Raw genomic sequence first — 72,089 nt, 5'->3', positions numbered from 1 at the left:
GTGTGCACCCCTCAACCTGTGATCTACAGAAACCGTTAACAAGAAGCCCATTGCCACCTATGGTTCTCTTGAGAGTCTTTAGAGAGAGACAGAAAGTTCTACAACAACCATCATTGCTGCTATCAATGCATTGCTATTGGAAGGAATTGCACAGTGATTTGCTTAGAACTGTGCCTTGATACTGTTTGATGTACTACTACTCCTATTGTGCATTTTGCTAAAGAGACACTTACTTTTTTTTACTCCATCTGGCCTGGTTACTCACTCCACCATTCACCAGCCATTACATCTGCTCTCCTGCCTTGCACCCAGGCCAACACCTAATATCAAGGGCACCACAACTACCACGAGGCAGGAGCCCAACACCAGGCTGTGCTTTGAGGGAAGAAAGGGTGCACCCTCCAGTCACTGAGCGGCCCTAGAGAGTGCCATTTGTGAAGACGACTAGCACCTCTAGAATCACTATCACTTTCATCCGCTCCTCTTGGGCCGCTGCCCAGTCAGCAAACTTGTAAAGTTCTAAGACCTTCATTAATCAATGTAAGTTAAGTAAAATCATATATAGTGGGGGTCTAGGGCCTCATTGATTGGTGCCACGGGGGCGGCAAAAAGCCACCCTGCTTTGGGCGAGATATTTAGATTCAGGACTAGGCTAGTGAATTTAATTGTTGTCCTGAGTGAAAGAACGTCTAGTTATGACTATGGTGGGCCATGCTATTTGTAAGAGATGAAATGGGGAATCTATAGACCCCCGAAAAAGGCCAGGTCTTAGCCTCCGCCAGATTAATGTGATCTTTGATGTTTTCAAAGGGCACATTATGAGGTGTGATGCTTAAATTCTCACAGCTAAGTCAGTACCATAATCTCAGGATTGAGCTCCACAAAATGTTAATGTCAGGGAAGGTTCCTGACATATGGTGACCTCTGCTGCCTATGTGATACTGCTCGAAATAAGTCCATATTCTCCAGCTTTAACAAAGGCTAAGAAGGTCTTTTTTGTGATAATCCTATAAAATATGTAGCATAAGAAAAATGGCTTAAGCCTGTCTGATATTTTTCTTGATCCCAGCTGATTTACCCACACGGTTCTGGTTGCCTTTAAGAATAGAGCCGATGCCATGTACATTGGTGCCTCACTGTGTACCCAACTCCTGGAACATCTGGCTAATAATTCATGTGACATTTCACATCTAATTCCTTGTTATCCAGAGAATAGCTTTCACTATAAAACTACTTTTCCCCATATTTTATATTCATGACAATGTAAATTAGATTGTGTGACTCTGTGTGTAGTCTTCCTGACTACAGTCCAGAGCTCTGGAACAAATGATAGTGAAAAATAGCACATTGCTGCCTAAGGCACATGGGTGATATCTGGTATTGTAGTCACACCACAAAGAAGTGTAACTATGTTATTGTGTATGACCTTACATAGTACAAAATGTTGTGGTAATGAATTGCTCAATATATGGTTAAAATAGAGCTTCAAATGCTTTGCAAACACATAGCATCTAATAAAACTATTCTAGCTGACTGCAGCCACCACCAGAGGGAGCTTAAGAGTATTCCACATGTGTTACTATTGTGCTCAAATATGTGTATGCTGTCAGCTCCCTCTAGTGGAAATCGTAGGTATTTTACCATTAGGTATGTAGGGGATTTGGAGCCGTCACCATAAAAAATTATCCAGCACAAAATATGTTCAACCTAAATAATATATAAAATAACCAATCTATAGCTATCTATCCATCCTCATTGCAATACCTGTGCAACACCCCCCACACACACAAAATATTCATCTCACCATTTAAATTTATCGGTATACCAGTATATCTCAGTTCATGAATAGAATTATAGAAATTCAGTTAAGACTGACACATAAAGAGTAAAGACAGATTGGTCAGACTGGAAATGTAAATTAACCCCTTAGGGACACAGCCTTTTTACACCTTAGGACCAGGCCATTTTTTGCAAATCTGACCAGTGTCACTTTAAGTGCTGATAACTTTAAAACGCTTTGACTTATCCAGGCCGTTCTGAGATTGTTTTTTCGTCACATATTGTACTTCATGACACTGGTAAAATGAAGTCAAAAAAATTATTTTTTTTGCACAAAATAATACCTAATTTACCCAAAAATTTCAAAAATTAGCAAATTTCAAAGTTTCAGTTTCTCTACTTCTGTAATACATAGTAATACCCCCAAAAATTGTGATGATTTTACATTCCCCATATGTCTACTTCATGTTTGTAGCATTTTGGGAATGATATTTTATTTTTTGGGGATGTTACAAGGCTTAGAAGTTTAGAAGCAAATTTTGAAAATTTTCAGAAATCTTCAAAATCCCACTTTTTATGGACCAGTTCAGGTTTGAAGTCATATTGTGAGGCTTAGATAATAGAAACCTCCCAAAAATGACCCCATCTAAGAAACTACACCCCTCAAGGTATTCAAAACTGATTTTACATACGTCGTTAACCCTTTAGGTGTTGCACAAGAGTTATTGGCAAATGGGGATGAAATTTGAGAATTTAATTTTTTTGCCTTATTTTCCATTTTAACCCATTTTTTCCACAAACAAAGCAAGGGTTAACAGCCAAACAAGACTGTATTTTTATTGCCATGACTCTTCCGTTTACAGAAACACCCAATATGTGGCCGTAAACTACTGTACGGCCACACAGCGGGGCGTAGAGTGAAAGGTGCGCCGTTTGGTTTTTGGAAGGCTGATTTTTATGGACTGGTTTATTTACACCATGTCCCATTTGAAGCCCCCTGATGCACCCCTAGAGTAGAAACTCCCTAAAAGTGACCCCATCTAAGAAACTACACCCCTCAAGGTATTCAAAACTGATTTTACATACGTCGTTAACCCTTTAGGTGTTGCACAAGAGTTATTGGCACATGGGGATGAAATTTGAAAATTTAATTTTTTTGCCTTATTTTCCATTTTAACCCATTTTTTCCACAAACAAAGCAAGGGTTAACAGCCAAACAAGACTGTATCTTTATTGCCCTGACTCTGCCGTTTACAGAAACACCCCATATGTGGCCGTAAACTACTGTACGGCCACACAGCGGGCGTAGAGTGAAAGGTGCGCCGTTTGGTTTTTGGAAGCCAGATTTTGCTGGACTGTTTTTTTGACACCATGTCCCATTTGAAGCCCCCTGATGCACCCCTAGAGTAGAAACTCCATAAAAGTGACCCCATCTAAGAAACTACACCCCTCAAGGTATTCAAAACTGATTTTACATACATTTTTAACCCTTTAGGTGTTGCACAAGATTTAATGGAAAATAGAGATACAATTTCCAAATTTCACTTTTTTGGCAGATATTCCATTTTAATATTTTTTTTCCAGTTACAAAGAAAGGGTTAACAGCCAAACAAAACTCATTATTCATGGCCCTAATTCTGTAGTTTACAGAAACACCCCATATGTGGTCGTAAACTGCTGTACGGTCACACGGCAGGGCGCAGAAGGAAAGGAATGCCATACGGTTTTTGGAAGGCTGGATTTTGCTGGACTGTTTTTTTTACACCATGTCCCTGATGCACCCCTAGAGTAGAAATTCCAAAAAAGTGACCCCATTTTAGAAACTACGGGATAGGGTGGCAGTTTTGTTGGTACTAGTTTAGGGTACATATGATTTTTGGTTGCTCTATATTACACTTTTTGTGCGGCAAGGTAACAAGAAATACCTTTTTGGCACCGTTTTTATTTTTTTGTTATTTACAACATTCATCTGACAGGTTAGATCATGTGGTAATTTTATAGAGCAGGTTGTCACGGACGCGGCGATACATAATATGTATACAATTTTTTTTATTTATGTAAGTTTTACACAATGATTTTATTTTTAAAACAAAAAAAGTTTTAGTGTCTCCATAGTCTAAGAGCCATAGTTGTTTCAGTTTTTGGGCGATTATCTTGAGTAGGGTCTCATTTTTTGCGGGATGAGATGACGGTTTGATTGGCACTATTTTGGGGTGCATATGATTTTTTGATCGCTTGCTATTGCACTTTTTGTGATGTAAGATGACAAAAAATTGCTTTTTTTACACCGTTTTTTTTTTTATTTTTTTACGGTGGTCACCTGAGGCGTTAGGTCATGTGATATTTTTATAGAGCCGGTCCATACGGACGCGGCAATACCTAATATGTATACTTTTTTTAATTTATGTAAGTTTTACACAATGATTTCATTTTTGAAACAAAAAAAATGATGTTTTAGTGTTTTCATAGTCTAGGAGCCATAGTTTTTTCAGTTTTTGGGCGATTATCTTAAATAGGGTCTCATTTTTTGCGGGATGAGATGACGGTTTGATTGTTACAATTTTGGCGTACATGCGACTTTTTTGATCACTTTTATTACCTTTTTTTGGGAAGTAAGGTGGGCAAAATTTCTATTTCATCATAGTTTTTAATTTTTTATTTTTATGGCGTTCACCGTTCGGGTAAAGTAACATGACCGTTTTATAGATCAGGTCGTTACAGACGCGGCGATACCAAACATGTGTAGGGAATTTATTTTTTTTCATTTTTAATCAGTGATAAATGTGTTTTTTGATTTTTACTTTTTTTTCACTTTTTTTAACTTTTTTTTTTACCCAGACCCACTTGGTTCTTGAAGATCCAGTGGGTCTGATGTCTGTATAATACAGTACTGTACTCTATATAGGGTACTGCACTGTATTTTACTTACACTGAACAGATCTATGCTTTCAGCATAGATCTGTTCAGCACCATGGACAGCAGGACGCCTGAGCAGGCGTCCTGTTGCCATGGGAACCTTCCCCGTCTGCCACAACTTCGCAGACAGGGAAGGGTGAGGACTGGGGTGTCGGGGGGCTGTCTGGGGGCTCTCTCCCTCTCCCATCGGGGGGCTGCAAAGGCACAGCAGCCCCCCGATCGGAGAGGGAGGGAGCTCCCTGCGCTGTTAACCTTTTCCATACAGCGGTCCATACGGACCGCTGTATGGAAAGGGTTAAACGGCTGACATCGCATCAACGATGTCAGCCGTTTATACCAGGGTGCCAGCAATGTGCTGGCACCCTGGTATACCCACTAGAAACCAACGATTATTCAAGGGGAGGCGGACGGGGGATCGCAATCCCACCTACCGCACCGCCCGCCTCCCGCACCGCCCGCAACCCTCCCCCTGCACCACCCGCCCACTAAATATCATTCAGGGTTGCAGGGGGAGGAAGAACATATATATTCTGGGCATTGTAAAGTTTCTGATCCCCGCGGTCAGGGACCGTGGGGATCAGAAATGGCAAAAAGCGCATCAAACCGCAGGTCTGAATTGACCTGCGGTTTGTTGCGATCGCCGACATGGGGGGGTCACGGGACCCCCCCGCGCATTTAGCCTAGGTGCCTGCTCAATGATTTGTGCAGGCACCTTGTTCCGATCACTGCCAGCCGGGCGGCAGTGATCGGAACAACACATGACGTACCGGTACGTCATGTGTCCTTAAGTACCAGGGCATCATGACGTACCGGTACGTCATGTGTCCTGAAGAGGTTAAAGAACTCAAGTGCTTATATTTCTAGCTGTTTCTTTACACCTCATGTACATTCTTGTTAGAAGAGACACTTGACTATAGGCTGATCAGAAAGTGTTTTCCTGCTGGAACCCAGTGATTACGTAATCTATGGGGAAAACTGGCAGCAAGTGTTCAATATCTCAACAGCTCCACCCCTGGAAAAATTAAGTATTACATACTGGAGTTGGGTTGCCTGCGTAATGCAGGTCAGGACAGGTCCTCCTGAGTGAGAGATAATCTTTGTAACTGCTGTCTACTCCAGCCAAGAGAGGAGCATGCAGCAAAATACCCTATCTATTAACCCAGAGTTCCTTTGAAGGGGTTTTCACAATATCGATGGCCATCTACTTAGTAGTAGCTGTGCAAGGTATTGCAGCTCTTTTTCATTTGCATGAATTACACAAAGCCCTAATACCCAGCACTGGTGCTACTAAAATGCAATGTACATGTAATGGCCACAGTGCTCCTCCGAGCTCTATGGTCACCTCAGCTGATCAGTGGGGGTTTGAGAGTCAGACCTCCACCAATCAGATGTTGATGACTTATCCTAAGGATAGGCCGTCAGTATTATGAATGTACCTTTTTAAAAGGTATTAGAAAGATAACACTCTCTGCCTCTTTGTAATGTACAGGAGCACCTTTTCTAAGAAATGTCCCCAGAACTCACCAGAGAACCAGAGGATCCTCTGGTGGGCCCGTGCTCTGATACCGTGTCGGACTGGGGTGCCCAGGGCCCGCCAGTAAAATTTATTTTGGGGGCCCACCGTATGTATACATTTCAAATATTACCTGCTCACACAGCAGGAAGATGCTACTACCAGATGATTGAACATGGGGGTCCCTACAGCAACTCTGAGAAGGTAGGTCCTGGGGAAAAGAGGTTACTGGCTAGCTTTCCTCTATACCTAGAAGTCATCTCAGCTCTGATCATGTCTATAATAATAAACTGTGAAGTTTCTTTAATAATCTATCACATTTTTTATATGAACATAGGCTGGTGGAGGTGCTGTACAATGAATATGTATGTAGTGCAGTAAGTCTACTGTGTTATGTGCCACTTGAGCCGGGGGTGGGAGAATAGGGGCCCACCTTGCTCAGGGGCCCTCCGGGAGATCCACCTTGTACCGATATGTGCCAGTCCTAGCCTGCTCTGATACCATAGTGGAGAGAAAACCCTTTGGAGCTGCCTTTGGAGGTGATCACTTTCCACTAGGCAATCAAAATCTATTACACTTTATTGATGTAATGGGTTTTGAGCCCTGAGAATTGTCTCCTCTGGTGGGACCAAGGAACCTCAGACCGACCCTGATTGTTAGTAAATGCTGTCAGTCACCTTCTGTGCAACTCTGAACCCTGCTATGTTTTCATACAAAGTCTCACATGTGGCACAGGGCTTCATAAATATGACATTTGGCCCTGCTCTATGTATCAGGGATGGAATTTTCTAAAACCCTACAGAGCAGATGAGATAGGACAGATGCCTCACATCCCTTGTTCCCGACGCTAAGGACAGATTGACTTCCTCAGATATTGTGCTGCTCTAGAAGTCTGACTGACTGTGCGAAGAACATGAACGGAAGTTTTAGTTCTCCTATCTATGCTGTGAACGTGTGAAAGTTGATGAATGCATCGGCAGAGGAAACGTGACTGCAGGCTTACTGGAATGTCTTTTAATGACCTAGACATAAGGTCATTAGAAGACACTGTACCATATCCATAGCATACGTGGTATAAGGTGACCAGACCCAATTTTTAAGCAGGGCACTCATGAAATTTTTATCCTGTAGACTTGCTTTGGCATCAATATAGTTTCAGGACATGTATTTTTTATAAGCATCCAGCACTGGGAAGTCTGGTTACCTTATACATGTAGAAAATATATACAAAGCTTGGAAATATCCACCTGCTTGGAATGAGGTGTGCAATGGAGGAGAACCTCCTCCACATTTGGGGAATCAGCTTTAACTGCCAGGTTAACACCACCAATGTTCTGTAGCCCTAGGACCTCCCATCCTGACCCAGATCACGATATGGAAGAAGAAGTGACTGGCTGAAGGGAAGGCTGTGATTATGCTTCCATTAGTGCAGCAAACATCTTCGCTGCCAACATTTAAATACATTATTCAAAGACAGTTTGCTGCAGGGATTCACACACAAAGCACATAAAGCTTTTTAAAGCAACGCCAAAAACTGTCTACCTTCCCCGTGCTTTTGCAATTTAGTGTTCCCTGTTATCAGCCATTTTAGGGCAAGTCACATGCTGACTGTAGTGGGTCTCGATGGGACTACTGAAAAGGACAGTCAAATCTCTGTCCCCATGATGAACCTTTGGAAAAGGCCTGTTCAACAGTCAGTCTTCTATCACCATTATTATAGGGATTCTTTTCATGAACTGTGGGAGGTTTATTAAAAATGGTGGGATAGTGAACCGGTTGCCCATAGCAACCAATCAGATTCTAGCTTTTAAAGTATATTTTTTATAATAAAATTAAAGAAACAATCGGGTGGCTAATGGCAACTCTTCTAGTTTTTTTTGCCAACAGTTTGGGGAAATTCCTCTTAATATCTAAATTTTAAAGGGGTGTATAATGTGATAAAAAACTAATCAAGCCAACAAAGGAAGCAATATGGACAACCCCTTCAAGCCATGTGACTTCTTCATACTATACCAAGTACATTATATAACGGGTATGTCTGGCATTGCAGTTCAATGCCATTCACTTTAATGGGACTGAGCTGCAGAAAGGCCATGTGACTGACGGACGGAACATCACAGGCCGAGAAGAAATAGAGGCTGCAGTACTCGGGCCCTTACACACAGCTGATTGGGGCGCCGGGAGTCAGACCTCCACAATCTGATATTGATAACCTATTGCTGAAGACCCCTTTAAATGGGTTTTCCAGAGAGACCATTTTTTAAAGGGTTAAAAGAGTTGATCGGGATTAGAAAAACATGTTTTATTCCAAAAACAGCACCACCCCTGTCCACAGACTGTGTGCGGTATTGCAGCTCTGCCCAATTCACTCCAGTGGTGCCTAGCTGCAATATCAGACACAACCCATGGACAGGGGTGATCCGGTGTTTGGAGAAAGCAGCCATGTTTTTCTAATTCTGGAAAACCTTCCCCCGCTCCCTTGGCACTATGTTCCATGGCTGCCCCAGTCCCACTTGCTTCCTGTTTCCTAGTCCCAGCTGGGCGAAGGAAAAAGCTTTCCCAGCAAATCACTGGTTAATGAGGAGGATCCTTTTTTATTTTTAACATTTTGTGGCCTTTTTAAAATAAACAAAATATATAAAACCCATTTCATTATTGTAGTATGAGAAATGATGCTATCCGTTTAATTCCTCATCACTTGCAAAATCTCTGCTTGTTGTGAGTGAATAGAAACCATCCAAAAACCTTTGGAGTGTAGAGCATTGTATCCAGAGAGCTGAAGAGCCTGGACTGCAGACTCATACATGGTACCTCCACTGATCAGCTGTAGCACGCTGTCAACAGGAGAGAGAAAAGGGAAAATCTGCACCTTTTCCAAAATCTAATTTGACAATCTGCTCTGTGTGGATGGGGTATTAAAAAGCCTATGCGCGTGTATTGTGCTGGGAATTGCTGCGCATCTGCCATGTAGAAGCCATAGCAGTTCTGCCATATGTGGGTGAACACGGCCTTAGGTCTGTCTGTAACCTTATTAGTCTCCAGGTTTAAATAAAAAATGGTCCCATACATTGACAGCAAGCAGAGAACCTATAGGAATTGAAAAAAAAATATATAATAAAAAATAAATATATATATATATATATATATATATCTGCTGTTTCAGTTCCTTCCAATACTTGATTAAGGAAATCTCAAATGAAATAAAATTAAGCTGATCTGATCTCATCCAGAGCTTGAAATATTATATTTTAGATTGAAAACTGAAAAGGATCTGGTCATGTTGTAATCTTTTTTAGTAATTGATGTCTATATAACGTTAAAGGGAACAATTCCTTCCCACGTATGACTGTAAGATGCCCCGGGCTCAGTAACTGGCGTTCCCCCTTGCTGGTCTTGTATTCCGTACATCCCCTCCCCCCGTGAGCCCTCTCAGCCTTTCAGCAGGGCATGTTCCCCTCTACCCCGACTGTGTGGATGCAGTTGTGCTCTGTATTTCAGCTCTAATAGAATATTATAAATAATAATAAAATGTTCTAATGTAAAAGGAAACTGTTCCGATAACAGGTTTTCTATAAGAAATAAACGCCATTTCTTGGAAGTCTGGGTAAAGCACTTGCTAAGTGCAGATGTAGCAGATCTGAGTTTGTCATCTCTAGCAGTACTGAGCTAGTCAGTCATCATTATAGGGCATGCTGCACTCGTTGCGGTTTGCTACTGTATTATCGCAGCACAGCGAGTGATCACAATGCATCTCCAGCTCTGCTACATCTCTATATAAATAGCTCAGCATCAGGAAAAGCCTGAGATCCATGCATTCCATGTAATCTCCTGTTAGCAGTAAAAAGGACATGTACTCACAGCAGCCAAGGGGTTAAAGCAGCTTCCTACTTTTAATCCGTATAGGTTCAGAGGAGGCAGCTAGATAACACAGTCAAGTTCTCGAATTTTAAAATTCCATCGGCTCATGAAATAAGCAAATAGGAAAAGCACAGGCTGTATCAGAGGAATGGCGCAGCAGCGGTGAGAGCTGACAGTTTGCACAGAAGCCGGTGCACTTCCACTGGCTGATAAAAGAGGGAGCTGCTGCCTGCGTTTCCCTGAGAGCAGCCTTCCTTCCACTAGATGCTGGATTTCTTCATCAGCTCCCAAGCCAGGGAACACCGAGCTGTCACGATGACCAACGTATGAGAATTGGTCATCACCCCCCTTCCCCTGCCAGGCCGAGCAAACAATGAACGTTGGGCGGCAATACTCTGGGCATATGCTGGATGTGATCTGAATGCTGTAATGCTGCAGACTGACGCTGAGGACTGATTAACCCTCTGACACTGGCAAAGATGATCACTTGCGAACACTCCGTGGAAGATTAGACTGTGCCAGCATATTACGAGAGATTCCACGTAGTCCAAAAGAGCAGTACAATGGCCTCTGGTCTTCTACATTCCACATTCAACCTACTGTTCAACAGGAGAAATATCACAAGTGCAGAGTTGACCAGTATGGAACCGGTTTTTGACCCCCTAATCACCCTTTTCAATGTGGTGCCATGCTCCAGTGGGCCATTTAGATGATTAGCTGAGATTATTGGCACCTTTTATTGACATGAAACTGTGCCGGAGGCAGATATCCATGGGATAGTCCATCTGATGCACGATTAGTTGTCGGATGCAGTTGTTGACAAACATCAGACTAGCGGTGGCATCGGCGGGCATGAGCCCTTTTCGTCCAGGTCACATTACAGTGTAGACATTGATCTGTGCAGTGCCAGCGGTTTTTATAGTATGGTGATGTAAAACAGTGATCATTTCATGCCAGCTATTAACAACAAGTCATTCATCATCTGTTACCACTATGTAAAAGATTTCCAGAGACATAAATCAAACAGCAGTACTAAAGTAGAACAGGCGTGTGGATGTGCTACAGACATCACCCTAAAATGCAAATCTGTAGCGTTCAGCCATAACACTGAAATCACCAATATTATGTAGGCTACCCAAGAGAGCTCTGACCCATTGAGGCATGAGCTCCACAAGACCTCTTGTCTATGGGCAACATTCATTTTTTAAACAACTAGTGCTACAGTAGATCTTACTTGAAATCAGTTTAGACTTGTGAGCCATCACTCCCCGGGAGAATCAGTGAGCTAGGGGTACCCATGACCCTGTCACCCCTTCTCATTTCTTGGACCACTTTGTGTAGGTACCAATCACTCCACACCAGCAACTGCCCACAAGGCCTATCATTTTGGAGATGTTCTAATCCAATTGTCTATCCATCACAATTTGACAATTTGGCCTTTGTCAAAGTCGCTCAGATCCTTACACATGCCCATGTTTCCTGCGTCCAACACAGCACCCTGACCCTGGGTTCACACCTGAGCGTTCTGAAAGGAGCGCTCTGTATGCGCGATTGTACAGGCGTTTGCAATCACGCATACAGAGACAAGCGAACGCCCATTGTTGCGCGTTCCTGAAAGTCTATGTACGGGAACGCGCGACAAAACGCCCCAAAGAAGCTCAAGAACTTTTTTGAGTGTAGGGCGTTTTTCAGCGCGTTCAAATACGCTGTAAAACGCTCAAGTGTGAACCAGGGCCATAGGGAAGCATTGGTTTTCATGTTTTGAGCATTTTACAGCGCGTATGAACGCGCTGTAAAACGCTCAGGTGTGAACCCAGCGTCAAGAACTGTCTGTTCCTCTGCTGACTAATAAAGCCCACGACTTGACAGGTGCCATTGCCAATACAGTGCCCTGAGTTTTCAACCTTCTTTTCTGTTCTCCCAATCCATATACATATATATATAACTTGGTCAAGCAGTTATATTTGGAAAAGGGTGAAAGCTGCTTCCAGACAGCACTTATCTTTTGAGAACAAAAAGATGGAGCAGTCGAAATGCCCAATCCTAATCTCCTTCCACATCAGCTGTTGGAGAAGAATCAGAAGGCTCCATACACATTAGATGATTAGCAGAACCATTATAGACAGCTTAAAGTGGTTATCCAACCCCTAGCCAAAATTAAGGGCTAGTGTTTAAAATAAAGTAAGAAACCCATTCACTTCCATTCCATGTTTGGGAGGGTTCACATTACTGTTATGGATTCCGTTTTTGTTTTCCGTTATAACACGAAAGTCAAAACGGAAGCCTTTAAGAGGCATTTTGTTTTGATCCTACATAATACAAGTCTAAGGGAATCATAACAGATCCCATTATGCAAGACGGAAATAAAATTCCGGTCGACAGTTGTATTTCAGGGATTCCTAACAGCTAGGCCACAGACCAGTACATGGCCTTGGATCATCTAGTACTGGTCCACAGAGGTTGCTGGAGATGAATGGAGGGGAAGGGAACTTGCCATTCAGCCGTGGTATGGTGCAGGATGGATGCGATGACACAGGCAGCAGGCCAGAAGATGCCAGCATTGCAGCCAGTGGGAATGAGGTTAGTATGCTATATATATATACAGTATATATATTTTTTTTTGGGGGGGGGGGGGGGTTGTGGACACTACTGGGGGCACTTCATGGGAGGGGTTAGGCATTTTATATACAGAGAGCATTAATTGCAAATAGACCACTACTGGGGACATTATATGTAAAGAGGCCACTACTGGGAGACACTATATATAAAGAGGCCACTACTGGGGGCATTACTTGTAAAGAGGCCACTACTGAGGACATTATATTTGAAGAGGGCACTACTGGGGTGCACTCTATGCGAAGTGGCCACTACTGGGGGCTTTATATGTAAATAGCCCACTACTGGGGAGCATTATATGTGAAGAGTAAACTACTGGGAGGGCATTATATGTACATTGAGCACTACAGGAAAGGGGGGCATTATATCTACTGGGGCCTAAATAGAAATTACTACTGAGTTGGACTGGTTCCTAAATGGAGATGATTACAAAGTAGGGGCATAAAAGAAGGCATTCTTAGTAAATAGTTGTGTTCCATGTGTCCAATTATGCAGAAACAGATCATCAAAAGGGAAGGAAAAAGGTACTAGGCCTGGTAACTAGGGAAAGGGGAAAAGGTCAGCACCTAGTGAATCCCTAAACTGAGCCCTGACTACTATCAGTATGAACAGACCTTGATGGTAGGAATGTTCATACACAGATACCTAGGGCCCTATCTTACCCTAAGGGGCTCTGGAAATAGTGTCAGGACAAAGGATGACCTGTTCCTTCCCAGCTGAAGGAACAGGAGACTTCCTCAGGCCTAATACCAAAAGGTAGGGGAAAACCATGAACTAGGGAAAAGACACTTAACTCCGAAGTATGCAGACAAGCAGGAACAAAGAGGATAACCAGACACCAGCTCTTCACAACCTGAAAGGAGCTATAAACCGCATAGCCTGATGGGTGAGGCCAGACTAAATAGGGGAGTTAGAATGACCACTTAAGCTACACCTGAGACCAGAGGTGTGGTCATACCCAGCAACAACACAGAAAAGTGAAACCAGAGAGTCTGTCAGATCACATTGCGTGCAGCCCCAGTCTCTTAGATATTCTGACCGCTGTCACAGAAGAGACTGTGACATCATCAGAGTGATCTGTGCAGGACTGAGAAAAAAAAGAAAGAAAAAGAACGATTCCAGTCAAAAGAGACATCATCTGTAAGTCACTGAGTAGGGGCCGAAATGGGATTATTAATGACTCTGGGACCTAAATGGGTATGGTCATGGTGGAGCGGTATTATTGGGCCTTTATGTAGTTTTATTATTCCCTTACGTCCTCAACAGCAGCACAGATGGGGTTAACTGCCCCTGTGGACTGGTAGGACCGGCGGAATTTTAATGAGCCCAAGAACCAATAAACGATCTTCAGCTCCCTGAAAGGGAGGAGATCACCCCCCAGCCCACCGTGTTTTTTTCTGTCCTCTGGACAGGTGGACTGGCGTGTCGCTCCCTCTTTGGGAGCTGAAGATTGCTTAGGGGTTCTTTTTTCCCTCCTTAAAGCTTAGCTCGCTTTCTATGCATCTCAGTGCCTTTATTTTAGGCCTGATCATGGCGATTTCGGTCTGGGGTACCGTTGGGGAGGGGGGCGTCCCCTCCCCTCTTCTTTCATCATCTGTAGACGGTGCTCCGTTCCTCTGTTACCGCATGTGTGCGGCGCTATGGGCGCCGCCATTTCCCGGAAGTGACGCGCCTTAGGTGCGCTACGTCACTTCCGGTTTTCCGAAGCGATGCGGTGATGTATAAAACTCACCTTTTCTTAAACTAGCTCCCTAGAATGACATCCTGGACTTAGGATTAGTCTGGGGAGACAATTTTTCGTTTAGGTAGAGCCAGTATAGGCTCTGGTTTTTCTGAGTGCTTGCTTTGGCAGCACATATACAAAAAAAAAAAAAGGGAGTGGTGCTGATCTCGTTTCAGGAACCCACCCATTGGGCGGGGTTTCCTCCTTTTAAGCGCCCAGAGCCCATCAGTCAGTGCTCTGGTTGCGTTGCTTTCACAAGTTAGCTCCAGAGCTCTCCTGTGCTTTGTGATATTCCTGCAGTATTGCTTTGCTTGGGTTTTGTACTTCCTCTTCTTTCAGCTCTATTTCTTCTAGTGCTGGTGGGCCCCCTTAAGGTCTGGTTTTCTCCACCTCCTGATGTTGTAGGTGTTATGACCTGTTTTGTTTCTTCCATTACAGACTATGGCTTCCCCTAAGGAGGATCAGCGGAAGGCTGGGGCCAAGAGGAAGCATTTGGCATGTTACGAATGTAACACACCCCTAGTTGACAGCTGTCCTTACTCCAGATGTGAGAGTTGTCGCACGGCATCCACGGAACCCACGATGCAGGAGATGTTCCAATGGACCAAGACATACGTGGATGATTCCATCAAGGGAGTAGTTCAGCTACTTAATGAGAGGCTACCAGGTCCCTCTCAGACTCCCATGGAGGTGGTCGCACCGGTCGAAAGACCTACCCCCTGTTCAGTGGGGTCTTCTTCTTCTGAGGAAGAAGAATCTACTTCTTGCTTTTTTCCTCCAGAAAAGACGCAGAAGTTACTCAAGTCCATCAGGTCGGGGGACCAGGATGTTGACATGGGGGAGTCCTCCGATCCCGCCGGTCGGACACAGCGTGTCTTTAGAGCGGATGAGACCCTCCTCTCTGTGATGCGCACAGAGTGGAAGAAGCCTGAGAAGGGTCCAGTGCTTACCAGAAAATTCAGACTCATGTACCCGATGGCTAAACCCTTGGTGGAATCGTGGGGTTCCGTTCCCAAGGTGGACATGGCTATAGCCAAGTTGTCCCGGCGCACTCTAGTCCCTGCAGACGATGGGTCTAGCCTGCAGGACCCCCTAGACCGGAGGGCAGAGTGCACCCTTAGGAGGGGTTACGCGGCGGCCGCCGCCTCCGCATCTACTTCCATTGCGGCCACTGAGGTAGCCACCTATCTACGCTCTAGGCTTAATCAAATCCAGACGGATGTGGACCAGAGCGTATCAAGAGACGACATCCTGGCAGCCTTCAAGTCAGCCAACCTGGCTATGGACTTTTTAGTTGATTCCTCCCAGATGCAGCTAAAGCTGGCCGCCAAAACTATGGCCCTAGTTTCAGCTGCCCGCAGACCACTCTGGCTGAAACCGTGGATTGCGGATAACGCATCCAAGTTTAACCTTTGTGGGCTCCCCTTCGAACCAGATAGGTTATTCGGGTCCGAATTGGACAAAATAATGGAGGGGCTCTCCGATAAAAAAGGGAAGAGCCTCCCCCAGCAGCCCTTTCGGGGACGCCCCAGACAGGAAAAGAAGGGTGGAGGTCGTTCTGGGCAGCAGTCTAGGCGCAGAGATTGGGGGGGGCCATCTCGTAAATATCCGAGACGCCCCCGCAAACCCACCAGGGAGGCAAAACCCTCCTGACTATGGGCCTCCTCGAGGCTCTTGGATAAGCCCTGCTGCCCCTGCAGTGTCTCCTCTAGATTTTCCCGTACCCCTCCCCCAGATTCCCGTGGGGGGCCGTCTTACCCATTTCAAAGACTCTTGGAGCCGGTTGATTGCAGACCCCTGGGTCCAGGACATAGTTTCCGCCGGGTACCGGGTAGATCTTATCTCTCTCCCCCCAGAGAGATTCATCGCCACACGAAGCTTCGGGTCTGCCAAACAGGTGGTCCTAGAATCTTACATTCAGGACTATATTTCCAAGGGAGCCCTGGAGGAGGTACCGGCAGGGGAGAGGGGCCTAGGGATTTATTCACCAGTGTTCCTGGTTCCCAAGAAGACAGGAGATCTCCGGATGATCATCGATTTGAGATTCCTCAATCGATTTATAAGGAAAACAAGGTTTCGCATGGAAACCATAAGGTCAGTCAGCCATATCCTCAATTCTGGGGACGTCATGGCTACTCTGGACCTCAAGGATGCGTACCTTCACATTCCGATCCATTCCGCTTCCCGGAAACTCCTCAGGATCGCGGTCCAGATCTCAGGGGTTTGCAGGCACTTTCAGTTCGCCGTGCTTCCCTTCGGAATCTCTTCTGCCCCCCTCATCTTCACCAAGGTGGTGGTTTCGGTGGTGGCAGCTTTGAGACTCCAAGGACTGACTATTATTCCTTATCTGGACGATTGGCTTTTCATAGCCTCTTCAGTTCCGATCCTTACCCACCATCTTCAGGTCGCAGTCTCCTTTCTCTTCCGCCTAGGCTGGATTATCAACTGGCAGAAGTCGAATGTGAGCCCATCGACTTCAATCCATTACTTAGGATTCGTGGTCGACTCTGTGGAGATGTCCCTCCGGTTGACTCCAGAAAGGAGAGCGCGGATTCAGGACCTGGCAAAGGTCCTTTATGTCCCTCGTCGAGTCTCTATCCGGACTCTCATGAAGATGCTGGGGCTCATGTCAGCGGCTGCGGATGCGGTCCCTTGGGCGTTATGGCACCTCCGTCCTCTTCAGTCGGAGGTCTTACACCTATGGAACGGCAGCCCTGCGGGGCTAGATTCCCTGTGCTCCCTGTCCGGTCAAACCCGAAATTCCCTCAGATGGTGGTTTCAGCTACCAGCAGGGAAGTCTATGACCCAACAGACGCGTCCCTTGTAGGCTGGGGCGCTCACCTGGACGGATCCCCAATTCAGGGATCTTGGTCTCCTCTGGAGCGGCATCTTTCCTCCAATCTTCGCGAGATGCGAGCTATCCGGCTAGCCCTCCTTCACTTTGCGCCTCAGATCCGGGGCAAAGCAGTGAAAGTCCAGTCAGACAATATGACTGCTGTCCTCTATATAAACAAACAGGGAGGCACAAGATCATTGCCCCTTCTGTCAGAGATCGGGGTAATTCTTCGGTGGGCAGAGCTGAACCTTTCCCATCTATCTGCCGTTCATATTCGAGGCTCCCTCAATATGATAGCGGACCGCTTAAGTCGAGGATTACCGACCATGGAGTGGTCTCTGCATCCGGAGATCTTCAGGCAGCTAGTTCACAGATGGGGTATGCCAGAAGTGGATCTCATGGCAACCAGGTTCAACGCCAAGGTGATGAGGTTCTGTTCCCTCTACAGGGAAGACAACCCCCTGGCGATAGATGCTCTGTCAATACCGTGGAGGTTCAGGCTGGCTTACATCTTCCCTCCCTTTTCCATGATACCGAGGGTATTGATGAAAATCCGTCAGGATCAGGCCTCGGTAATAGCCATCATTCCGTTTTGGCCCAGAAGATCCTGGTTTACCCAGCTCATTCAGATGAGTCGGGGACAATACTGGAGACTCCCCCCGGAGCAGACCCTGGTGTCGTGGGACACTCACCTCTGCCCAGATCTGCACAGGTTCAACCTGACAGCCTGGAGGTTGATCAGTCCCTTCCCAACATAGAAGGGCTTTCCGAGTCGGTCCTGAGAACTTTGTCGCATTCCCGAGCAGAGTCTACAAAGAAGGCCTACTCCAGGATCATGAGAATCTTCGAGGCATGGTGTGATTCCAGACAGGTGGCGTCTGCAGATCCGCCCCTTCCTGCGATACTTCAATTTCTTCAGGATGGATTAGATAGAGGCCTATCTCCAGCTACCTTGAAGGTACAGGTTTATGCCATCTCGGCCTGTCTCAACAGGCCACATTCTCGGGACCCACTCATCAAACGCTTCCTGAAGGGAGCTGAAAGACTAAAGCCTACTATACTGAAACCTATCCCCCAGTGGGATCTTTCAGTAGTGCTCAGGGGGCTAGCATCTCCCCCCTTCGAGCCCTTGGAGGAGGTAAATTTTAAATTTCTGACTTTAAAGATGGTCTTTCTTCTGGCTATAGCTTCAGCCAAAAGAGTTTCTGAATTGCAGGCTTTTTCCGCAAATCACCCGTACATTATTTTTCTACAGGATAGAGTACTCCTGAAGTTTTTACCTTACTTCAGGCCTAAGGTGCCTACTTTCCAGAACATCAATCAGGTAATATCTTTACCAGTTTTGTTTACAGCCTCCTCCTCTGATACTCCAGCTAGAGACCCGCTGGATATTTCAAGATGCCTCCAGATCTATGTGGATAGATCTAGTGAGTTCAGGAAAGATGAGAATCTTCTTATCCTGTTTGCCGGTAAGTCTAAAGGCCGTAAAGCGTCTAAAGCCACCATTAGTCGCTGGATCAAGGAGGCCATTTTGGAAGCTTTCGTCTCCCAATCCTTAGATCCTCCCGAGTTTGTGAGGGCCCATTCTACTAGGGCGGTCTCCACCTCGGTTGCGGAGAGAAGACTCCTCCCCTTAGAGTTGATCTGTAAGGCGGCCTCCTGGAGCTCTGAGTCAACCTTCATCTCCCATTATAGGATAGATGCTAGGATGGCAGAGTTTTCGGCTTTTGGGCAGACTGTTCTTAGTTCTGCCAGGCATGAGGACCCTCCCTAGGGGATTCTTCTTGCTATCTCCCCATCTGTGCTGCTGTTGAGGACGTAAGGGAATCGTTAATTTCTAACGATAATTTGTTTTCCCTTAGTCCTAACAGCAGCACACAAATATCCCACCCTAAATACATTATGCTTGTTAAAAACACGGTGGGCTGGGGGGTGATCTCCTCCCTTTCAGGGAGCTGAAGATCGTTTATTGGTTCTTGGGCTCATTAAAATTCCGCCGGTCCTACCAGTCCACAGGGGCAGTTAACCCCATCTGTGCTGCTGTTAGGACTAAGGGAAAACAAATTATCGTTAGAAATTAACGATTACTAATGTTGGCCACTGATTCTGTAACATGCACTTTATTGTGTTTTATTATACACGTGATTCCCCCCATCCGTTGGAAAATTGTCTTGCATGGAACTGGTCTGTGGTGCAAAAAAGGTTGGGGACCACTGCAGTGTAGTATGTAATAATTGTTATTACAAAATCAGGTATAGTTTGTAATAGTTACTAATGCCAGTTGACAGTGGTGCTAAACTATGCCCATACCCACATTTTGTATGATGACTTGTTAATACTAATTAACAGATACTGGTAATAATGCACAATGAATCCTTGACAACCAGTTTGTGTGCAAGTCAATACTAGGGTGCTTTCATGTGATGCTTATTTTGTTGCAGAAATTTCAACGACAGAAAATGAGTTCCATTCAACTGAATAGAGCTTGCAGAAATCCTTGTGCTTGCCACCTCAATCAAATGAATGGAACTGATGGAAAACATTCTTAGAGTGCAGTTAATGATGTCACTAGTTAGCAAGTGTGTGACTTAAATAACCCCTTCTATCAGATCCACTACTGTCATTTTAGTCCTTTCAACAGAAGCTTCACCTGAAAGGCCACTTTAATGATTATATATATACAGTTCAATATGAGAGAATCTAAATCGCACATCCTTATTACTATGCTTTTGATGTAACAAACCTATTAAATATCAGCATGATAAGACATGGCTATACAGCACTATTATCAATCTATTGCTGTGCACTATTAGGAGGCATTAGTATGCAGTTTGATCAAAGAGCATAGGCCCACTTACCACGACAAGGTTGCCTCTATCAAGTGGGGACCTACTCTAACTTTGGCGCGGCACTGTGCGGCGACCATCGTGCCCCCACACTGCTCCAGCAGGCAATGGGACCCAGCACTCCACCGGCACAGCACAAGAGCAGCGACAGCCACCGTCCAGCACCGCATAATGTGAACAGGTGCAAAGAGCTCACCTGTTCACAGTCTCTCAGGAACTAAAACTGAGAGGTAGTAGGAATTTATTAACCCTTTGCAGACTTCTGCTAATTTAAAAACACCTGAGCCGAATGGGGAGGAGTGCTGATCCAGAGGGGGGAAAAGGAAAGTCTATGAAATATGTTCAATATGAGAAAGAATCTAAATCGCACATCCTCATTACTATGCTTTTAATGTAACAAACGTGGGGGCACGATGGTCGCCGCACAGTGCCGCGCCAAAGTTAGAGTAGGTCCCGACTTGATAGAGGCAACCTTGTCGTGGTAAGTGGGCCTATACTCTTTGATCAAACTGTATACTAATGCCTCCTAATAGTGCACAGCAATAGATTGATAATAGTGCTGTATAGCCATGTCTTATCATGCTGATATTTAATAAGTTTGTTACATCAAAAGCATAGTAATGAGGATGTGCGATTTAGATTCTTTCTCATATTGAGACACACATTTGGACACAGTTTCTCATTCAAAGAGATTCACACTGAAGGCATCAAAACTATGAATTAACACATGTGGAATTATATACATAACAAAAAAGGGTGAAACATCTAAAAATATGTCATATTCTAGGTTCTTCAAAGTAGCCACCTTTTGCTTTGATTACTGCTTTGCACACTCTTGGCATTCTCTTGATGAGCTTCAAGAGGTAGTCATCTGAAATGGTCTTCCAACAGTCTTGAAGGAGTTTCCAGAGATGCTTAGCGAAGCACCCCATCACTCTCCTTCATGGTCAAATAGCCCTTACACAGCCTGGAGGTGTGTTTGGGGTCATTGTCCTGTTGAAAAATAAATGATGGTCCAACTAAACGCAAACCGGATGGAATAGCATGCCTCTGCAAGATGCTGTGGTAGCCATGCTGGTTCAGTATGCCTTCAATTTTGAATAAATCCCAAACAGTGTCACCAGCAAAGCACCCCCACACCATCACACCTCCTCCTCCATGCTTCACGGTGGGAACCAGGCATGTAGAGTCCATCCATTCACCTATTCTGCGTCGCACAAAGACACGGTGGTTGGAACCAAAGATCTCAAATTTGGACTCATCAGACCAAAGCACAGATTTCCACTGGTCTAATGCCCATTCCTTGTGTTCTTTAGCCCAAACATGTCTCTTCTGCTTGTTGCCTGTCCTTAGCAGTGGTTTCCTAGCAGATATTCTACCATGAAGTCTCCTCTTAACAGTTGTTCTAGAGATGTGTCTGCTGCTAGAACTCTGTGTGGCATTGACCTGGTCTCCAATCTGAGCTGCTGTTAACCTGCGATTTCTGAGGCTGGTGACTCGGATGACCTTATCCTCCGTAGTAGAGGTGACTCTTGGTCTTCCTTTCCTGGGGCGGTCCGCATGTGAGCCAGTTTCTTTGTAACGCTTTATGGTTTTTGTGACTGCACTTGGGGACACTTTCAAAGTTTTCCCAATTTTTCGGACTGACTGACCTTCATTTCTTAAAGTAATGATGGCCACTAGTTTTTCTTTACTTAGCTGCTTTTTTCTTGCCATAATACAAATTCTAGTAATAATAGTCTATTCAGTAGGACTATCAGCTGTGTATCCACCTGACTTCTCCACAACGCAACTGATGGTCCCAACCCCATTTATAAGGCAAGAAATCCCACTTATTAAACCTAACAGGGCACACATGTGAAGTGAAAACCATTTCAGGTGACTACCTCTTCAATCTCATCAAGAGAATGCCAAGAGTGTGCAAAGCAGTAATCAAAGCAAAAGGTGGCTACTTTGAAGAACCTAGAATATGACATATTTTCAGTTGTTTCACACTTTTTTGTTATGTATATAATTCCACATGTGTTAATTCATAGTTTTGATGCCTTCAGTGTGAATCTACAATTTTCATAGTCATGAAAATAAAGAAAACTCTTTGAATGAGAAGGTGTGTCCAAACTTTTGGTCTGTACTGTATATATATATATATATATATATATATATATATTTATATATAGGCACTGTATGACTAGCATTTGTGTAATCTAATGTTTTATAGAACTGTTCCTTTTATAGTATATATACAGTATAATAAATCAGGTGGTCTATGGTGAGCATACCCCACACCTATATGTGGGATAGAGTGGTTGGAAGAACCTCTGACCTGTTATTTCTCTTTGTTTGCAAAACCTTTGGAGAGGGTGTGCACTGATTAGGGTCCTCAGAGCTGAGGCCTCTTTCTTCATAGGTCCAAGAGAAGCTGCATTGGCTGCCTTTACAACATATTCTCCCTTGTCCATAACCAGGTATACAAGCACTCTATGTTCTGTTGGTTATGTTACCATGTCTCTAGTCTTTAAAGGGGTTGTTCATCTCAGGGACCTTTTGGGCAGAACCCCCTGCGTGGCCGGACCTGCAGATGGAAGAATACTTACCTACTACATTACACACCACAAAATTCTGGATGCTTTGCTTCCCTGCAACGACCTCTGCTCTCCTTGTGTCAGCATCCAGTTTGACGTTTTTCACATGGCCGCTACAGCCAATTAAATTTTTTACATTATCATTCCACTGAATCCAAGCAGCAATGCGTTTACCCCCCCCCCCCCCGCCCCCTCAAAAAAATAAAAAATTGCTGGGGGTTATATTTCTCATTGTAGCAGTCATGCACCTTCAGTACTTAAGGGAGGCAGGCACTGCAGGGTTGCATAACTGCATAACAACAATCATAATGGATATGCTCGATTTGGCATATAACAGACACAATCTTAGCTGAACAGACTATAGTGAGATCTGTTTGGTTTCCGTTTGGAACACTGTCTTTTTACCAGACATGCAGGGCATTTTTGTCCTGTCTTTTTGACAAGAACGGATTCTCCAACGCCACTCCATGCCAACTTTTGTAGACTGTAGACCTGGAGTGAGTTGGGAAATGTTGCAGATTGTGGCACAATCTGCGCCAGAAACACTCCTAATATAGACGTATTTCTGTTAGTAACTTACCCCCCTAATATTTGAAATCACTAGAGCTTATGTGAAACAGTTATAATTTAACGCAATTGTTGCACTTTAATGTTAAAACAGGCAAACTTTGGATGCAGGCTGGTGGTGTTTTTGTGCTAGCGCTGCTTTTGACAATTCTGCCCTGAGAAAATTTCTGTACTTTGCTCCACTCAGTTTTCCCTCACCCCTGACCAGTCTCTCTGTCCCAGTTGCTGAAAAACAGCCCTACAGCATAATGCTACCACTGCCGTGCTCCACTATAGGGATGATATTGGGCAGATGATGAGTAGTGCCTGGTTTCCTCGAGAATGCTTAGAAGTGAGGTCAAAAAGTTCAATCTTGGTTTCATCAGACCAAAAAATCTTATTTCTCACAGTCTGAGAGTCCTTTACATGCTTTTTTTTTGCGAACTCCAGGTTGGGTTTTATGTGTCTGTTTACTAAGAAGAGGCTTCTTTCAGTCCGCTCTTCCATAAAGCTTTCAGTGATGGTTGACCTTCTGCAAGTTTTTTCCCATCTGCACACAGGATCTTTGGAGATCAGCCAGAGTGACTATTGGTTTCTTCGTCATCTTGCTTACCAAGGCGATTTTCTGCCAATTGCTTAGTTTGGTGGAGTGGCCAGCTCTAGGAAGAGTTCTGGTTGTTCCAAACCTCTTCCATTTAAAAATTATGGAGGCCACTATGCTCTTGGGAACTTTCAGTGCAGCAGAAACATTTTTGTATCCTTTTCCATATCTGTGCCTCCACACAATTCTGTCTTTGTGCTCCACAGGTAGTTCTTTCCTCCTCATGGATTATTTTTTGCTCTGATATGCATTGTCAGCTTTGAGACCTTATATAGCTAGGGTGGGTCTTTCCAAATCATGTCCAATCAGCTGAATTCACCACAGGTGGACTCCAATCAAGGGGTAGAAACATCTCAAAGAGGATCAAGAGAAATGGGAGGCCCTCAGAGCTAAATTTATATTTCAGCAAGGGGTCTGAATACTTATGTCCATGTGAAATTCTAGTTTTTACTTTTCAATGAATGTGCAGATTGATGGGGGAAAACTCGATTTTTTTTGTTCATTTTAGCACAAGGCTGCAACTAACAAAATAATTTATTATATAGTTTTGTGACTTTTTCAACACCACTAGCACAATTTATTTTTGCGCAAGTGGCCACTTTCCAGAAAAGGGGGCCTGACGAGGCTGGGATGTCACATGTTTACACCAGTTTTCTGCTGTAGAAGACTGAAATATATGCCAGCCAGGAGCTAGCGTACATTTTAGTTCAGATGCACGGACTGCCAAAGGCTGCACCTAATTTATGACTAGGCATACACTTCTATACTATGATAAATCATTGCCATTGGTTCTGGAGACTTTCTGAATGCACTGTAATGGCATCCATTTGCCTTAATATGGCATCGGAACAGGACTAATCAGTAAACATAAACCGCAGCATAATTTCTTGCAGTACAAATGTGTTCCTTTATTCAGCAAGACATGCCATATGGACATAACTAATGACATAAATAAATTACCCCCTTTTATTAATGTCGGTTAAGTCTTATCTGTCAGTTTTTAGAAAACCCATTCGAGGCTAGTTTCATTCTGGTGCTAAAATCTTCCAGCAGGCTGTTCTGGCAGAGAAACAGCCTGCCAGAGTTCATAGTATCTGGCATAGCTGGATACTACCTTTTCCCACCAGAGCCCATTGACTATAATAGGAAAGTGGGGGGGATACAGCTTTTTTCTGGCATTAGTGCTGGGATTCAGCCAACCGCTGAAAGTCAAATCCCGGCACTAATGCTGGAAACACGCCAGATCCCTGCTGGGTCTCAATATAGTCAAATGGGGCCTGATGGTACTATGCCGGATACAATGAACTCCGGTAGGCTGTTCCTCTGTCAGAACAACATGCAAAATGATTTTAGCACTAGTATGAAACTAGCCTTACCCTGTTAGGGATTTCACAATTAAGAGATGGGGAGCATGCACTCAAGACCATCATGTGTACTCCACAGTCGAGAACATATATCAGTCTAGAGGACCTAACATGTACATACATTGCAAAGCAGTCCATTAAGTTCAATGGGAACTCTGTAATGCTTTATTTGATCCTGTGGTTGTGCTGTCAAGTTCCCCCACAAATTACAACGGATTGCTTGGATCCCAGCAGCAGGACACCTTGTGATATATTAATTGTCAGAGGGCTTTAATAAAAAATGGAGAACCCTTTTAACTATAGTTTGGCAAACAAGATAGATAGATAGAGTATCTATCTATCTATCTATCTATCTATCTATCTATCTATCTATCTATCTATCTATCTATCTCATGTATAGTAGCAATAAGTGTTGGTGCCAAAAAAGGCCCACAACAGTAAAAGGAGCATCTTAGTGTACAACACTTATACCCTTTAAAATACTGAAAAGGCTAAAGAACCTTATTTAAAAAAATAAAATAAAATAAAAGATTTTTTGATTTTCCCAATTTCTGCTTCCAGTTGTCACGAGGGGGTATGGAAGCGTGCATCCCTGACTTCCACCCACGCCTCTCTCCCTGCCTACTTGCACAATCTCTCCTAGGTAACGGTGCACAACTGGACGACAGTCCCTAACCTGGGTAACTGCAGGATAGGGAAGGGGAGGAACACAGACAAGTAACAGAACACACGGAACACAAAAGCAAGGTGAGGCAAGCTGAGGTCAATACCAGGAGAGAACGTCAGTGTCATGCCCTGCTCTGACTATGTGCGGAGGTCAGCCAGAATAGCAGCACGTGTTTAGTATTTTGTTTTGGAGCCGTGCTGGATCCGCCTCCCATCAGGTGCACTGGGTGGGGTCATTAGTTAAAATAGCACTCCATCCCAGTGCTCTGAGCGGGTGATAGAAATCATTCTGGCCTTGGAAGCAAGCAAGCAAGGAAGGAAGATTGTCTGTTCCAGCTCTGCAGAGATAAGTGTGGTTTCAGTTTTTTGTTGTTTGCTTTCTTTGTTGTGTTGGTGTCATCTCTCCCATCCATGTTCTGTGCGAGCAGGCTGCTCCTATTCCCCTTTTCACCATCTCAGGGAATTTAGGGTGTTTTAGCCCAGGCACGAGGACACTTCATTCCTACCATCTAGGTCTGAATGTGGGCTGAGCAGAGCAGGGAGAGAAGTCAGGGATTTGCTAGGAGGTGACCCTTTCCCCTGCTTCTCGCCTAGAGCCTGGTTTGCGGGTTTATCTGTATGTCTGTTATCCCTTCCGGCGTGACAGTCAGTACACAAGCAATAACCAATAGGAGAGTAAACAACAAGCCAAGGTCAAATAGCCAGGAGATCAAGTCAAAAACCAGGAGGTAAACAGGAGCGAGGTAAGGAACAAAAGCCGAGGTCAGAAATGCAGAGTACACAAATGTAGCAGGTAGGTAATACAGACCCACTAACAGGCAACCTGTGGCAAGCAGGCTGCCTGTTAAATACTGGAGGTAATAGATTACGTGATGTGGCCAGCGTCACGTGACCCGTCCCTCCGGGTCTATTGTAGCTGAGCGCCGAGTCATCAACCTCGGCGCTCAGTCTCCCTGCCTCCTGGAGAACGGGGGATGACTGCCACGCTGAGGAAGTGTGCGTGGCCGGGTCCTCTCCACCCCACCGTTGTCATGGGAACGAGGATGCAGCTCGCGTCCTTGCTCCTCATCCCGGGAAGGATGTCGGCTAGGCTGCAAAGAAGGTACCCATCGCAGGGCCCTAGTAACACCAGTGATATGTGAAAATATAAAATATTTCCTGGATATTAAAACTGAGCATATATTTTCTTGTAAGAATGTTAGCACAGGGGCATCCATTTGAAGATCGTGACTTAACACTATTTTTATTCTTGTTTTGTTCTTTAGACGTGTATAGACATTATGCCTTCTAATTAATTTTCTCATTCCTGCATGCATTCCCACCAGTCTAATGAAAAGCGCTACTACGGGACCACTAACATTCATTACCTCCATTCCACCCTCTCCTCCTTTCAGTCGTCATCTCCCATCTGTTCCTCTTTTCCAGTGTTTCATCATCTGACTCGCTCCTATTCCAAATTCCTATTTTCTGAATACTTTTTTGCCATATATATTGATTCACACTGGAGCTATGACAGCAGAAGAGCAGTGCCCATAATAGTCTGGGTGCCAAAGAGTCTGTGCCAGCAGATGGAATCCCAGCAACCCCCAATGCATGCATCTTGTTTACTAAGTCATCTCTATAAATCGCTGGAACATTTGCTATTCAAGGAGGTATTATTGAAGACTAGCATTCTTTTTCATGTGGTTACGTTTCACACTTAATCAAGACAATTTTAAAACTTCCATGTTTCCCTTGGGCAAATATAATTTTTTTTGCTGTAATGAATGTAAGTGGATAGAATCTATAATGGTTTCATAATTCTTTGTGATGAAAAAAAGCAGACAGTCACAACACATTCCTTTTCTTAAATTTATTTCTAAATTAGTAATGTCCATTGACTGTGTGAGGCCACTCATGAACCAATGGAGACCTGCCCTGGTGGCACTTGACACTCATTAGTACAAGCCAAAAGCATTACAAAATGAGTGTTCATATGAGGACTTAAAGGGGTTGTCCGGACATACCCATAATTTCATCCGGGCAGCTCCCCTGACTTGAGCATCAGAGCAGGTCATGCTCCGATGCTCTCCTTTGCCCTGCGCTAGATCGCGCGGGGTAAGGGCTCTTTTGTTTACAATCACACACTGCCAGGCGGAAGCTTCCGCCCGGCAGTGTGTTCGGTGACGTCACTGGCTGTGATGGGCGCGCTTTAGTACTGTTCTAGCCGTTTACTGGCTAGGGCAGCTCTAAAGCCTGCCCATCAGTGCCGGAGACGTCACCGGGCTTCATGACATCCCCATGGAGAGCCCTGATACGTCACTGGATCTCCAAAAAATGCCTTTGCCCTGTGCGATTTAGCACAGGGCAAAGGAGAGCATCGGAGCATGAACTGCTCCGAAGCTTAAGTCAGGGGGGCTGCTTGGGCGAAAATGGAGGAATGTCCAGCTTCAGCTCTGAACCCAGACAACCCCTTTAAGACTTCCTTTGCACCAGTTTTGATAAATCTGTATTTTTATGGGAAATTTCTGGGATCATTCTTGAAGCATTCTTTCAGGAAAAGATCTTTTGTGGACTGGCAACAATTGGATACAAATTTAAACAGTCTGTCATCAACTGGCGAAAATTATTGTTAATTGCTCATTTCCATCCAGTGAATGACTGGATTGGTTGCAATGGTCTGTTTGATCAACATTGGACTACTTTGTATGGCCACTTTTAGGGCTTATGAGCAATCCACATCTAAAGACTGCTATTTGCCCATGCTATACCAATGTGTGATTTTTTTTATTTTTATGGATTCATACAGAATCTGTGAGAAACCAAATTGAGTAGGTGTTCTACTCTAGAAGCATTGTCTCAAAGTGGCACCTGTGTGAATTGGTGTTAATACTGAATATACCGATAATCGGATATCGTTATTGTGGCTCATTATCATTTAGTCTCATGTAAATAGTTGTGTAATCTTTGATTACTAAAGCAAATAATGAGTAATGTGTGTGTTCTGATGATTTCATAATGTCCATAATTATTCACGTGTTATGGACTCAGGATTGGACCAGTCTATCAGAGGATGCTGTAGTCGGCCAGACTCTGACACAATAATGGGCCCTAAATGTCCAGCAGAAGCATCTCAATTTGGAGCCAGTCATTTGCTATGGTGTTTATTTTTATGGGTTGATTCTCATAATAATGTATTGGCCCTTAGTGACAATATGCCCTTCGTATACAATTATAACAACAAAGTTTACTATGTAATGAAAAGCAGATAGACACATGTTCTGTAATTTTGTAGCATGGTGTTATTTTTGACAAAATGAAGGGTGCAAAAACATGGGGGGTACTTGCAAAACTCTGGGTGGGGAATGAGCTAGTGCTGCAGCCCATTAGTTCTTTGGGGTACCAATGCTCAACTTACACCAGTGTTTGGCTGGGGCTAGAATATAAGCTTTTACATATGTCACCTGTTGTTGCATTGTGTCATTCTCCAGTCTCGTGCAACCCACCACAAGAAATTATTTCCACCCTCAGTTTTCACAAAACAAGTACACATCAACTTTTCTCATAATCTTTGATGTTTTCTATGAACAAACAGGACATATCAATAAGGTCTAAGTTTTTGTGAATTTGCGCGATGGCAAATAATTAACTTCAAAGTCACCTCCTGCTGGACCTTTTGGCCTTTGTTGCATTGAGAGCTTGTTGTTAAGTGAGTAATGAGGTCAAATGGAGAATGCACAAATCAAAAGGCAATTTGTTGTAGCTTCAGGACAGTATCATATGCATCCACAGGGGTCTAGACATACCATGTTCTGATTACAACTTAAGCCTACAATTGGTGATAAATTCAGCTAAGTAAAAAAAAATATATATATTCCTAAAATTTTTATACAAAACTACAAAGCAATTGCCAGGTTTTAACATGAAGCCATATCTAGAGCTACTTCACTGTAGATATCCGTGGCTCAATATGTCATCTGTTTTTCTTACTGAGTGACAAATAGTTCTTTATTCTGGAGACATGAATAGCTAAGATAGCCAGAGGGGACATGTAGATCGGTGTGACTGATCAGTCATGATAGACTATCCACAAAACATCCTTCATTTTCTAATGTCTATGCTTTCCACTTACCTATTCCTTACCTATTCCCTATTTTTGGTGTGAACTAGACCAGTTGTTATAAAGTTGTTTAAAGCATAAAACAGATAAGAACTAACTGAGGAACCCTAAGGATGCATTTACACATGCTGACCGAGCAGGCAGTTATTGGGAAGGGACCATTCCTTCCTGGGCATCAGATTGCTGTTCGCACAGCATGATCTGCTGCCCAGAAATGATGATTTAGGTGTCTGCATGAACGTCATTTCACCCAATGAACAATCGTTTTGCTCATTCATCGGGTGATCGTGTTCTTCATACTAATGTTTATTCCTGATAATTGACCCAGCAATTGCCCATAGCCTTCCCCATCAAACATGCAATGTCAGCTACACGAGGTACCTAAATTCTTAACTGTCTTCCCAAAGCAAAATTCCTCAGCAGCACCATAAGGAATCTGGGGCCCATAGCAAATAACATAATCTCTAAACCTGAATTCTAATGGTTTGTTATGCATCCACTGCAGTGAAAATCTAGTATTTCATGGTACTTATGTAAGATCCTGTACCACAGTGCATTCAGAAAATCCAGGTTTATGGAATTTGAGTGGTAATTTATTGCTGAGGTGTAGGTAACTAAGAGCTCTATTTGCATAAGTGATCTTGTCTGCATCTGATCACCCGATGAATGAGCGAAACGGGTGAACCTATCGTTTGTGCAGGCAAAAAAAATGTAGCTGCATCACTATACTCACTTATACTGTGGGAGTAATCGCTGATTGTAAATGCAGTACTTCACCTCGACTGAATGAGCAGCCAGACGTTGCAGAATGAATGCTTCCTTCCAGAAAATCAGCTGCTCCTCTCCCCGTGTGAACCTACCTTAAGGCCTCATGCACACGACCATTCAATTTTTTGTGGTCCGCAAATTGCGGATCCGCAAAATACGGAAGCCACCCGTGTGCCTTCCGCAATTTGCGGAACGGAACAGATGGCCCATTGTAGAAATGCCTATTCTTGTCTGCAAAACAGACAAGAATAGGACATGTTCTATTTTATTTTGCGGGGCTACGGAGTGCTGTCGGCACTCGTTGCAGTGAATGGGTCCGCACCCGAGCCGCAAAAACTGTGCATGAGGCCTAAGACTGTGAGGGATTGACTGACTGCAGTACTAGATCCTCCTGTGTGTCCCCTTTGCTAAAATGATTTCAGTCATAAGCGTATTGTGGTAATATAGATGGCAAAATAATTAGTACATATCAGAGCAGGAGAACCCCTCTCCCCTGACATTATTGTGGCTGGCCATAAAATCACTGATACCTTATTCCCAAAACCAGAACACCAGGTCTGTATACACAAAACCAGGGGAGCAAAAAACTTCACACACACACAGGAGATTGCACATAATAAATGTTATAGTGGCCTTTGAGATGTCCTCAGAGCCCCTAGTCCTTGTGGAGCCATTTGAAAGGTCAGGTAGAGGATAACATGACATGGGTCATGTATCAAAACTTATACAGATGAAGGTTCTACTGGACTTAGTTTATAACTTGGCCATGTGCTGCTCAGGATTGGAATTAGGCCATCCATCAGCATCACCAATGTGAAAGACACCTCTGCAAGTGGGGGTAACTAATGAATGCACCCTGTATTGTCTCTAACCCCTCCAGAATACAGAATATTATGACGGGTTGGATGAAAGTGGTATGACGTTGCTATGATGCCCACAGAAAAATGTACCTTAGAGGACAGATTCTGAGCCAAGAACTTACCTCATATAACTTGGTTGTAAAAGTCCATTCACATTAGCCTCAGTCCTGACATTACAGGCAGGGTGTCCGGTGAGGGAATGTGCAGATCTTCTGTCACTGTAGTAGGAAGTTGTCATTTCTTTGGTGGAAGTTTGATGAACTGGCCGGATTTTCTGCTCCACGCTGGCAACTGGACTTGTGCCATCTCTTAACGCATTAAGTTTAGTTTCTTTCTTCCCTTTTATTTTCAAACTATTTTTTTTGAATTGTACTGGTTTGTCCTTGTAGTTTTACCTTGTGCATTATTTTGTACGCACTGTCCTTTAGATATTAAAGGGAGTCTGTCACCTACCTGACCGGTTTCAAACAGGTGACATTGTTCAGTGGGGCACAAAGACATGACACAGATGTTACCCGTGGTTAGTTCTTCTGATGCTTCAAATCGCCCAAAAAGTTGTTTTTATCATATGCTAATGAGCCGTTGCAAGTGCCCAGGGGCGGAGAGTTTTATGAAAGTGACCAAGTTCCTTCACTCATGCTCCAATTTCACGCCAGTAACTGGTGCATGCACACTTCATATCCCTGTCCCTCTGCCCACAGTGGGCAGAACACTGCGCATGCCCGGGTCCGGCAGTGATGCGCGAACAGCCCACATGGAAATATGATGTCACAGAGCCACAGGGGTGGCCTGAGCTTACTGAGGGGCGGAGTTAGGCGCGAGTGAGACGGAGGAACTTGGGCACTTTCAGAAAACTCTCCGCCCCTGGGCACTTGCAACCGCTAATTAGCATATGATAAAAAACGACTTTTGGGGCAATTTGAAGCTTGAGAAGAACTAACCAAGGGTAACCTCTGTGTCATGTCTTTGTGCCCCACTGAACAATGTCACCTGTTTGAAACTGGTCAGGTAGGTGACAGACTCCCTTTAAAACTTTACTTTAATAAGAGCTTTCTTGTGTTCTAAACAATTTCCTGACCAAGCAACATTTTGTATATTGGTGTAGTAACCCTGTGAAGGCTAGAGAGAGTAGTGGGTATTTGTGACTTTTGTGAGTTACCTTGTTTGACCAATGGTGGCAGCTAATATTCCTTAGATGTGGATGTCAGATAGCTAAAGGGAAACCCTGTGGCTCAAATTTGTTAAAAATTAACAAAAAGTGTCAGTGTCCCCAAAAGGTCTTTTTATGACCTCTTGGGGATATTATTTGTAGTAGAAATATATTAAAAATTAAGTTAAAATAGATAAAAAATACCAACCAAAATCATCGCCATTATCACCCCATTCACCTAAAACTATACATATTATATAACAAAACGACTGACACAAAATAGGTAACTATTTATAATGATTTATTTTGGTGTCGTTTGCATATTTAAAGGAGCTATACATACTTTAAAAAAATGTTTTGTACAGTTTCTCCAAAATAAAACAAAACAAAAAAAAATGATAAGGCCCTATGTGCCAAGTGAAAAATTGTTGCAAAAATTATTTTGATAGTCCCAACACACAAAAAAGTTACAACCGTTCAAACAACCACGTGCGCTAAATCACAAAAGAAGTGTCTGTTCAGGCCTGGTTATTAAAGTGCTATCCAATAAATGCTTTCCCCACTTGTAAGGGAAACTGGCAGTAGGTGGTAATAACCAGGGAGCACCATCCCCTGCAGTGAAGTAAATCACTGATTTATGAACAAGTTCCTGCAGCATGGCCCCTGAAACAGAAGATTCATACTTACCTGCTTCATGACCCCTCTGTCGCCATCTTCCGGTTCCTGCCCTTTTACACCTGTCAGTGCTTGGCCATGGTCGCATACACCGCTCAAGTCAATGACTGGCTTCAGCAGTGACACGCTGCTTGTGGCCACATCACTGCTGAAGCCAGTGATTGACTGGAGAGGTGCATGTGACCATGGTCTTGCACTGCCAAGTATAAACAGCGCGGGTAGCAAGTATAACTGTTCGGTTTCAGCGGCCATGCTGCAAGAATTTGTAAAAAAAAAATCATTTTTACTGGGAAATCCCTTTAAACCAGGGGCGGATTGGCCATAGACCTCACAAGAAAAATTTCCCGGTAGGCAATGCCCAGGGGACGGCCTGGGCCCTCCTCATGGCCGGCCAGTGAAAGTTTTTGGTGATGTATTTTGTGCTCAGGGGGGCAGTATTTTATGATGGACTGTGGTATTTGTCTCTGTTTGGGTAGAATAATGTGCCACAATATGGTATTGCTGGCCCTGACTTACATCAATTTGTACCTGACTACAAAACGCGGCCACTTTTAGTATTTTTCCAGGGCCACTTCAAGTTCCCAGTCCGCCCTGCTTTCAGCCCTTATGACACTGCGAGATATTCATGTAAATTATTGGGAATAAGTGTTCATAGGAACGCTCATTCATGATAGCTGACCGGTATAATCGTGCCGCACATCTCTCTCTGTGCAATCAGGGATGTGCTACTGAAAATCTATGTAAATAAAGGAGGAATGACTTTGATAGCGATCATTCCTCCCCAGTCACTTACATTGGCCTGTGTAATAGGCTGATGCAAATGAATGCCAATCAACATTTTGTTTTATTTGCGACCCCTTGAAATAGAGCAATGTGACAATGCGGCCCTCAAACCCAAAAAAAAGTTGTGCACCCCAGCTTTAAGCTCACATATGCCCTCAGTCATCCAATGACTAGACAGAGATCTGCTTCTGTAACGCCAGGCTAGCGGGCATTACCACTCTTTTTACCCCTCCACTATCCTTAATGGTGTACCCTGTAACATCACGTGTATTTATACCAGGTCCTGCACAATGTGTAAATGTATTTATGATTTGGTAATGGTTTGACATGTAATGTACCTGGTTCACCAGCAGATGGCAGCACTTCAGGCAGAGCTGTGTTAGATAGAATGGAACCTTTCTTCCATTCTATTCCCCTCTCTAGAGAGGGAGGAGTTAGTCAGTTAGAAGGGAGTTCAGAGTATCCCATGTAAGGGGAAAGAGCAGGCCCTCGTCCCTCCTAGACGAGCCTGCAGGAGTTAGTGGAGAGCAGCCCCTGTAAGGGGATAGCTGTGTTCTAGCCAGCAGAGCACTGTCTACTCTGCTGGGATCGGAGGCCCAAGCTGAAAGCCTCAGAAGCCAGGAGGAAAGGTTCCCTGGACAAGATACAGCACAAGATAAAGAGAGAGTCAGACAAAGAGAGAAGTTGCAGCAGAAAGCAAAAGGAAAAATTCCTGTTGAAGAAAGCCAACATAGCAGAGCTGAAAGAGTTCTTATGTAGCAGAATTGAGAGTGTTTGCCTGCCAGAACTTCATGCCAAAGCTTGCTGGTAACCAAAATAAAGTTGGGAGATTGTTCCCTGTTGGAAGTTTGTTAAGTAAAACTGTGTTCAACTACAATAAAGGTCTGGACTCAAGTTCTTCACCCTCACCCTTCATCACCTAACCCTTTTTAGTTGCACCGCTGCGGACGACAACGCCTGGGGTCCCAGGATCTTCAGGTAGGAGCACCGTGACAAGTGCTAAAGCCACACCTAAGGGACACTATAGGGACACTCCCTCATTGCTGAAATGCAACTGGTGTCACAACAAACTTTTAATTGACATCTATAACATCTTAAAGGGACCCCCTGGTTGATGTTGCACCCAGTAGCGCACTGCACTTCCCAGAAACAATGATTCTTTATGGAGACGAGCAATCGCAATAGTGATCCCTCATCCTCATACTGTGAAGGAGATCACTGCATGTAAATGCAGCGGTCTCCTTCACTGAATGAGCAGCTGACTGTCAGGAAGGGATGCTTCATTCCAGACAATCAGTTTTATCCTCGTGCGGTGAAAACCTGCCTTTAGTCATGATCCTGACACATATCTTATTTTAGTTTACCATTATGTAAATTCATCTTAAGGAACATCTAAAACCTTCTGTAGAACCTTGGAACACAGTTTGTAAAACACAAGGTATAGCACAAGATACACCTGTCATCCAACAATTGTTTTTCCAAAAACCATGTTCCCCAGATCCTCAATAAACATGAATGTTTCATCCAATCAAGCATGCATCAGCAATTCATTTGAATGGATAGCATGTAATACTTCAAATTCACTGCAGTGGCCACTCTATGAGAAATGTATGGCCAGACTCAAGTTCCTCGCAATTTAGTGTAATCAAGAATTTGGACCACAGATGGTCAGCTTATCTCCCAGCCAGTTTTTATTTTTTAAAGTGCATGTTAGCCTTTTATGCTGCAGAATCCTCTCAGCAGCAATCTCTGCAGGTTAAAACGGAGGCACTAAGGGATTATGAGTTCTTCACCCTATGTCATGGGAAGGGATGGACTTTCCTGTAGTGAATTTTCTTTTCATGCCTACTTGGAATAGTTTTAGCTTGGTGGTGTAGAAGTGACAACTGGAGATCACTAGCATAGATTGGCAGCCGGAAGTGTTCTCAAAACTGCTGCCTTTGCCGTAGTGCAAGAGAACAGGACCAGAGTCTGGTAGATGAAGTGGAGGTGGGAATTGTAGAACAGCAAGCCCAGAACCTGGATGGATGAGTAACAGAGCCCCTGCAGAAGATTAAAGGGGTTGTCCAGCCTGAGGAAAGGCCACCACTAGCTCATTGGCTGGGTTCTGACACCTCACACCCCTGCCAATGAGCTGTTCTGAGTAGTTCCATCACCAGAACTACACCGCACTGTCAACATTTTAGTGGACAGTGCTTGCAACTGCAGAGCTGTTCCCATGAAGTGAATGGGAGTAGTGCTACAGTTATGAGCACTCTCCACTATAATTAGAGATGAGCAAATAATTTAAAAGTTTGATTCAGCTGATTTGCCGAATTTCAAAAAGAAAATTTGCTTTGTGATTAATTACTTTGTCATGAAGCAAATTTTTTTGTAAGTAGCGGGTGCAATGACAGGGAGCTGCCATAGCGCCTCCCCCGTCATTGTACCCCTCAGATGCCGCGTTCATACATGATCACAGCATCTGAGTGTAAAAAACTGTGTGAAATTAACAATAACATTTTTTTAAAATCAAACTTACCATCTCCATTTGCTTGCGACGGGCTGGCTGCAGCCATCTTGCTTGAAGATACGTCACCACGCACGGGATTTTGACTGAGATCTTCAATCAAAATGAAAGCTTGTGGTCCGTCGCGAGCAAATGGAGGAGGTAAGTTTGATGTTTTTAGCTTTTTACCCTATTTCAGGTTAAATCGATTCGCTAACACAAAGCACGAGGAAATTCGGCTTCGAGGTGAATCAAGTTTATCCTGAAATTCGGATCAAATTCCACTTCGTGGGATTTGATTCGCTCATCTCTAACTATAATGTTCAAACAATTTTTATTGTTCATATTTGTCTCAAAAGTGCAAATACATGACATATCCATTTGCAATTGTCAGTGAAAGCATGGATGATATCTTAAATATTATAGAACATCTGATTGCACTTGTAATCAAGAGTAAAGACGCATTATTACAACACATTAATGGAAAATTAAAGGGAAAGGGAAGGATACGGGTGGGGGGGGGGGGGATGATTGCAGCACACGTTTCAGCATTTCCTTAAGAGTGGTCCATTTAATCTCCCAGGCCATAGAAGAAGATGAAGAAATTCCCTTATGTGGGTTGAAAGCCTCTATATGTTACCCAAGGGCCCCATACTTTCTGGAACACGTGGGTGGATCTATTCTCCCATCCCGCTATTTGCTCCATCCTATATATATATATAATCGCACCTGAGTTCCCAGTTTCCCAATGAAGGAGGGGAAGTATCCCACCATTTAGCTGCAACTAGCACCCGAGCAGCTGCAAGTAATTGTGAGATGAGACGCTTGGTGTTGGCTGAACATTTTATCTGGTCAAATAAATTTAACAAATCTGTGAAGAAGGTTGAACTTGATTCTTTACAGACCTTTGTGACTGCTGAGCAGATCTGTTCCCAAAATTTTGTAACTATCTCACACTGCAACCAAACAGGTGCCTGCATCCCGTGTGCATCTCCAGCATCTTTCACTGAACTCAGGGTACATCCTATGCAAAACATCTGGTGTGTAATACCATCTGGTTAGTATTTTAAAGTAGTTTTCTTGTAGTCTCACACAAGTCGAGATCTTCGGGGTCAGTGAAAGACACCTGTGCAGGGATATTTGATCCCTTTCTAAACGTAGATCCGATTCCCATTTAGCTAAATACGGGTTATCTAACTATAATGTTGACAGTGCTTTAAAGTTCTGGTACTGAATTCTGGCAATGGAGCTACAGAGAACAGTTGGTTGGCGGCTGTGTGTGGTGTTGGACCTCTGCTGATCAGCTGGTGACAGCCTGTCTGGAGGATAGGCCAACACTTGAAAAAGGCTGGACAGCCCCTTTTATGATTGTGGTCACACTGTTCTCGTAGATACGAGAAATATCTGAATATATCTGATTTTGTACATGTTGATGGAGGAGGACAACTCAAGGACTCTTATTAACTAGTGTTTTTTTAAATTACAAGAGCAAATGCTTTGATTAACAAAATCTTATAATTTTAACTCATTACATGAGCGCAAATTTTAGGACAAGGGTAGATTCATATCTCGCTCTCTTCTGAATAATGATTTTTACATTAGAAATGCTTGGGTATATTATAAATATTAGATGCCTTTAAAGGTCTTTTGAAACTTTAAATGAAAGAAAAAACACCCTCTAATAGAGTTGAATAATACGCTTCCACTGGCAATCCAATGCCTTTATTTCCCCTTTCATTTCCTGCTGTTCCTTTTGTATAAGTATTTAGAATAGTTGATTGTGTTAGGATTTTATATTATCACTTGTATATTGTGCTATTTTCATATGCAGAACAGAAAGTGATGGGTCTGAATGATCTACACTTTATGTCATATGTAACATCTATTTAATTTTTACGCTTACTTGTGAGATATAAGGTGGCCACAGTAATCTTTACTATATCTCTTATATATATATAAAAATGAGTTTCTGTCTGTCTGTATGCGCGACCATACCGGTCCTGAGATATTCCCAAAAAATGACGTGCATTAGCCAATATAAGCCTGCAAGTCTTTCTCTTCATATCCCAACTGCCATACACACGGTCACATGTCCCATATCAGCCAATAGAAGCTTGCAGGCCCTTAGTCTCCACATACACACAGCTTTACTCCAGGTTTCCATAACAACCCAGCCATTTTTCTTGACTGCTGTAGGTCAGCTTTAGGCTAGGGCTACACGACAACAATAAGTCGCACGACACATAGGGTACAACTACGCTGCTACATGCATCCATCTTGGATGGATTTTTTGCGACTGTCGTGTCGCAGCATGTCACATGTCGCAGTGCGACACCATAGCCTATCATTATAAAAGTTGATGAGACAAAATGTTGCGCGACACATGTCGTGTAGCCCTTGTATTAAAGGGGCAGGGAGCTGTGGAGCTCACTGTTAAAGGGGCAGGCACTGTGGAGGTCATTGTTGAAGGGGCAGGCATTGAAGAGGTCACTGTTAAAGAGTCGGGCGCTGTGGTGGTCACTTTAAGGCGCAGGGCGCTGTGGAGGTCACTGTTAAAAGGGGCAGGCACTGTGGAGGTCACAGTTGAAGGGGCGGGCACTGTGAAGGTCACTGTTAAAGGGGCAGGCACTGTGGAGGTCACTGTTAAAGGGGCAGGCACTGTGGAGGTCACTATTAAAGGGGCAAGCACTGTGGAAGTCACTGTTAAAGGGTCAGGCACTGTGTAGGTCACTGTTAAAGGGGCGGGCACTGTGGAAGTCACTGTTAAAGGGGCAGGCACTGTGGAAGTCACTGTTAAAGGGTTGGGCACTGTGTAGGTCACTGTTAAAGGGGTGGGTGATGTGGAGGTCACTGTTAAAGAGGCAGGGACTGTGAAGGTCACTGATAAAGGGGAAGGCACTGTGGAGGTCACTATTAAAGGGGCGGGTGCTGTGGAGGTCACTGTCAAAGGGGCGGGCACTGTGTAGGTCACTGTTAAAGGGATGGGCGATGTGGAGTTCACTGTTAAAGAGGTGGACACTGTGGAGGTCACTGATAATGGGGCAGGCACTGTGGAGGTCACTATTAAAGGGGTGGGTGCTGTGGAGGTCACTGTTAAAGAGGCGGGCACTGTGGAGGTCACTGTTAAAGGGGTGAGCACTGTGTAGGTCACTGTTAAATGGTAGGGCACTGTAGAGGTCACTGTTAAAGGGGAAGGCACTGTAGAGGTCACTGTTAAAGGGGTGGGCACTATCGAGTTTACTGTTAAAGGCACGGCACTGTGTAGATCACTGTTAAAGGGGCGGACACTGTGGAGGTCACTGTTAAAGGGGCGGGAACTGTGGAGGTCACTGTTAAAGGACGGGCACTGTGGAGGTCACTGTTAAAGAGGCGGGCACTGTGGATGTTACTGTTAAAGGGACAGGGCACTGTGGGGGTCACTCTTAAATGGGTGGACACTGTGGAGGTCACTGTTAAAGGATGGGCACTGTGGAGGCCATTGTTAAAGAGGCGGGCACTGTGGATGTTACTGTTAAAGGGACAGGGCACTGTGGGGGTCACTCTTAAATGGGTGGACACTGTGGAGGTCACTGTTAAGGGGGCAGGGGCCACTATTAAAGGGGTAAATGCTGGGGAGGTCACTGTTTAGGCAGCAGGGTACTGTGAGGTCACTGTCAAGAGAGTAGGGTGCTGTGAACCTCGCTGTTAAAGGGGCAGGCTGCTGTGAAGGTCAAAGTTAAGGGGATGGGCTGCGGTGGAGGTCCCATTTTAAAGTGGCAGGGCAGTGTGGGGGGGGGGGGTCAGTGTTAAAGGGTGGGGAACTGTGGAGGTCATTGTTAAAGGGGAGGGGTGCTGTAGAGGCTACTGTTATGGGGGATACTGTCAATATCTTTTAACGACTCACAGAAACATTAAATGAAATAGATCAAATATACCCGTGCAAAGCCGGGTCCTTCTGCTAGTATATATATATATATATATATATATTATAATTGGCAAATTGAAGATTAAAGTGGTTGGCCACTGTCTTTTACTAGCTGCAGATCTGCTGGGAACAGCACGTGCATGCAGCTAATAATATGCATTATTAGAACATTGGTGCCAATGTCGGATGGTTTAATATGGCTGATTTATGTTTTGTTACAGGTCTGCTAACCTGCTTCTTGGCACTGTGCTCTGAAAATGAACACTGATAGCGGGTCCAGTCCATCGGAAGACTCCATTTACTTACACAAATGTGTAGTTCACCTCCATCAGTGGCCATTTTTAGAGCCCAGTGCCGGGAAACATGTGAGCAGACCTGCAAGTAAACGTAAATTAGGCATATTAAACCATCAGACATCAGAGCCAATGGTAATAACACCTATTAATAGCTGCATGCATGTGCTGCTCCCAACAGCAGCTAGTAATAGATAGTAGCCAACCCTAATTAACGCATTAAAAAGGTTTTATCACAAAACATATTGTACATTTTTCAAACCAGCACCTGGATCTGAACACTTTTGTAATTGCATGTAATTAGAAATTTTGTAAAATCAATGAGTTATTCAATAAAATGTATCTGTGTAGAGCCACCTGCTGTTTGATCTTTTCCTTATTTTTTGCTGGTTTACTGAGCTGGTCGAACATGCTCAGTTTAAATCTTCACCTGGCAGCGCTAATATGTTCTCTTAGAAGCTGTGACAGTCACAGCGTGAGAGTAGAAGCAGAAAGGACACACTCCCTGAGCTGCCAGGCTGATGATCATCTAGCAGAGCAATTGGAGCAGTGAATTGTGGAGATCTCTGGATCCATGTGAGATACAGGGCTGGTTCTAGCTTTGTTAGAAATAGATTGTCATACCCTGTATGATGTCTGATTTTCATTTTTTTCATCAATCATGGCATAACCCCTTTAAGTGATGAAAGCACATCTCTGGTTCTGTTGACTATGCATACAATATCAGAGAATCGCATAACTAACAATTCTCTACTGCATTGTCATTCAAGGGGTTGTCCAGGAGAAGAAAAACATGACAGCGTTCCTACTAATAGAGCACCCCGGGTCTGTAGGCTGTTTGTGGTAGTACAGGTGGGATCCATTGAAATAAAGGGAGTTGAGTCACAAAACCACACACAACCTGAGGACAGGTGTTATATTTATTTTTTTTGGGAAGAAAGCAGACATATTTTTCTTTTCATGGAAAACCCCTTTAACAACCCTGACAGCAGAAGATAGAGCAGGGTAGGTTTGGCATGAGGGGTAGGCAGCTGGGTAAGCTACTGATGGGGAGAGGAGTGCCATTTATGGACTCATTCATAGAAGCCTATTGCTCTGCCTTTAAATTTCCTTTCTCAGTAGCTGTTGGTTGTGGAGGCACGATGAGCACTTCCCTTTAGTCCATTGGTGAAGGAATGGTGCTGGTCAGGTGAGGGCTGGAGTCAAGAAGAGCAGCAGATACCTGGCACAGTGGCCATCCAGCCCAGCCCCCTGGGAACAGGACATGTGTAGGGGATGGCTGTGGAGGTATATAGGTAGTATATATTATAAATATGAATGGCAAGGATTTGTAGGAAAGGTGGGTGACAGGAGGCAGTTGAATGGTTGTCTATATGGCATGCTGAAGTGTATACAACAAGGTGCTAGCATGCATTTCAGAACCTTTGTTTTGGACACCAAGAGAGTTTATCTCATCCCTGCTATAGAGTAACATCAAACACCAAATTTGTTGTGGCCTCCTGATCATCAAACTTCAAATTGCTTTGGACTAGCATTAATATACAGAACATTTAGATTGACCTATTAAGACGCAGCATTTGCAATTGTGCTACATGTGCTCATGGAGGGAGCTACAATCAATATAAAAAAAATATATACATCAATGAAATCCATCAGTATAGCACCACCAGCTGTTTGCTCTTTTTCTAATTTCTCTGTCCACCTCAGTGAGGTGGTTGCACATGCTCAGTTCCATCCTTCAACTGCCACCAGCTGCAGCAGAAAAACCCGTCCCCTGAGAAAGGACACACCCCTACTGAGCTGCCAACTTGAAAAAAATCTAGTAGGTCACTTGGAACAACGAATGGTGAGATCTCTGGATCCATGTGAGGTACAGGACTGGTTCTAGCTTCATTAGAAACAGATTGTCATGTCCTAGATGATGCTTTGGTCAGGGCTTTCTGTGCCTGCCCCAATGTTTCCTCTGCAGGAGTCACACCCCTACACCTCCCGTTTCTATGTTACCATTATAGAGAAAAGCTTGCTGGGTTTGGTTAACAAACAGAAAGTTAACATTCTACCAGGACGCAGTTATGCCGAGAACAGGTGAAGGAAAGTGGGGAAAATATGAAGTGTTTGGGGTATTATGGGCAAATACAAATGTTTTTATGGGACTGGAGAACCCATTTAACTCTATGTTTTGTTGAACCTTCAATAATTTAAGTAATGTCGGCATCTACCTCATCAAGTCACTGATGCTTTGTGAAAAATGTCCTTTTACTCAATGTGGACCGAATCACCTAGGTGGATAGTTTAACAAAGACATGCAAAGAAATGAATCAAGTGCCCAGTCAATTTTTAATTGCATTTTAGACATTTGTAAATTAACGCTATAACTGAAAGGAAAGTCATAAATTCTAAGCTGACATTATTGTCAGAGACTGAAAAACTGGGCAAAAAAATGAGTCATCCACAGAGTCTGATCTGACAGTGACATCACCTGTCTAGCCAGCTATATCCCCTCTCCAGTCTAAAGGGCTTCACCAGAATGAACCCTATTAAACTAGCTGACAGTAGCGATGTGCTAATGTCAGCCGAACCTAACTAGCCTATTCCTACTATTATCTCTGCCCCATTACTCCAGAAATATAACTTTTATAGTATGCTAATTAGCCTCTAGGAGCGGGGGGGGGGGGGGGGGGGGGGGGCCCTGCTCCTAGAGGCTCCATTCTCCCACTTCTGGCCACCACCCTGCTACACTAGATTGACAGGGCCAGGCAGCTTTCACCTCCAACTGCCGGCCCTGTGCACAGGCGTAGTGAGGAAGCCGACAAGCGCCCTTCACTCGCTGCGCCGAATACTGAACGGAACGGCACAGGCACAAGATTTACACGGCAGACAGGGACAGCAGTAGAAGACCAACGCTGCCTGAACCTGTCTATCTAGTGTAGCAGGGTGTGGTCAGAGGTGGGAGAACGGAGCCTCTAGGAGCAGGGGCAACTTCCCCCTGCACCTAGAGGCTAATTAGCATATTATAAAAGTTATATTTCTGCGTAACAGGGGCATAGATAAAAGTAGGAATAGGCTAGTTAGGTTCAGCTGACATTAGCACATCACTACTGTCAGCTAGTTTAATAGGGTTCATTCTGGTGACAGAAACCCGTTAAGGCTGACAAAAATGAAGGCACTAAGTAGAGGTGAGTGATGTGATTTGGCAAGAGCGAAATTAGCATTTTTTATTGTTATAATTACTATTGATTTATTAAGAACAATTGTTTTCTTTAGTGTAGAACATTGTAAAAGAAGACACTGACATTTTAAAGAAAACATCTAAAAATGATGAAGTATAAATTTAAGGGCTAAGAATCCACAAGATAATCACTAACAAGTGTTCCTATGATTATCTGGCAGTCTAAAAATGCCGCCGATCAATACTCGATGAATGAACAAAACGGGTAATAGATCATTCATGCGGACACAAAAATTATCATTTGTCAGCAGCAGATTGTGCTAAAATTACTTAACCCCTTAAGGACCGAGGACGTACCGGTACGCCCTATTTCCCGAGTCCTTAAGGACCGAGGACGTACCGGTACGTCCTGACTTAAAATCTGAATTCCGGCGCCGCGGGGGTTAATCGAAACGGGATTTCGGCTGAAATCATTCAGCCGGCATCCCGTAACAACGCAGGGGGGGGTCATTGGACCCCCCCGTATCGGCGATCGCAGAAAACCGCAGGTCAATTCAGACCTGCGGTTTTCTGCGTTTCCGGTCCATTCGGGTGTCCTGTGACCCGATGAACCGGAAAAAGACTGCGATCGGTGGCGTAATTTTACACCACCAATCGCAGTCCGAGGATTTGCAGAGGCGGAGCTGGCCCTGGTGCTGAACGCCGCTGTCCAGGGTGCTGATTGGTGCAGGGGAGAGAGGCGCGAGATTCAAACTTCCTGCGCTCCTCTCTCCCCTCCTCTTCCTGTCCAGCACCCTGACCGTGCAGCATCGTCCAGCACCAGCTCCTGTGTCCCCCTAAATCGGCATCCATCACCCTCCTGCACCCATCGCCACCCAGGTAGGTTAGGGTCAGTGAGGGAGAGGCACCTTTAGGCAGGGATAGAAGGTAAATGTTAGAAAAAAAAAAAAAAAAAAAGCACATTTATTCCAAACTTTTTTTTTTCAACTTTCAGACCCCAGACCCCCCCTGCCACTTGCCCCCCCCGCATCCCAGTGGACTTTGAGCCTGAGATTCCGGATTTCGCTGGCAATCCTGGAATCCAGATTCCCACAGTGGGGTTTACTGAAATAGACTTTTTTAGTTTTTTTTTCAGTAACCCACTGGTGAATTTGATGGTGGAGCAGACGAATCTGTACGCCCAACAGTTCGTCGCTCAAAACCCAGGCTCAGTTTTGGCTAGACCCGGTGGCTGGACGCCGGTCAGTGCAGCCGAAATGAGGACATTTTGGGGCCTCGTGCTGCATATGGGTCTAGTCCAAAAACCCAGTGTCAGGCAATACTGGAGTGGGGACGTCCTGTACCAGACCCCACTGTACAGTATGGTCATGATACGTCACCGGTTTGAGGCCATCCGGAAATGTCTGCATTATTCCGATAATGCAGCATGTCCACCCCGAGGTGATCCTGCCTATGACCGGCTGTACAAGATACGGCCGGTCATCGATCACTTTGGGGCCACATTTCAGCAGGCCTACGTACCTGGAAGGGAGGTCGCGGTTGATGAGTCTCTCGTTGCGTTCAAGGGGAGACTCAGTTTCCGCCAATACATTCCCACAAAGCGGGCGAGGTATGGCGTGAAGCTATACAAAATTTGTGAGAGTACCTCAGGGTACACTTACAAATTTCGTGTGTACGAGGGGCGAGATTCCCGGATTCAACCACCAGAATGTCCCCCCACTCTGGGTGTTACCGGGAAACTCGTGTGGGACCTTATGTACCCACTGCTGGATAAGGGTTACCACTTGTACGTGGACAACTTTTATACCAGCATTCCCTTGTTCAGGTCCCTTGCCGCCAGATCCACGTTCGCTTGTGGGACCGTGCGGAAAAATCAACGCGGCCTCCCTGCCTACCCCCTCCAGGTACCTATCCCCAGGGGTGAGACCCGTGCACTTACCAGTGGAAACCTGTTGCTGGTCAGGTATAAGGACAAGAGGGATGTCCTTATGCTGTCCACAATCCACGGTAACAGCACCACCCCAGTCCCTGTGCGAGGTACCGCGGCAACGGTCCTCAAGCCCGATTGTATCGTCGACTACAATCGGTATATGGGAGGAGTTGATCTCTCTGATCAAGTCCTCACGCCATATAACGCCATGCGCAAAACCCGGGCATGGTACAAAAAAGTTGCGGTCTACATGGTGCAGGTTGCCATGTACAACTCTTTTGTACTATCCCGAAGCGCTGGCAGCACAGGGACATTCCTCCAATTCTATGAGGCAGTCCTCAAAGACCTGATCTTTTCGGACCGGGAAAGAGCAGGCCGGAGTACCTCGGGAACTGGAGGCGCCCGGATCGTCCCTGGCCAACACTTTCCAGGTGTGGTCCCCCATACTGGAAAGAAGGGACGAACCCAAAAAAAGTGCAGAGTGTGTCACAAGAGGGGGATACGGAAGGACACCACAACTCAATGTGACACGTGCCCCGATCATCCGGGCCTCTGCATTATCGATTGCTTCAGGGAGTATCACACTTCCATGGAGTACTAAATTTTTATAATCCCCAACAGTTCACTAGAGAACATAAAACACTATGGCTCTCAGACTTTGGAGACACGAAAACAATTTTTCTTTCCCCAAAAAATATTAGTTTTAGTGCAGGCATCCTCAAACTGCGGCCCTCCAGATGTTGTAAAACTATAACTCCCAGCATGCCCAGACAACCTACAGCCATCATCAGGGCATGGTGGGAATTGTAGTTTTACAACATCTGGAGGGCCGCAGTTTTAGGATGCCTGCTTAGTGTCTCCAAAGTCTGAGAGCCATACATATTGGGCATCGTCGCGTGCGTAAAAGTCGTCGCTATAAAAATAACTTTTTACCAAACGCCTCGGATGAACGGTGTTAAAAATATAAAATAAAAACGGTGCCAAAACACCTATTTTTGGGCAAAATTTAAATTTAAATCCATTTTGCCGGTAATAAAGCAAGGGTTAACAGCCAAACAAAACTAAACATTTATTGCCCCAATTCTGTAGTTTGCAGAAACACCCCATATGTGGTCGTAAATGGCTATATAGCCGCACGGCAGGGCATAGAACGAAGGGAACTCCATACGGTTTCTGGAAGGCAGATTTTGATGGACAGTTTTTTTTTTTTACACCATGTCCCATTAGAAGCCCCCCCTGATGTAGCCTAGACTAGAAACTCCAAAAAAGTGACCCCATCTAAGAAACTACACCCCTCAAGGTATTCAAAAATTACTTTACAAACTATGTTAACCCTTTAGGTGTTCCACAAAACTAAATAGCGAATGTAGAAACAATTTTAGAATTAAATTTTTTTGTTACATTGCCTCAAAAAAGAGTAATATAGAGCAACCAAAAATCTAATTTACCCCAAAAATTGTCCCAAAACAACAACCACCTTATCCCGTAGTTTCCTAGATGGGGTCACTTTTATGGAGTTTCTACTCTAGGGGTGCATCAGGGGGCTTGAAAGGGTACATGGTGTAAATAAACCAGTCCAGCAAAATCTGCCTTCCAAAAACCGTATGGCGTTCCCCTTCTTCTATGTCCTGCCGTTTAGCCAAACAGTAGTTTACGACCACATTTGGGGTGTTTTTGCAAACTACAGAATCAGGGCAACCCATTTTGAGTTTTGTTTGGCAGTTAACCCTTGTTTTACTCCTGGAAAAAACTGATTATATTGGAAAATTTTCCAAAAAATAGAAATTTCTAAATTGTTTCTCCATCTGCCATTAACTCTTGTGGAACACCTAAAGGGTTAACAAAGTTTGTAAACCCAGTTTTGAATACCTTGAGGGGTGTACTTTCTTAGATGGAGTCACTTTTTTGAAATTTCTATTCTAGGGGTGCAACAGGGGGCTTCAAATGGGACATGGTATAAACAAAACCAGTCCTGCAAAATCTGCCTTCCAAAACCCATATGGTGTTCCCCTCCTTCTATGTGCTACCGTTCGGCCAAACAGTAGTTTACGACCACATATGGGGTGTTTTTGCAAACTACAGAATCAGGGCAACCCATTTTGAGTGTTGTTTGGCAGTTAACCCTTGTTTTACTCCTGGAAAAAATTGATTATATTGGAAAATTTTCCAAAAAATAGAAATTTCAAAATTGTTTCTCCATCTGCCATTAACTCTTGTGGAACACCTAAAGGGTTAACAAAGTTTGTAAACCCAGTTTTGAATACCTTGAGGGGTGTACTTTCTTAGATGGAGTCACTTTTTTGAAATTTCTATTCTAGGGGTGCAACAGGGGGCTTCAAATGGGACATGGTATAAACAAAACCAGTCCTGCAAAATCTGCCTTCCAAAACCCATATGGTGTTCCCCTCCTTCTATGTGCTACCGTTCGGCCAAACAGTAGTTTACGACCACATATGGGGTGTTTTTGCAAACTACAGAATCAGGGCAACCCATTTTGAGTGTTGTTTGGCAGTTAACCCTTGTTTTACTCCTGGAAAAAATTGATTATATTGGAAAATTTTCCAAAAAATAGAAATTTCAAAATTGTTTCTCCATCTGCCATTAACTCTTGTGGAACACCTAAAGGGTTAACAAAGTTTGTAAACCCAGTTTTGAATACCTTGAGGGGTGTACTTTCTTAGATGGAGTCACTTTTTTGAAATTTCTATTCTAGGGGTGCAACAGGGGGCTTCAAATGGGACATGGTATAAACAAAACCAGTCCAGCAAAATCTGCCTTCCAAAACCCATATGGTGTTCCCCTCCTTCTATGTGCTCCCGTTCGGCCAAATAGTAGTTTACGACCACATATGGGGTGTTTCTGTAAACTACAGAATCAGGGCAACCCATTTTGAGTGTTGTTTGGCAGTTAACCCTTGTTTTACTCCTGGAAAAAATTGATTATATTGGAAAATTTTCCAAAAAATAGAAATTTCAAAATTGTTTCTCCATCTGCCATTAACTCTTGTGGAACACCTAAAGGGTTAACAAAGTTTGTAAACCCAGTTTTGAATACCTTGAGGGGTGTACTTTCTTAGATGGAGTCACTTTTTTGAAATTTCTATTCTAGGGGTGCAACAGGGGGCTTCAAATGGGACATGGTATAAACAAAACCAGTCCTGCAAAATCTGCCTTCCAAAACCCATATGGTGTTCCCCTCCTTCTATGTGCTACCGTTCGGCCAAACAGTAGTTTACAACCACATATGGGGTGTTTCTGCAAACTACAGAATCAGGGCAACCCATTTTGAGTGTTGTTTGGCAGTTAACCCTTGTTTTACTCCTGGAAAAAATTGATTATATTGGAAAATTTTCCAAAAATAGAAATTTCAAAATTGTTTCTCCATCTGCCATCAACTCTTGTGGAAGACCTAAAGGGTTAATAAAGTTTGAAAAAACAGTTTTGAATACCTTGAGGGGTGTAGTTTCTAGAATGGGGTCATTTTTGGGAGGTTTCTATTATCTAAGCCTCACAATATGACTGCAAACCTGAACTGGTCCATAAAAAGTGGGATTTTGAAGATTTCTCAAAAATTTCAAAATTTGCTTCTAAACTTCTAAGCCTTGTAACATCCCCAAAAAATAAAATATCATTCCCAAAATGCTACAAACATGAAGTAGACATATGGGGAATGTAAAGTCATCACAATTTTTGGGGGTATTACTATGTATTACAGAAGTAGAGAAACTGAAACTTTGAAATTTGCTAATTTTTCAAAATTTTTGGTAAAAAATGTATTTTTTTATGCAAAAAAATTAACTTTTTTGACCCAATTTTAGCAGTGTCATGAAGTACAATATGTGACGAAAAAACAATCTCAGAACGGCCTGGGTAAGTCGAAGCGTTTTAAAGTTATGAGCACTTAAAGTGACACTGGTCAGATTTGCAAAAAATGGCCTGGTCCTTAAGGTGAAAATGAGCCTGGTCCTTAAGGGGTTAATGTGGGGCAGTGTGGGGGGAAGATTACATAATGTGGGGCAGTGTGGGGGGCAAATCACATAATGTGGGGCAGTGTGTGGGGAAAATGACTTAATGTGGGGCAGTTTGTGGGGCAAATCACATAATGTGGGGCAGTGTGTGGGGAAAATGACTTAATGTGGGGCAGTTTGTGGGGCAAATCACATAATGTGGGGCAGTGTGGGGGGCAAATTACTTAACCTCCTCCCGACCGCTGAACGCACGGATGCGTCCGGGAGGCGGTCGATTCATTCCTCCTGGACGCATCCGTGCGTCATCTCGCGAGACGCGAGATTTCCGACTGAGCCGGCCCGCGCATGCGCATCGCGGGCCGGCAAATGAACAAGCATAATTTCGGCACCAGCCTGCCAGCCAATGATCGTGGCTGGCGGGCTGGCGATTTTTCAAATGTCAAATCAGAAGCCATCTAACACATCATATTAGTAAATATGATGTGTTAAATGGCTGCTGTGCTCCTCTGCTGGTCCTTTTGGTCGGTTGGTTCCAGCAGAGGAGCAGGCTTCACAGTGAGTACACCAAACAGCACACATAGCCCCAGATCACCCCCCTGCACCCCAATTAACCCTTTGATCACCCCTTCTTGCCCCTGTCAATCACTAGTGAAAGGGAAAAAAGTGATCAGTGTAAACTGTCACTTTTTTTCACTGGTATTGACTGTTAGGTTTTAGGATAGTTTAGGCCCCTTGGTTAGGTAGTTTAGCGATCGGTTAGCACCCAGCCCACCGCACCGCAGTAACTTATTCGCTGATTAGCGTATCGCTAATCAGCATTTGTACTTTTATAGTATCTGTAAGTGATCAAAACTGATCACAGTCAGATCTATAATAGTATTAGTGTCACCTTAGTTCGCCCTCCACCCAAAACGCAGTGTTGGCCGATCAGGCCTGATCGGTCGCCCACACGTGCGTTCACCCACAGCCGCCCCGCTGCAGTGACAAAAATTTTTTTTTTTTATTTATCACTGCACATTCACTTCACAAGCGCTGCGGCGATCAAAAAAATCAGTTTTGATATTTTTTATCAACCGCAGCGGCCTCCGGTACTTCGCTAGCCTCCCATTTGTAAGACAGGCTTGCTTTTTTTCTTGGGTAGTCTCAGGGAATACCCCTAAATTTAGTTGCCCAAATGTCAAACAGAGGGTATTCTTCTGAAGAGGCCTACAGGCTTCTGACCCAGTCGGATGAGGAATGGGAACCCTCATCTGATGAATCTAGCGGGTCAGAATATGAACCTGTAGAAAGCAGTGGCAGTCTGACTCAAAGTTCGGATGAGGAGGTTGAGGTCCCTGTTAGCACCAGGCGTACCCGGCCCTGTGTCGCTAGACCACAGGTTGCGCAGGATCCGCTTCAAGGGCAGCAGAGTGGGGCTGGCGCTGTCGGATTACGTGGTGAGGCATACACCAGCAGCGCAGCCCATCCTGGACCTAGTACCAGCACTGCTGTACAACATGGTGAAGTGGCGAGCACCAGAAGGGCAGTTGAAGCTGGTACGGTGGCACGTGCAGTAGTTACCCCGTCGCAGCCACCGCATAGACAGGCCCGTAGAGCCCCTAGAATCCCTGAGGTGCTGGCAAGCCCTGATTGGCAGTCTCCAACTTCAGCCGCACCTGTAGTTCCCCCTTTCACCGCCCAGTCTGGAGTTCGGGTTGAGACAGCTCAGATCGGTTCGGCCCCGGGATTTTTTGAGCTGTTCTTAGATTTAGTTGTGGCAGAAACAAATCGGTATGCCACACAATTTATAACCGCCAACCCGGGAAGCTTTTATGCCCAGCCTTTCCGGTGAAAACCAGTCCAAGTTTCTGAAATTAAAATTTTTCTGGGCCTTCTCCTCAACATGGGTCTAACTAAAAAGCATGAATTGCGGTCATATTGGTCCACGAACCCAATTCATCACATGCCCATCTTCTCTGCTGCTGTGTCCAGGACACGATTTGAGACCATCCTGCGTTTCCTGCACTTTAGCGACAACACCGCCTCCCGTCCCAGAGGCCACCCAGCTTTTGACCGGCTCCAAAAAATTTGTCCCCTCATAGACCACTTCAACCAGAAATTTGCAGATTTGTATACCCCTGAGCAAATCATCTGCCTAGACGAGTCCCTAATACATTTTACCGGGTGCCTTGGCTTCAAACAATAAATCCCAAGCAAGCACGCCCGGCATGGGGTCAAATTATATAAGCTCTGTGAAAGGGCCACAGGCTATACCCACAAATTTCGTGTCTATGAGGGAAAAGATCAGACCCTGGAGCCGGTCGGTTGCCCTGACTACCTGGGGAGCAGTGGGAAGACAGTCTGGGACTTGGTGTCACCCTTATTTGGCAAGGGGTACCATCTTTATGCGGACAATTTCTACACAAGTGTGGCCCTCTTCAGGCATTTGTTTCTAGAACAGATTGGCTGCTGTGGCACAGCGTGAACTAGTCGCGCGGGCTTCCCCCAACGGCTCGTTACCACCCATCTTGGAAGGGAGGAGAGGCCTGCCTTGTGTAACCAAGAACTGCTCACGGTGAAATGGAGAGACAAGCGTGACGTTTACATGCTCTCCTCCATTCACGCAGACACGACAATACAAATTGAGCGAGCAACCCGTGTCATTGAAAAGCCCCTCTCAGTCCACGACTATAACCTTCACATGGGAGGGGTGGACTTCAATGACCAGATGTTGTCTCCGTATTTAGTGTCCCGCCGCACCAGACACTGGTATAAGAAGGTGTCTGTATATTTAATTTAATTGGCTCTGTATAATAGTTTTGTTCTCTACAGTAAGGCTGGGAGAACATGATCCTTCCTCAAATTTCAGGAAGAGATCATCGAGAACCTCCTGTACCCAGGAGGTTCCGTGGCCCCATCCACCAGTGTAGTTAGCCGTCTACACGAGCGACATTTCCCCAATGTCGTTGCTGGTACCTCAACCCAACCGTCACCCCGAAAAATTTTTTGTGTCTGTAGCAGGAGTGGAAAAAGGCGTGACACCCGCTATTTCTGTCCTGACTGCCCTGACCACCCTGCCCTATGCTTAGGGGAGTGTTTCCGGAAGTACCACACACAGGTACACCTAGCATAGGGATCACATCTCACCAGGACAGGCACACAGGGCTATTTGGGCCCATTTACACACAGAGCTGCTGCAAACCTCTCCTTTCACCTGGGACAAAGTGCATAACGCACTTCGCCACATCTTTGGGCGCTTTGCGCTTTGCACATTGTCCCATGGGGAAGGAGAGGTTTGTCCTATAAAGGTAAAAAATAATAATAATAATCACCAGTAAGCTAAAAGGTTAACGTTCAGTTCAAAAAGTTAAAGTTTATATGTTCTGTTCAAAAGTTATTATAAAGTTAATAAAATTATTGCGTTGCAGCCTGTTTTTTTCTTTTTTGTTTTGTTTTTTTACCTTCCAGGTGGACCAACCGATCGACTAGCTGCAGCACTGATGTGCATTCTGACAGAAGCATTGCGCTGCTGTCAGATTACACACAAGTCGGTGTATGCAGCGCTGCAAGACGAGATTTCTCCTCTGCAGGAAAAGATATGTTTGCCGAGGCATATGAGCTGAGGAGGTGGCGGTGTTCATATGCTTTGGCAAACACTTTGTATATAAAAAAAAATAATAAAAAATCCCGGCAATGATTTATTCATCCACATCGATTGATGTGAATGGAGAAATCGGGTTTGCCAGGGCATATGAGCTAAGTGGGTATGGATGTTGGGCGGAGCTCCTATGTCCTGGCAGACGCCTTTCCCCTTTTTTTTTTGGGCAGAGATTTTTTCATCCACATTGATCGATGTGAATGAAGAAATCTGTGCCGTTCATTTTTTTCTTTCAGCCCAGAGGCTGAACGGAAAAAATAATCTCATTACCTGTATGCTCAATATAAGGAGAATAGCAGAAACTCCTAATGCTGGCCATACATGTAATGATTGTGGAGACCCTCAAATGCCAGGGCAGTACAAACACCCCACAAATGACCCCATTTTGGAAAGAAGACACCCCAAGGTATTCACTGAGGGGCATATTGAGTCCATGAAAGATTGAAATTTTTGTCCCAAGTTAGCGGAAAGTGAGACTTTGTGAGAAAAAACCAAAAAAAATCAATCTCCGCTAACTTATGCCAAAAAAATAAATAAAAATTCTATGAACTCGCCAGGCCCCTCATTGAATACCTTGGGGTGTCTTCTTTCCAAAATGGGGTCACATGTGGGGTATTTATACTGCCCTGGCTTTTTAGGGGCCCTAAAGAGTGAGAAGAAGTCTGGGATCCAAATGTCTAAAAATGCCCTCCTAAAAGGAATTTGGGCACCTTTGTGCATCTAGGCTGCAAAAAAGTGTCACACATGTGGTATTGCCGTACTCAGGAGAAGTTGGGGAATGTGTTTTGGGGTGTCATTTTACATATACCCATCCTGGGTGAGAGAAATTTCTCGGCAAAAGACAACATTTCCCATTTTTTTATACAAAGTTGGCATTTGACCAAGATATTTATCTCACCCAGCATGGGTATATGTAAAATGACACCCCAAAACACATTCCCCAACTTCTCCTGAGTACGGCAATACCACATGTGTGACACTTTTTTGCAGCCTAGGTGGGCAAAGGGGCTCACATTCCAAAGAGCACCTTTCGGATTTCACCGGTCATTTTTCACGCATCAGGGCCCCTAAAATGCCAGGACAGTATAACTACCCCACGAGTGACCCCATTTTGAAAAGAAGACACCCCAAGGTATTTTGTGATGGGCATAGTGAGTTCATGGACGTTTTTATTTTTTGTCACAAGTTAGTGGAATATGAGACTTTGTAAGAAAAAAATAAATAATCATTTTCCGCTAACTTGTGTCACACATCAGCTAAAAGTAAGTGATTGCCAAGAACCAGCATCATAATCATTGCAGCCCAGGCCTTGAAAATAGTAAAATCTACCTGAGAAGAGTCCTGGTTTTTCATGAATTCCTGCTCTCCCTGCCCATCTGCTGATGATTGTCTTCTACCTAGTTTTCTCCCCTTCTCTTTAGGACCATCACTAGATGGTCAGGGAGAGCAGGAGATTGTGAATAACCATGACTCTTCTCAAGTAGATTTGACTCTTTTCAAGGCCTGGGCTGCAATGATTATGATGCTGGTTCTAAGCAATCACTTACTTTTAGCTCATGAGTGACACACTGCTGAAATCAACATTACTGTCATTATTTTATACTGCCCTCAGTATGGTCAGCATAAAGTTGATGACAGGTTCTCTTTAATACATTGGTAAAAAAGTCTTACCCCACAAGCTACAACAAATAAAGAGTAGGTCCAAGAGATGATGGAATAAGCATTGTTTCAATAGCTTCAATAAGGATAGACAACTTTGAGTGAGGGACCCCAGGATATAGACCATATAAACAAAAGGAAGACCAATAAAAGTCATGTATATGACAGATTGAAAAGGAGATTGGAGTGGTATAGTAAAAAGAGCTGAATCCTGATGTACAGGTTGGTATTTGTAAATTTGGCAGGATCCAGATGAATGTTGGAGATGGGAGGCAGTAAGATGAGATTTCTAGGGGGTAGGGGGTAAGTTTCAGACTGTATTCTCTATAATATGGGATACCAGAGGAGAGATGGAGAAAGAGGTGGCACGTGAGTACTGTGGGAATAGTTGTATTGTTACAGGAGCAGAGTTCCAGTAGGTACACTGATAGGTCACAAAGAGATTATAACCTAGCTAGGACATAAATGTATGGACTAGCATTTGGTCAAGTCATATGTAAGCAGTGCTGCATTAAGGTTAGTGAGTATGGAGGACCTCACGTCCACCTCTGGACCTGGATCTCACCTGAACCATTATTATCACCAAATATTTGAAACATGGCTGTGCATGAACTTCACCCCCTTCTAGTGAGATCTATGACAGTAATGGAGACCAGCAGATCAGCAACTCCTTTACAATGAGGGGGAACTACAGGCATGAGTGGTGAACTTCCTTTTTCAATTCAGCTGGATAAAATTACCAAACGACCTCCAGGGGATGTGTGGCTCAGGCTATCTGCACGTCCATGTAGACAGGTGTGATAATGTCATAGCTTCTCACAGGCCTGTCTGGAAAGAAAATACCTGGTATAGACTACAAGTAAAACTTGGCCTACAGCCTACAAGGTGACAAATGGTTATCTTAATTTGTTATCTTGTTCTCTTGTGTATTCCAGTATTATTACATGTATTGAAATAGTTATATTACCTTACAGTGCGGTCGCCAGTGATGTCTTTCTGCTTTTCTTTTGTTCAAAGGACTCTCCCTTTTGTCCGCTGTGGCCGCCGTTTGTTTTGGTGCCCTATATGCTAATGATTCGATTCGGTTTAACTAGGTGGGGACTTCAATTTGTCCTGGGAGAAGGAGCTCAAGTTCTCGCGAGATTCGCGAGAACCTGAGCTTTTACACATCCCGAGCCGTGCGCCATCTTGGAGTCCCCATGCTCTCCCATGCTTACAATGTTCTTTTTCCTATTAATACACCCTCCCAAAGAAAATATAACAAACAAAATTCACAGCAGAATGGATAATAAGACGTACATATATTTCTTATTAATACACCCCGTAAATGGCTGTATCACACAGCACTTGCACCCCAATAACAAATAGTTATAGCTAATACAGATAGTTAGTGGGAGATAGTCAGTGTAGGTTAGATTGATCTCTAGTGTATCTGATCCAGGGTGTTAGGTAGTGTGATAGGAATTACTGTTTCTCTGCTGCCCATACATACATGCTACAGACATAGTGCTGTGATGTCACAACAATGCTTACATATCTTACAATACTTACATCTCTTACAATACTTACATATCTACCCAGACCTGATAAAATGTGAAGTTGCATGTATTGCGCAAAAAGTATCCGCATCATTAGTGCCGATTTGCGCAATCGCGAAAATAATGACAAGATTACGAATTCTAGAATTTGTGAATTTATTGCGACTATTATGCGAAAAATTTGCAAAATATTGCGAAAATGAATATTGCCTATGCTGCTCATCTTCACTATAAACTAGACTAGACAGTGTAAAGGTGCGCCGGATTTATCATCTGGCATCAGCCGCTGTGATAAATGTGGTGCATTTGACTGTCCAGTTTAGGTTTACACTGTCTAAATGTCAGACTGGATTAGTAAATCTTCTTCAATGTCTGTATTACCATTGATGCATGGAGAGTTGGCATGGACACTTGTCATGGGCCATGATATTCTTGGCCATATGGCCGGCCTGTTTTTTTAGATGCCTTTAGTGCCTTCATAATTTACATCACAAAGATATTTAAAACGCTTTATTTTCATGTGGCTTGCACAAGCTTGCACCTTGCTGAAGCAATCTCCCCGCCCAAGTGTTTTCATTGAAACATAAGATAAACACGAAGACTTCAATTAAATCAGTTGTTGATCGTAAGTTTACAGCCAACAGAAAGGAAATAAGGTAGGTGTTTACCATTTAATCAAGGTTAAAGATACTTTTGGAAATGAGACATGATTACACAGGCGACGATGGCGCGTTATTAGGTATTTTAGAATGTTTAGAGAATCGTGGCTGAGGGTTATTGTGTGGGTGAAAATGGCAGGCTTGTTTCTTATATAATTAAGTAATTAATTTAGGCTTGTCCACAAATAGAGAAAGCAAAATTTATGTGTGTAAATGTAGGTGTTCCTATGTATACATTTTAATTGGCTAAACATGGGCCCATGCAGAAATATAACTGCATTTACAGTGTACTTGGAACTTAATTTAATACTTATTATTGGAAAAATTAATATATTACAGACAGTGTAGGCTAGGATCACACCCTTTTTGGGGTGAACATTATGTATACATAATACAGTGCCTTGAAAAAGTATTCATACCCCTTGAACTTTTCCACATTTTTTAGGCTACTTTCACACTGCCGTTTCTGGGTCCGCCTGTGAGATCCGTTTCAGGGCTCTCACAAGCGGCCCAAAACGGATCAGTTCAGCCCCAATGCATTCTGAATGGATAAGGATTCATACAGAATGCATCAGTTTGGCTCTGTTCCGCCTCCATTCCGCTCTGGAGGCGGACACCAAAACGCTGCTTGCAGTGTTTTGATGTCCGTCTTACGAAACTGAGCCAAACTGATCTGTCCTGACTTATAATGGAAGTCAATGGGGACAGATCCGTTTTTACTGACACAATATGGTGCAATTGAAAACGGATACGCCTCCCATTGACTTTCAATGTAAGTCAAAACAGATACGTTTTTTTTTTTATTCATGGTAATGCAAACAGATCCTTTCTGAACGGATACAAGTGTTTGCATTATAGGTGCGGATCTGTCTGTGTAGATACCAGACGGATCCGCACCTAACACAGGTGTGAAAGTAGCCTTAACGTTACATCCACAAACTTAAATGTATTTTATTGGGATTTTATGTGATAGACCAACACAAAGTAGCAAGTATGTGTGATGAGAAAAGAAAATGATATATGGTTTTCAAAATTTGTAATACATAAAAATCTGGAAATTGTGGCGTGCGGGAGTCAATACTTTGATACTGCAATTACAGTGAAAAGTTCAAGGCAAATTAATACTTTTATAAGGCACTGTGTATGAATAACTTTGGTCTATATCCAACATAGCCATAAATATTCACTACCAAGACATATGTCAAAAAGTATTTTATTGTGGCTGGTATACATCGAAATAACATTGCCTCAGATGTCTTGAAATTGATTTGATTTGATTCAACTTTATTGTCATTACACATGTAAATACAGGGTAACGAAATACAGTTTGCATCTAATCAGTAGTGCAAAGGGCAGCAAGTGCAATAAAAACAAGCTATATACAGATCCGGGTATTGTAGAAGGTGGGAATAGTTATGTACAGATTATGTACAAATAAGTTAAGTATACAAGTGTTTATATTGCAATATAGAGAGAAAATATACAGATGTACTATGGACAAATATACAGATGTACAATGGACAAATATACAGATGTACTATGGACAAATATACAGATGTACTGATGTATACATATATATAGATAAACTGTTCTATTGCTATACAGACAGAGAATACACAGATGTACAATGAACAAGTTATACAGATGTGCTACGTATATACAAATTTACAGATGTATAGTAAACAGATCTGCAAAATACTATGAATACAACTTCCAAAGTGAAAGAGTAGCGCTATGGACAGACTGCAATAGTGAACAATGTAAGTGTAAGTACATACTATAGCAGAGACTAAGCTATGACAGTGTCCCAACTATAGCAGTAACCAATATCAGAATACCGTGAATGTTGCAAATTAATGACAGTCATGGTCCTAGAAAGGGGTGGAGGGAGGAGGAGTGTAGAGGGTTAAGTGAGTATGGATGAAAGGGTTCAGCGGGGGACTGAGTTCAGTAGGGTGACAGCTGTGGGGAAGAAACTGTTCCTAAACCTGCTGGTTTTAGTCAGAAGGTTCCTGTAGCGCCTTCTGAAAGGAAGTAGCTGGAAGAGTTTATTGGCAGGATGAGAGGAGTCCCTAAGAATGATGCGTGCCCGACGTAGACATCTCTTCTTGTGAACATCCTCAATAGTAAGAAGCGGAGTCCCTGTGATGCGTTGGGCGGTTTTCACCACCCGCTGCAGTGCCTTGCAGTCATAGACAGAGCGATTCCCATACCAGACTATAACACAGTTGGTCAGGATGCTCTCTATCGCACAGCGATAGAAGTTACCCAGTATGTCAGCAGACAGGTGGTTTTTCTTCAGTGTACGCAAAAAAAATAGAAGCGCTGATGTGCCTTCTTGACCAGGCTAGATATGTTGGTTGACCAGGACAGATTCTCAGAGATGTAGGTCCCCAGTAACTTAAAGCTGGAAACCCATTCAACAGCCATGCCATTTATGTGGATGGGGTCATGGGTGTCTCGCTTCTCCTTCCTGAAGTCCACAATAAGCTCTTTCGTTTTGCTGGTAGTCAGGAGCAGGTTATTGTCAGCGCACCACACAGCTAGGTACTTTACCTCTTCCCTATAGTCAGACTCATCGTTGTCAGTGATGAGACCAATCACCGTGGTGTCATCTGCAAACTTGATGATGGAATTGGATCCATACCTAGGCCTGCAGTCATAGGTGAAAAGGAATAGAGGAACGGGCTCAGCACACAGCCCTGTGGAGTGCCAGTGTTGAGAGTGATGGTGGAGGAACAGTTATTTCCTGACCTAACATGCTGGGGTCTGTTGGTCAGAAAATCCATGATCCAGTTACAGATAGGATTGTTGATTTCAAGATCCACAAGTTTAGTGATCAACTTGGAGGAAATGACTGTATTGAATGCTGAGCTGAAATCAACAAACCGCATTCTTGCATAAGTATTCTTGTTGTCCAGGCTTGAGAGTACACAGTGAGACACTGTAGATACAGCATCCTCTGCACTCCTATTACTTCGACAATTTGGTGAGGATCCAATGTGGGGGGAAAGCATAACTTTAGGTGTGCCAAGACCAGTTGCTCAAAGCACTTCATATCTATAAGTGTGAGTGCTACAGGGCGATAGTCGTTCAGGCACATTGGTCATAAGTGTTTCGGCACTGGCACAATAGAGGTGGTCTTGAAGCACACTGGTACTACTTCCCGGGCAAGTGACAGGTTAAATATGTCAGTGAAGACCCCTGCAAGCTGCTCAGGACATGCTCGAAACACACGTCCAGGAATGCCATCAGGGCCAGCAGCCTTGCGAGCATTCATACTGCTCAGTGCGTTATGGAGATCTATGATGGTTAGAGTGAAGGTATGGCATCATCAGAGGGTAGGGTTTTCGCAAACTTTTCCTTTATGTCCTTATCAAAACGAGCGTAGAAGTCATTTAGCTCATTGAGGGAGGATATAGTCATGGCTGTCTGTGTGGAATTGCTGAGCTTATAGTCAGAGATGGCCTGAATACCCAGCCACATGCATTGTGGGTCAGAGTTGACAAAGTGTTCCTCCACTTTCAGCTTGTAGCTGTGCTTGGCCTTCTTGATTCCCATCTTTAGGTCTGTCCTGGACTTTAGACTGTAGGCCTGAGCGTCCCCTGATCTAAAGGCATTGTTACGTGCCTTTAGTAGAAGCCGCACTTCCTTCATCCATGGTTTCTTATTTTGGTACATTGTAATCTGCTTTTCTGTGGTAACATTGTCAATTGTGGTGTTGATGTATTCCAGTACTGAATACGTGTAAGAGTCAATATTAGTGTGAGAACCACAGGTGGCCTGAGAGGCAAACATGCTCCAGTCTGTGTCTTTAAACCTGTCCTGGAGTACAGAATCTACCCCCGCTGGCCACACCTTGATTGTCTTCACTGATGGTTTCACACGGTTAATAAGCGGCAAGTACTTGGGGGTGAGAAACAAAGAAAGGTGATCAGACTGTCCCAGGTGGGGGAGGAGCGTTGCCTTGTAGGCTCCAACAATATTTGTATAGACATGGTCCAAGGTCTTATCCCCTCTAGTATGGCAGGAGACACGTTGATGAAATTTAGGTAGCACTGACTTTAGGTCAGAATGGTTAAAGTCACCCGCTACAATAAATGCAGCCTCAGGGTGTGCAGATTGTTGTTTGCTGATGACCGCATGAAGTTCATTCATAGCAAGCTTGGCATTAGCACCCGGTGGGATATATGCAGCTGTTATTATAGTGGTGGTGAACTCCTTCGGCAGATAGAACGATCTACACTTAACCATGAGATGCTCTAGGTCAGCTGAGCAATGTTTTCCAACAATGACAGAGTTCGTACACCAAGCCTTGTTAACATAAATGCACAGTCCTCCGCCTCTTGTCTTACCGGAATCATCTGCTATTCTGTATGCCCGGAGAGTATGGCGTCCGATCAGCTCGACAGCACTGTCAGATATTCCGCTGTGTAGCCATGTGTCTGTGAAGGTTCTCATTTATCCAGGTCATGGTATATATCTGTAAAGAATAAATCAAGGCAACTGGACGTACTGTAGATTTCTTGAAAACGTTTCACTCGTTCTTCCAACAAGCTTTCTCAATTCTGTGTAGCCATGTTTCCGTGAGTATCATGACATTCATGACATTACAATCCGTTAGTGTCCTGTTGTCAGTGATCCATAGTCGTAACTCATCCATTTTGTTCACCAGGTACCGCACGTTAACAAGGAAAATACTGGATAAAGAAAGCCGGTGTTAGCCTTAGCTTAGCTGTTAGCCCACAGCCCTTCCCCTGCCTTTGTTTGAGGTCCCTGCGCCGTCTTCGAGCACTTTCGGTCGACCGAGTAGCCTGCAATGTGTCGGGTGTTATTATCTCAGGGATGAGTTGAATGTTGCTTATAAAACAGTTGAAGTTGTATAATCCTATATCCAAAACCCAGACCCGAAATTAGCAGGAATAACACTGCTAACTTGCAAAATCTGAGAAGATGCTGGGCCTCGCGTGGTGTACGCGCTGCCATCTTATTCTTGGGTCCTAAAGACCCTTGCAGTGGGAGCAGATGTTTGTGCTTCCTCACTCCTCACTAGCCTCAGCTCTGGATCTGAACACTGTTGACAATGTTTTCAATACAATGAACAACAAAAAAAAGGTAGATGCTGGCCGTATACATTCAATAGCTCCTCTATACACTCCTAGTAGCAGCTTATCTCCTGGGAGAACAAAAGAATGGAATCAAAATTTTCAGTTCACCGATCCTTCTCTTCCTCAACATCATCCTTTGGGGGACAGTCAGCAGATCCCTATAAACATTAGGCTTCCAACACACTAATGTGTACAGGGAGTGCAGAATTATTAGGCAAGTTGTATTTTTGAGGATTAATTTTATTATTGAACAACAACCATGTTCTCAATGAACCCAAAAAACTCATTAATATCAAAGCTGAATATTTTTGGAAGTAGTTTTTAGTTTGTTTTTAGTTTTAGCTATTTTTGGGGGATATCTGTGTGTGCAGGTGACTATTACTGTGCATAATTATTAGGCAACTTAACAATAAACAAATATATACCCATTTCAATTATTTATTTTTACCAGTGAAACCAATATAACATCTCAACATTCACAAATATACATTTCTGACATTCAAAAACAAAACAAAAACAAATCAGTGACCAATATAGCCACCTTTCTTTGCAAGGACACTCAAAAGCCTGCCATCCATGGATTCTGTCAGTGTTTTGATCTGTTCACCATCAACATTGCGTGCAGCAGCAACCACAGCCTCCCAGACACTGTTCAGAGAGGTGTACTGTTTTCCCTCCTTGTAAATCTCACATTTGATGATGGACCACAGGTTCTCAATGGGGTTCAGATCAGGTGAACAAGGAGGCCATGTCATTAGATTTTCTTCTTTTATACCCTTTCTTGCCAGCCACGCTGTGGAATACTTGGACGCGTGTGATGGAGCATTGTCCTGCATGAAAATCATGTTTTTCTTGAAGGATGCAGACTTCTTCCTGTACCACTGCTTGAAGAAGGTGTCTTCCAGAAACTGGCAGTAGGACTGGGAGTTGAGCTTGACTCCATCCTCAACCCGAAAAGGCCCCACAAGCTCATCTTTGATGATACCAGCCCAAACCAGTACTCCACCTCCACCTTGCTGGCGTCTGAGTCGGACTGGTGCTCTCTGCCCTTTACCAATCCAGCAACGGGCCCATCCATCTGGCCCATCAAGACTCACTCTCATTTCATCAGTCCATAAAACCTTAGAAAAATCAGTCTTGAGATATTTCTTGGCCCAGTCTTGACGTTTCAGCTTGTGTGTCTTGTTCAGTGGTGGTCGTCTTTCAGCCTTTCTTACCTTGGCCATGTCTCTGAGTATTGCACACCTTGTGCTTTTGGGCACTCCAGTGATGTTGCAGCTCTGAAATATGGCCAAACTGGTGGCAAGTGGCATCTTGGCAGCTGCACGCTTGCCTTTTCTCAGTTCACGGGCAGTTATTTTGCGCCTTGGTTTTTCCACACGCTTCTTGCGACCCTGTTGACTATTTTGAATGAAACGCTTGATTGTTCGATGATCACGCTTCAGAAGCTTTGCAATTTCAAGAGTGCTGCATCCCTCTGCAAGATATCTCACTATTTTTGACTTTTCTGAGCCTGTCAAGTCCTTCTTTTGACCCATTTTGCCAAAGGAAAGGAAGTTGCCTAATAATTATGCACACCTGATATATGGTGTTGATGTCATTAGACCACACCCCTTCTCATTACAGAGATGCACATCACCTAATATGCTTAATTGGTAGTAGGCTTTCGAGCCTATACAGCTTGGAGTAAGACAACATGCATAAAGAGGATGATGTGGTCAAAATACTCATTTGCCTAATAATTCTGCACTCCCTGTATGTGGGTCTTTAGGCAGATTCACAAGATTTATCTCAAAGGGTCAGCAGAAGCCTTGTTGCCTTTGTTCTCACTAAGAGATGAAAGCCCTGAACAGGGTACATCTCTCTACTGTATCTGAATTCTCCAAACCAGATGACAGACGCAAGGGCTTCAGCTCTTCTAGACGTATGCACTGAGATATTGCCCTAATGTTAGAATTATTGGCCTGTTTCTGGCCTAAAGCTTGTACAGGTAAAAAGCAGAAACAATCATCATATGCATTGTTTTTCAGTGCAGTTTCACCCATTTAACCCTCCAATTCACAGTAAAAATTTCACAATAAATGCATAATCCGTAGTTAAATACTTGATGCCTTCTTTTTAATCTTTCTTTTGAAGTTTCTCTGATTCCCAGTACCCTCTGAAGTTCTGTGAAATGGCCACCAGCATCTGAGACTATGTTCTGCACACTGTACTATGGTGGTGTGAGATACAACCCCCTGATCTTGAATGGACCAGTTGAGATGAGGAAGTTGTCTCAGATTATCTGTACACATTTATAGAAATGATGGGGGGAATAGGAATTGGAGAAATTACACCATCAAGATTAAAAAGGAGGGCACCAAGTATTTTAAGTATGTTTTATGTAATTATTGTCATGATTGCTTTAAAGTCAATAGGAGATAATCCTTGGTTGAACACAGGGGCGGACTGGGAACTTGGTGGAAAGTGGTGATGGAAAAAAAAAAAAGTGGCTCCATGTTGTAGGCTGGTCCAGACACAAGAAAGGGAAACACAGGTAGGCAGGGTGAGCTGGCAGGGTTTGCAATTCCATAGGACAGCATAAAATACCTCCCCAGCAGAACCAGATATCACCTATTTAGGACAAAATACTGCCACCCTCGCCATAGTCCTAAGGACGGTGACATAGTTGAGTTTAGGAGGGCATATGTGGTAATTGGCAGGTGCATAAATATAAGTTCCTGATGCTCCCAACATTAATTAATGCTGAAAGCATCAGATGATTATGTACCCGCCAGTGCGGAGAGCATGGGCAGCACCCGGACATCGTAAATTTCCCTGTAGGGTCTATGACCAGTCTGCCCCTGGTTAAACAGGACATAAAAACAACATATAAATACATAGATACGTTCTATTTTTCTATCTGCTATCAACACATGAGGCGTGCAATAGATATGTTCCTAGTCTTATACACCTGTCATGTATCAATGTGTTTTGGTTATTGAAATGTGTTTTATATGTTTTCTTGTCATTAAACCTTACTTATTATATGCATTTAGCTCATATATCAAGAAGGTGTTTGTGATCATTGGCAAATGTGTGAAAGTCACAGATACAGAAGAAAATCAGGCCTATTAACGTCTTCATGGCCAAAGGCATCTGATGACACTTCATATATTAGCACCAGTAGTGTCAGGAATGAGTCAGACATCAGGAAGGCAATCAATGTAGTCCTGTACATATTTCAATATGAAGCTCGTAAGGCTATGTTTGCACAAAAGATCCCAAACTAAGGGTAGGTTGGCATCTGGGGCATGTTCTCAGGTTTTCTGTCCCAGACTTGGAACAGAAAAATTGAAAAAAAATATGTGATCACCGGATATGTGATATGATGGACATGCACAGCGAGATTGATTATAAGGGTGTTTGTGGGCGTTCTGTTATGGTGTCCGTCATTCTGCCAGACAAAATCTCAGCATGCTGTGGTGTTTTGTCCAGCATTTTTTGCCAGAATCTACACTGGACACCCCTAAAGGAACCTCTGCGGCACATGCGATCCTAGCCTAGATCAGATCAATCACAATAATCTGTCATCGGGGTGTTAAGGCTGTAATACACCTGCCCATTTTTCGGAAGATGATCGCTAACAAGCGTTCATTTGAATGCTTGTTAGCAATCATCTTGCAGTGTAATACTGCCGACAATTGGCCAATGAACAAGCAAACCCTCATGCATCGGGCATTTATGATTTTTAATTGTTTGCCAGTGGAAAATCGAGCTGTCTAATTACGATGTGCCGCCGGCAAACCACAGCATATGGACGAGCGGTGGCATAATGATCACTCCTCACCATACTGTGGAGGAGACTGCTGCATGTAATAGCAGCAGTCTCCTCCGCTAGCTAGCAGGCGATTGCTCAATCGGCCTATGTAATAGAAGCTTTAGCTTGCACTGGTCATTTACACACAGGGATATTTTACTAGGACAAAGACATTACATTAAACCTTTTCCTTTCATGGAAAAACTCATTTGAAGGGGGTATCCAACCCCTATAATAATCCCCCCCAATGCCCGGGCCCCTTGTATACATTATACTTACCTGCTCCCGGGCACCGGCATCGCTCCGGATCCCTGTGCTGAGTTGCAATACCAAGCACAGCCACGATCGGATCCATACTTTTTAAGCTGCTCATCAAACAGCTGATTGGCGGTGTTCCAGCGGTTGGATCCCCGCCAATCTGATATTGATAACCTATTGTGAAGATAAGTCATCAATATCAGAATCTCAGAAAACCCCTTCAATGTCAAGAATGAAAATGTTGCAGTACATGTGTTCTCCAAACAATTTAGGCCTCATGCACAAGACCGTATCCGTTTTCACGTTCTGCACATCGCAGATCCCACCCGTGTGCATGACACGCCTCTAGAAATGTCCTATCTTTGTCTGCAAAACGGACAAGAATAGGACATGTTCTATCTTTTTGCGGACATACAGATGAGGACAGCATACAGTGTGCTGTCCGCATCTTTTGCGGCCCTGTTGAAATGAATGGGTCAGTGTCCGTTCCCTAAAAAAATGTGGATCGGATGCAGATGAACATACGTTAATGTGAGACTGTGCTGTGCAATATGTAGCAGAGATCTAAAAATTGAAATGCTTGTCATTATTGAAATAATCATAATTTTACACAAAAATATTTTTTAAGAGAATGTATAGAAAAGCACAAAGAACAAATATATTTAGATGAAAAGTTACTGGCGATAATAAGTACCAGTAGTTGAACTCGGTATAGTAAAAATGATATCCCTTGAAGCCAGTGTGCTCGGAGTCTGCCTTATGCCCTTGTCCGCTGCCCTCGCACAAATAAACATTGATGTAGTCTGCTAGATAACATGGCCTTTGCTCTTCAGTAGTGAGATTGTAATGTATCAGGCTTTACCGTGACTTCTAGTGTCAAGGTTGTGATATTATTTGTCTGAAGTCGAATTAAGACCTACAACATCATGGACCTTCTTTATTTCCCTCTAGGACTGTGTTAGAAAAGGTAGATAATGGCCTATATGCTCCATAGCTTACGCTGTCTGATTTTGCATGCAATCTGACTCAGGGCTCGTGCATACAAACGTATTTTTGGTTCTCACCTGATCCGCATTTTTGGCATTTTCCGCATTCACTTCAATGGGGCCACAAAATATGCATCCATATGTCCGTTCCGCGGCTCCACAAAAATATAGAACACATCCTATTCTTGTCTGTTTCACGGACAACAATAAAACTGTTCTATTAGGAGCCAGGCATTCGATTCTGCTAAATTCACAATGCACACGGCCGGTATCCGTGTTTTAAGGATCCGCAATTTACAGACCTCAAAATGGACATGAGCCCTCATTTTGATGTTATCTTGTAGTTATCAAGGCCTGAAGCAATTTTTTTTTATTCATAAAAGCTGCTGTAGAAAACAGGGGTCTGTTTTTTCCCCCCAGAAATGGCACCACTCTCGTCCATGGCCTGTGTCTGGTAATCTTGCAAGAGGCTGAGTCTTTATTACCATGGCCTGTGTCTGGTAATAAAGTGCAAGAGGCTGAGCTGCCATACCAGTCAAGAGTGGGATTTATTCTGGGCGGACTTTTCTTCTATTCTTGGAAACCTCCTTTAAGGCCTCATGCACACGACCGTTGTTTTGGTCCGCATCCGAGCCGCCGTTTTTGTGCTGTTTGCATCCGTTGCTCCGTTTCGTAGACCCGCAAAAAAAATAGAACAGGTCCTATTCTTGTCCGTTTTGTGGACAAGACTAGGCATTTCTACAATGGGCCGCCCGTTCCGTTCCGCAAATTGCGGAAGGCACACAGGCGGCTTCCTTTTTTTGCAGATCCGCGGTTTGCGGACCGCAAAAACTGTATGGTCGTGTGCATGAGGCCTAAGACTGTGATGCAAATGGAGCCTAACAACGCCAGATCAATGCTAGATTCTGTTCTACTTAGCGTTTTCAGACTTTATAACAATTTTGATGGCATGTCTACTAAACTATATAGAACCCTGATGGATCCCTTTGAGGTCAATAGGATTCGATGGGATTCACTGGTGTGCTTTTTAAACCAGATGTGGCATAGGTGTCTTGGTATCTTTATAATGGAAGCCATGACGCTAGTGTCAACAGGATAGGAATTGTAGTTATTCGTGTTCATGATAAAAATAATTAATCCAACCTTATATTTTGGCCATGTTTCTACAAGCATCCACTATTAGTAGGCTATGGTCCCATCACATCTCAGCAGCAGCAGCATGATTTTTCATTATGTTTCTCTGGATCCATAGTTTTTTATTGAATTAAAAGTGCCCATTTGTCTCCCTTTGATAGGTTGTCATCAGGATCCTTTTTTTGTAACAGGACAGACAAATGGAAGTCTCATTTTACTGTACTGCTGAACAACAGGATCCTGATGGATCCATTTTTTTGTACAATGCAAGTCTCTGGTAACAGAATGCTACTGTCACAGCTGTGTCATGGTCTGGTGGTAGTGGACCATGACACTTTAGCCGTGCATGCTTGTTGCCGGTGGCAACATGTAGTTTTTAGCATGTTTACACACTTCCCCTTTATGGTTGTTTTCCCTTCCCGTGGGTATGGGGTTAAAGTGTGAGCAAGGTGGAGCTGGATGTGGGCTCTTATAGTACTTGGGCTTGGTGTCTGAGGTTAGTGGGACTTCAGCTTCTTGTGGAGCTGGAGTTATGCTGCCATCCTGGACCTTACTATCTGTCCAATGAGAGGACCTCCTAGCTAGACATCAGTGTCACCTTAATGTCTCCCCTATGTTCCCTATGTCTTTACCTTCCCTTGTATCGATGTTTTGTGTGGGTTATGTGCAGGGTTTGTTGCATGTCTAGTTGTCGTTACATGTCTGGCATATGGTGTCTTTTTTCCAGCATGTTTGCTAGACATTTCCTCTGTGAGTCGCATAACCTCCGGAAGGGGGTGTCAGGGTTCCCCAGAGGGGGGGATCACAAGTCAGTAAGCAGCTCTGCCTGGGGCTGCCATGCTTCCTGTCTGGATGGGGGTCCAGTTGTCGTTGTGGCCGCGGCAGGTATGTGTGTGCTGTTTCTGGGCTCTTATCTGCCATTTCTGTGGCTGTTCACTGGCTGTCCTTTTCCTTGCAGCTAGGCTGGTGGAGACCCCCTGTTGTCTCCTGCTCCTAACCTTATTTCAGGGATTCTCAGGGCTACTCAGGGTCCCAGGTTCCTGTGTATGAGCCTACCTACCATCTGGGTCTGCTCATACGGTTAGGAGTCAGGGCCAAGATATGGGCGGCTCTAGGAGGTGACCTGCTCCCTTTTCCTGGTGTTCAGGCCTAGCTGATTCCCCATTTTTCTATGCTATACGGTGGGGAGTTTTCCGCCACTCCCCACCGTGACAGCTACAGGGTAGACAACTGGTTGCACATCCTATTTGAAATCCATTTTTTTCACAAAAACTATATTGGAGCTTCCTTCAAAAATGCCAAACAAAATAACTCATTGATTGACAACTATCTTCTTGCCTTATTCTCACATGAGAAAGGCTGCTAATCATGTAAGAACATCTAAGGCCAGAATGAGCAGGGTTTTTTAATGAGTTGCAGATTAGACTTCATTTACATCTGCATAGGAAGCTCTGTTAGAGGCCTCCATTGCCGGTTGCATAAAAAAATTCTGGGTAAAATGGTGCAGCATGCTACACTCTTTTGTCCGGTAAAATGGCTGGTTTTCAATGGAAACCTGATTAATGAAATATGTATAACAATGTCTGTGACCAGTTGGTCAATGTCTCATCTGTCAGAATATCCGTGAAGGTGAATGTTTGTTCTGGATGTCCGTTTTGTACCCCCTCTGTGTTACAGCATTTTGCGAGCACTGCTAGGCTGAAATTTGATTTCCAGAGCATCTCTTACCAATCGCCAGTCAAAACCATTGGCAGAACACGGATGCCAATGTGTGTTTTGTCCTTGGTTTTCACAGATCAATGGACTTCAGTGGGCATTAATGGGCCAAAGTTGTGCATGTTCCTGTTGTTTTTCCATTGACCCATGGTTAGTGGAAGAACAAGGATGTGTGAATAAACACATCAAAATCAATGGATACCAATTCACTGACGTGTGCTATCCGTGGAGGACACCTGATGTGAATGAGCTAATGTGAAAGGAACTGTGCCTGCAACTACTGAGTCATTCAGTTACCAGCATGACGCCTGCTCAATATTAATTTAAAAGTGATCATATTATCTTCTCTGAACTATTTCCTTTACAAACGTTCTGGCAATCTACATCATGAGGCACCATGTTTTCGCTTTCTGCTGTATCCTGGATAAAACAGCATATCAATTAGACCTTGTTCATATACCTGTGTCTGTTACAGCATCTGTGAAGGGTCTATTTTGGTCCATGTGTTTGTTTTTTCGCCCTCTGTGTGTCATCTGCTTCTCACGAGCACTACTAGGCCAATAAGAAGATTTTCCGAATGTCTCCTAGTAACTATAGATGAGCCAAATTCGATTTGGCTGTGTCACTACATTTTGGGAAAAAATTTGCTTAATCACGAAGCACATTTCTTTGTAAATAGCTAGTACAATGACAGGGAATGGCGATTGCGCCGCCCCCATCATTGAACCCCTCAGATGCCATGTTCATTGCTGATGGCCACATCTGAGATCAATATTTAAGCATTTTAGTAGTTGCTAATTAAAAAGAAAATGTTAATTTTACTTACCTCATCCATTTGATCGCAAAGAGGCTACCCCGGCCATCTTGCTTAACCCTTTCATGACCAAGGGTCATTGATGCCCCAGTGTCCAGGTCAAAATTTACAAATCTGACATGCGTCACTTTATGTGGTAATAGCTTTGAAACACTTTTACTTATCCACCCCATTCTGAGATTGTTTTCTTGTGACACATTGTACTTCATGATAGTCATATATTTGAGTCAATATATTTCACCGTTATTTATGAAAAAATCCCAAATTTACCCAAAATTTTGAAAAATTCACAATTTTCAAAATTTCAATTTCTCTGCTTCTAAAACAGAAAGTCATACCTAATAAAATATTTATTACTTAACATTCCCCATATGTCTACTTTATGTTGGCATCATTTTGGAAATGTTATTTTATTTTTTTAGGACGTTAGAAGGCTTAGAAGTTTAGAAGCAATTCTTACAGTTTTTAAGAAAATTTCCAAAACCCACTTTTTAAGGAACAGTTCAGGTCTGAAGTCACTTTGTGGGGCTTACATAGTGGAAACCCCCATAAATGACCCCATTGTAGAAACTACACCCCTCAAGTTACTCAAAACAGATTTTACAAACTTTGCTAACCCTTTAGGCGTTCCACAAGAATTAAAGGAAAATGGAGATGAAATTTAAAAATTTCACTTTTTTGGCAGATTTTCCATTTTATAATTTTTTTTTCTTTAACACATTGAGGGTTAACAGCCAAACAAAACTCAATATTTATTACCCTGATTCCGCGGTTTACATAAACACCCCACATGTGGTCGTAAACTGCTGTACGGGCACACGGCAGGGCGCAGAAGGAAAGGAATGCCAT

Source organism: Bufo gargarizans, chromosome 2 (assembly GCF_014858855.1).
Source record: "Bufo gargarizans isolate SCDJY-AF-19 chromosome 2, ASM1485885v1, whole genome shotgun sequence".
Classification (NCBI taxonomy): Eukaryota; Metazoa; Chordata; class Amphibia; order Anura; family Bufonidae; genus Bufo; species Bufo gargarizans.
Note: the sequence above shows the minus strand (reverse complement) of the source record.